At 39.8% G+C, this 60,948-nt stretch overlaps 2 protein-coding genes across 7 annotated transcripts; one reads left to right on the plus strand and one right to left on the minus strand.

Moving 5' to 3' along the window:
* Window positions 1-14,672: 14,672 nt before the first annotated feature.
* Window positions 14,673-54,169, minus strand: get1.L (guided entry of tail-anchored proteins factor 1 L homeolog). 3 transcript variants are annotated; one of them, XM_041581089.1, is made up of 5 exons: window positions 54,070-54,169; window positions 48,810-48,975; window positions 35,304-35,371; window positions 18,551-18,665; window positions 14,673-15,070 (listed from the first exon to the last, which is right to left on the minus strand). In XM_041581089.1, the coding sequence occupies exons 1-5, from the start codon at window positions 54,103-54,105 to the stop codon at window positions 14,997-14,999; spliced, it is 459 nt and encodes a 152-aa protein (XP_041437023.1). In that variant the 5' UTR covers window positions 54,106-54,169; the 3' UTR covers window positions 14,673-14,996. The 3 variants fall into 3 exon arrangements, with proteins under 3 accessions (XP_041437023.1, NP_001089417.1, XP_041437022.1); NM_001095948.1 differs by lacking the exon at window positions 54,070-54,169 and adding an exon at window positions 53,572-53,669; XM_041581088.1 differs by lacking the exon at window positions 54,070-54,169 and adding an exon at window positions 53,313-53,542.
* A 79-nt stretch (window positions 54,170-54,248) lies between these two features.
* hmgn1.L (high mobility group nucleosome binding domain 1 L homeolog) lies at window positions 54,249-60,387 on the plus strand. 4 transcript variants are annotated; one of them, XM_018244716.2, is made up of 6 exons: window positions 54,249-54,496; window positions 55,779-55,811; window positions 55,893-55,922; window positions 56,911-56,967; window positions 57,291-57,428; window positions 59,369-60,387. In XM_018244716.2, the coding sequence occupies exons 1-6, from the start codon at window positions 54,482-54,484 to the stop codon at window positions 59,411-59,413; spliced, it is 318 nt and encodes a 105-aa protein (XP_018100205.1). In that variant the 5' UTR covers window positions 54,249-54,481; the 3' UTR covers window positions 59,414-60,387.
* The last annotated feature ends 561 nt before the right edge of the window (window positions 60,388-60,948 follow it).

Consider the following 60,948-nt stretch of genomic DNA (forward strand, 5'->3'; position numbering starts at 1 on the left):
TAATACCGGTTGGTCTTTTTTTCAAATTCAAAATTCGACCCTTGATAAATATGCCCCTGGATCTTAATTTTAAAATGTTGGAGTTTTTTTGCTAGACCCTGTTTGTGCAACATCTTTTTTGATTGCTATCTATATATATTCTGTTAGCACCAGCGTATTTTGGTTTATATATATATATATATATATATATATATATATATATATATATATATATATATATATATATATATATATATATATATGGGTAAGGAATCCATTATCCAGAAATGGCCGTCTCCCATAGGCTCCAATTTACTCAAATAAACCAAATTTTTAGAAATGATTTAGTTTTTCTGTGTAATAATAAAACAGTAGCTTGTACTTGATCCCAACTAAGATATAATTAATCCTTATTGGAAGCAAAACCAGCCTATTGGGTTTATTTAATGGTTACATGATTTTCCTAGTAGACTTAAGGTACGAAGATCCAAATTACAGAAATCCCTTATCCAGAAACCCCCAGGTCCTGAGCAATCTGTATAACAGGTCCCACACCTGTATTATATAATTACTTATATGCATATTTTTATTTATTCTGTTATGACTAAGTTGTTTTATTTATATATTTATTACATATATTTATCTTTTTAAATATTTATTATATTATTATACAATTATTTACGTCTTTTTATTTATATATTTAGTATATATTATTTATGTGTGCATATATTTATTCTTTTTTATATTTTTTTATATAATTATTTACATGTATTTATTTTTTATTTATATATTTAGTATATTATTTATTTGCATATATTTATTATATTGTTTTTTGTATATTTATTGTATTATTTAATTTTTTACATGTATTTATTTTTTATTTTATATTAAGTATATTATTATATATATATATATATATATATATATATATATATATATATATAGAGATTTGTATATAAGGATCCGCACACCAATATTTTTCATCAAAATAAGTGTTTTATTCGGTACATAAAAAAAAAAAAAAAAAAAAAAAAAAAAGGATCTATGTACCGAATAAAACACTTATTTTGATGAAAAATATTGGTGTGCGGATCCTTATATACAAATCTCTATATGAAGTCTTTTTGGACCCTGCACCCACAAAGATTATACCAAGTCCGGTCTTCAGAGTGCGGTCGTTTGACACAGACTATATATATATATATATATATATAGTGAATAAAGTACCCCCTCTTGTAAATTTTAAGGATATTATAAGTTTCATGACCATATAAAAGCACGAGGCTGAAGGCTGAGTGTTATTATACAGGTCATGGAACTCCGTGGTAAGTTCTAATATCCTAATATTTCACTCATGCCTAATTATGATACATTTATAGCAGTTTATTTTTTTTATACATTTATTATTGATTTATGTTATATTTTTATTATATTCTCTATTATATGATCATATATTATTATATATTCAGTGTATATTTAATTTAAATATTTATGTATTTATATTATGTATTATTATTTTTAGTGCATTTACTATACATTATACATTTCATAGGCATTTAAATGGTAAATGTCCAGAGCTGAATATTAGTTTCTGTAGTAGTAGGATATTTCATGGAGAGATGTTTTCGGGTATAAGAAGCACCGGCAGCGAAAGATCCACTGCAAATGGCAAAGGTATTGTTCGTTGTGACTATTTAATAGGGAGAGTGCATGCCCTCGGGGAATAGTCATTGTTCAGTGCCAGCACAGAGGCGCACAGAGGGTTTTCACAGGGGATTCCACGTTCTTCTTTTGTTCAGCCATTGTCACAAGGCATTCTCCATGTAATTGATTAGTGTTTATCTGTATAACATGTTCTCATGAGCATACACTACGAGGCAGATTTATCAAAGGTCAAGGTGATTTTTCGAATGAAAAAAATTTGAATTTCGAGCTATTTTTTATGTACTTCAACTAGGCAATAGTCCAAATTTGATTCGATTTTGAAAAAAATTTGAATATCGAAATTTATCATGTACTGTCTCTTTAAAAATTAAACTTCAACCATTCGCCATCAAAAACCTGCTGTTTCAGCCTATTGGGGACCTCCTAGAACCTATCTAGAGTAAATTGGTGGACTTGGTGAAAATTTGAATCGAATTCCAATCGCTATTTGATTGTACGAATTCAGCCAAATACAAACCTATTTGATTGAAAACAGCCCTCTTAGACCAAAAAAAACTTCGACTTAATTTCAGGTGGTCTTTTTGAATTCAAATTTCGAAGTTTTTTCAATTCGACCCTTGATAAACATTTCCCCACATCATGTATGAAGTTACTGTAAAGCACACGCATTAGACCACATTTGCATTTCTATGTATATAAAAGGCTCACATGTCCAGGAGCAGGAGACATGAAAGTGACCTAAGTGAATCAAATGAAAAACTATACAGCCATGTGCATGGAAAGATTTACATGATGGGGGTTATTTATTGAAGTCCGAAAAATTCGAATTTTTAATGAAAAAAAAACTTGAATATTTTTGTGATTTATTATACCCCGAGGATATAAAAAGTCTGAATGTGAAAATCCAGCATCTCAGACCTGCCGAGGTTGTATTTAAGTCAATAGGAGAAATCCCGGAGATATCCTTATCTGCGGTGGGTTTCGTGCAAAGATCCAAAGATTTCATGTTTTTTGGGCAAGAATCCTAAAAAAATCTGAGTTTTCGTGCGGAAAATCTGAAAAATTTGTACGATTTGAATATTCATACGATTTGATTTAAGTTTTTTCCCCCACTGGAATTTTTTGAGAAAATTTACTGATAAATATGGGGAAATAATCATTGCGGATGGCTGGATGGTTGGCGTATATTTCAAAAAGTGACAAGATAAATTCGAATTTTGATAAATAATCCCCGATGTATTCGTTTAGATTAGGCTCCAATAAATCAGGGAGATTAGTGGATACCGGGCACTCCAAATTTGTGACAATGCTATGCTCCCTACTTTTGGCTACAGTTTGGGAAATACCGTTTCCTGTGTCAGCACAATGATGCCCCTCTGCACAAAGTAAGGTCCATGTAGAAGGGTTTTGCTGCGATGGGGGTGAAAAAATCCTTGATTGGCCTGTACTGCGTCCTGACCTCAACCCAACTAAGGGATGAAGGAAAATTCAGAGTATAAGCCAGACCTGATCAACAACATCAGTGCCCAGTCTCTTAGGTATAAATAGAAGTGAGACCTTACCAGAAGGGTAAAGGTTGTAGGATGAATTTTATGTAAATATTTGGAATTAGATGTTGGACAGGTACATGCCCACGTGTATTTTCCTATATAGTGTATTATTTTGGGAATTTGAGGCTGGTTCCCTGAATTGAGTACCCATACTAGATAAAGGGGTCATGTGCTAAGCGCAAGATAGGGTGCCAAGTGCACCCTGAGTTTCTGCACTCAGATATACAGCTGATCCGAGTTCATACAAAACAGTTTAACTTTCTAAGCAAATCACAGATTCAATTTAACACTGGGATAAAATTGGAGAAACTTGGTATAAAGCTGTGGAGGCCTGGACCAGTTTAGCTATATAGACAATGTACCTAATACTCATTGAGAATCTGTAAGTGGTACAATGAGGAGGGTTTCTAATAAAATATCATCAATTACTTTGTCAAAGTATATATCGGGGCCATGTCCAAGTCCATATATTTTATATTCTCACCTCCTCCTGCCTCCTTTCTGTTACCGACTTCTCCTGATTACACTCATTGTCAACCCATCTAAGCTCTTCCATTACTACGTGACTACAGGCAAAGTAATTCATGAGTCTATTGGACAGTCAGCTCTCAATTATACATGCCCACATATGGTAAGACATTTTGGCCAACTTCCACCATACTGCCCAACTGCCTGGGCATGTATGGAACCTTGGTGGTGTAGATTCAGCAGACCATCTTGCAGTCCTGTAGGATCACAGTTGGTTTGTTCAAACATAAAATGTTATCAGCCAGTGGCTCTTAAGAGAAGATGGAAGAAACCTGGGCACTTTTCCTAAGATCTTGCGCCTTCAATGATATGGATGGCCAAATCAAACGATATTCAATGTTCATGCTGTATGCTGTAATTGTAAGCTTGGGTCCTGATTCAGCAAATAGTGAGGCAATTTGAGAGTGTAGTTGGGCTATGCAAGTTAGAGAAATTCATACACCATTACTTGTAGGTGACAATAAGGGTGCAGAGCAGAGGGTGCTTAGTGAAATGGATCTCCTCCGGCGGAGGAGTCTCAGGGATGAAAATAGCTGGTGTCCCTTTGCAGACTCTGGACCCTACATTTACGTCAGGTGTTGCATCTAACTTCACACTTCTTCATATACTGTCCTTGCTAAGCTGGCCTATCTATATTACACCTCATATGAGGAATCTATGACTGAAGTTTCTTTCTCAGGATTCCTGTTTCACAACTTCTCTATGGATACTGGTCTCTGTAGGGTGCAAAGCTTGATACTAGGGCTTAAAGCTGCCAGCACATCCAACCCAGGTATTCGGTGGAGACCAAAGAAGAAGAGCCATGTGCTCCCTCTCATTATATTAAAGGGGAGCTCCGGCTTCCAAACCAAAATTTGATAAAGAGGCCCAAATAACACAGAAACCCCTAATGTACCCATCACAGTTACCTGTTTCTTCAAAAAGTATGAATAAATGCCATTTTCTATGCTGAAATCCAGCTGTTTAACAGTTCTTCTCTTTCTGCATCATTTGAAACTTCTCCACAGCTTACAGACAGAATGCAGGAACTACATAACCCACAATGCATTGCACTGTGATGTCACTTTCCTTATTGAAATCATGTGTGCAAGGAATTGTGGGGTTTGGAGGATGTAGGCTGAAGACAGATGGCTGCTGATACAAAGTAACAGTAGTCAGACAGCTCAGTAAAGTAGTCAGACAGATCAGCAGGAGAGCAGGGGGCTAGGCTTAGGGAACTGTCAGAAACCATCAAAAATCATGTATAGTCTGCATATTTTTTAATTGATGTATATGACAAAGTTGCTTGAAATTATGTTACTTTTCTAAAAGCTATGTTATGTTTTTGTGGATTTCCCCTATATATATGGACAGAAACTGGTAATAATCTCTGGATCAATTAAACTAAGGCTTCTTAGTAGTAGGGGAAATTGATAGTTTGGGTCCCCTACAGGCGTCAGCCTCTTAATGAAAATTGTGACAATCCCAACACTCTTGGCCACCAGTTACTGCTTCACAATCATTTGAGTAAAGATATTGCTACATAAGGAAAACCCCAGTGTATTTCTCAAACATGCTCACTTGCTGTTTCCAGGCAGCAGGTATTTTTGATGTTGACTAGCAGGATCATGGAAGAGAAAACCACTGTCCCTGCAAAAGGTTTTTTACCCATTTAATTGAAAGAGCCCTGTCTATGTCAGACACTTCTAACAGCAGGTAATACTTGGACATGTGAACATCAGCATTTCATTTTGATACCCAACTAACAACACGTCATGTTAACACACTACAAGGGACTGGAGTTCTATGATGTTTCCTGACAGCCATGGAGAATGTAGATGTGCAGTCTTCACTTCTTCTATCCCTTTGGGAATCAATCTCACAATCCCTGCTTTGTACAATTCTGCGGGGGGAAAAGCACTCTCCCCTTGCCCGTAATGAGTGCACATGTGCTCCATTAAGCAGCCTCTACCCCCTCACCCCTCCTATACAGACAGCCAATAAAAACGTTACAGCAGAAATAATAACCCCCCCAATCGTCTCCTGGATAGAAAGAAAAATAAGCTGAAATATCAGGGAACTGTACCACCTGGTGCACAGACTGTAGAATTACTGTAATAACAATATAAATAACCCAAGATCTCCACCGCTCATTGTTCCCCAGACCCTATCCTTTGTCTACTGCAGGGCAGAAGTCAGCAGCTGCCACATCATACACAAAATTCCCATTTTTAACATCGTTCTATGCCGAGGTACATTTAATACTAATTTAAAAGAATGTAAAGCCGACACGCAGAAAATATGGTTTACATCTATTTTCCTCCATTTTTATTCCATGTCTACTTGTATGACCGGATTCCTTTGTACAAGTCAAGAGCTAGCACCGTGCCATTGGGGCAGTTATACAAATCTCCATATAGGACCCAGCATGATTCCTTTGTACTAGTCATGAGCTAGCACCATGCCATCAGGACAGTTATACGAATCTCCATGTAGGACCCGGCACAGCACCGTGCCATCAGGGCAGTTATAGGAATCTCCATGTAGGACCCGGCACAGCACCGTGCCATCAGGGCAGTTATAGGAATCTCCATGTATGACCAGGCACGATTCCTTTGTACTAGTCTTGAGCTAGCACAGTGCCATCGGAGTAGTTATACGAATCTCCATGTATGACCTGGCACAATTCCTTTGTACTAGTCATGAGCTAGCACCGTGCCATCGGGGCAGTTATACAAATAAAGTTGTACGTTCCTCTGACTGGTAATAAGATAAAACGTGCCAGGAAAGGGTCGTTGTCTCCCTTTAGGAGAATTATATGAAGTTTTTCTTATTTAATGAAAGGCATACTTTATCCATTTTTCATTGGGGTGGGGCAGAATTACCTGTCTTGCCAATGAATATACACTTTTTAGATATTTATATTTCAACAATAAAATGCTTCTCGTTGTACATTTTATTTATCTCTACTCGGCCAATTATCCTCTGTCCAAACCAATCCTTTTTCATAAATGAAAAGCCGTTAGCCAACAGCTGCGGAGTTTCACTAAGGACCTTCCCCCCCCCCCCCACGTCTCCCTCTTTCTGTTTGTACGAAGCTCCCTAATGAGAATGATGTCGCGTCTCCTTGCATTCATCTGATTGGCGGATCCATTCTGTGTGGCTGTTCTTTGGCTCCGAGCCATCCCTACCTTAAAATGGACGTTTGGAAATAGAATCCGAGCACGATGATAATCAGAGATGGCAAGCCAGTCACGTACACAAGACAATATTGCATTTTTTTTTCAAAAAATAGCACAGCACTTTTATATTTTTTCTTGTTAATTGTCTTTCCAATCCTCTGCAAAAGAGACTCAACCTTTCCTACATCCCAGACTGACAGCCTGCCCTGGATTTATTGACATGCATCATAGACACAAACATACGCATCAATAACTCTCTTATCCTAATGCTTCTCATGAGATGAAATCCACAACCCAATTTTCCTCTTCAGATCCTTTTTTTCCCCCAGCATGTTTTAAAAAATGTTATTTTTTTGCTTAAAAAAAGTAGCTAAATATTTCATGATAATATTTTTATGTAAAGGTTAGAATAATATTAAAAACATTTGTATTCTTAAATTTTTGGATGTTTTTGAATTTTTGAATATATTTCTAAATATGTGATTTAATTTTTTAAAGGTGCAAATGTTCCATGCAACAATAAAACATCAGTTATTTATGTTGGTTGGGGCTTGTAACAAACAGGATTCATTTTTCAAATCCCCTACTGGCCATCCATGTGCTGCTGCTGAACTCTGGAAATTCCACTTCTATTTTATCAGTTCAATTTGAGAATCTTGCATGAATTTTTATTTAAACCTTTTCACTTCTCCAGTCAATTTCATATACATTTGTTTAAATTAAATGGATATGTTTTTCAGCTAACCGACAAGCCGCCAACTGGTTTTATTTTATAATCACAGCTTTTTTTTTTTTTAAAACCAGATCATACTAATTTTAAACAAGTTGTGAATCCTGCAGATTTTATATACTTTTTCCATCGACAGCATAACAACCCATTCTGCCAGTACTTTATTACAGGTATGGGACCTGTTATCCAGAATGCTCGGGACCTGGGGTTTTCCGGATAACGGATCTTTCTGTAATTTGGGTCTTCATGCCTTAAATCTACTAGAAACTAATTTAAACATTAAATAAACCAAATAGGCTGGTTTTGCTTCCAATAAAGATTAATTATATCTTAGTTGGGATCAAGTACAAGCTACTGTTTTATTATTACAGAGAAAAAGGAAATCATTTTAAAAAATTTGGATTATTTAAATAAAATGGAGTCTATGGGAGACAGCCATTCCGTAATTCGGAGCTTTCCTGATATCGGGTTTCCGGATAAGGGATCCTATACCTGTACTAGGTCACAAATTACTGATTACAAAATCTGAATACAAAACTATATGTATAAGTACATTGTAAATGTATTTTATATTTATCACATTTTAAATTACAGGACAAAAAGAGGGTGATAATCCACACTAAAGAATTTATTTAAAATTAAAAAAAAAAACTCCAAGTTTGTCATTGTTAAAAACATTTTTAACCTTTGATTCAGAATTCATTTCAGTGACTGCTTGATTGGATTTAGCATCTCATTCTCCTGCATTGTACACAAAACTTTTGTAATTTTCACTTTAAAGGAGAAGGAAAGGTGCATCTTACTTGGGAGTGCCAAAAGTTATGCACCCTAAAAGTGACTAAAAGTGACTGTATATACTTATCTCACACCCCAGGTCAGTGCTCCTGTCAGCAGAAAACTGCGCCAGCCCAGCGAGCACCACAGATCGATCATTCTTTCCGTCTGTGTGCATGAGCAGTAGCACGAAAAGCCGAACTTTAAAGGGGAAGGAAACCTAGGTGGCGCAAAAACCCTCCCCCCTCCCGTTTGTTGCCCACCCTTCCTCCTCCCCCCTGGCCTACCCCTTCCGCTGGGCAAATGCCCCTAACTTGTTACTTACCCTTCTGCGCAGGTCCAGTCCAGGGAGTTCACAGACGACATCTTCTTCCACGCGATCTTCTTCCTGCTTTGAACGGCGTTTTGGCGCATGCGCAGTAGGATCATTTCGCCGGTACGGATCTACTGCGCATGCGCCAAAAGTCACGCACATGCGCAGTAGATCGTACCGGCAAAATGATCCTACTGCGCATGCGCCGTTCAAAGCAGGAAGAAGATCGTGTGGAAGAAGATGGCATTGGTGAACTCCGTAGACTGGACCTGCGCAGAAGGGTAAGTAACAAGTTAGGAGCATTTGCCCAGCAGGAGGGGTAGGCCAGGGGGGAGGAGGGAGGGTGGGCAACAAACGGGAGGGGGGGTGGGGGGTTTGCGCCGACAAGGTTTCCTTCCCCTTTAATGAAGAAGTCGAATATTGTGTTCTACCGCGCATGCGTCTGCCCCGGGAAATTTGAAGAAAGAAGAAGAAGGAAGCCAATCGCCCCATGGTGCTCGCTGGAAGAATCCGGCCCGGTGCAGTTTTCTCCTGATATGACAAACACTTGGGGTGCCTAACTTTTTGCACCCCCAATTAAATATGCCTTTCCTTCTCCTTTAATGTTTTCCCTGCCAAAACTGTAGAATCTATGGCACTTGCAAAAAGGTCACAAAGTGCCAGCGACATATTTTCTATGTTAAAATGGAATTAAAAGTGCATTGCCTAGCAATGAGCCATTCTATAGCATTCTTGAGTTTAATAGCACTTATTGTTATTGTAAATATGAGTTTTTGGGAGATAAAGCTTTTTCAAAGGGTAGCCAGTTTCATATCTGGTACTATCGGCCTTCCATGAATTCTGGCTTCCCAAGCTTCCCAAAAGGAATAAATCTATTGTGCTTGAGGTTTAAGTTGCTTTAAATTATTTCTCTCCATTTTTTGACTTGAATGCTCTAGTCGAGGAATGACAAAAAGAGTCCAAATTCCCCTAGCAACCATGCACTGATTTGAATAAGAGACTCGTATTTGAATAGAAATAGGAGTCGTAAAAATAATTTGTAGCTTTACAGAGCATTTGTTTTTAGAAGGGGTCGGTGAGCCCCAGTGACCACGAGGAAACTTCAGACGACTTGGGAAAACGAATCGCTCCGAGTGCCATCCTGCTGTCGATTTTGATTCTAGCCAGTGGGGGGGGCAGTTCGGGAAAATTAGTCGCCCAAAGAAGAAGTGATTTGTCGCTGGGCTACTAATCTCCCCCAGTAGCTTTGTGGGCCCCTGCCCTAAGGGTTGAGTAGGCCTGAGCAAATATGATCGACGATGAAGATGTCTTGGATACCCAAAGAAGGCTTGGATTCAGGAAGTATGAAAACTAATGCTATAGGAAATTGGGATTCAAGGCAGCGCCAACCCAATTCACCACAGTTGATCAACAAACCTTACTCACTGCCATATATAGTTATTATCTAGCCCAAACTATTGATGATTTAGCACAATTTGGCCATCAGTGAGTGCATCCAAACTATAAACCTAAATCTAAAAGACTTCCAGACCTAGGCACAATTGACCATTATGCAAAAAAGGGGGGTTCTGGGAACACCCCAAGGCTAAGTAAAAATATATTTAACTACAATGGAAAAACTACAAACATAGAGAAAAAGAAGGGGGATTGATCAATGCACATTTCCTGGTCCCATTTCATAAGTAATCCAATATCTGTGCAAATGCATGTATTTTTGCAATTTGTATTGTAGCAGTTATTCTGCCGGAAGTCTAGCAGTTATTCTGCAGGTCAAGCTTCCATGTGGTTGTAGCAGCTCCACACCCGTTCCTTTAAATAGTTGTCCCATGCCTTTGGAAATGGGTGTTGGTCTGGGCAGTCTCTCTCTCTTAAAAGCCACAAAGGGGGAGGATTAAGCCTGTAGAACCAATGTTGTGGCCAGGCAATCGTTCTCTTTTAAAAGCTAATGGGGGAGGACTAAGCCCTCTGAGTGAAACCAATGCCCATGTCAGGAGACACTTATCCCAAGAAATGCTGCCATGCAGGTGGTGCCAGCCTTTGAATACTATGACCGGAGGTAAATAGTAGCAGCTCCCCATAGGTTCTCGCAACTGTAGGTGCTCAATCGAAAGCCTAAAATGTAGCATGCTAGTCAAGAGTGTGCATGTGGACATCCATGGGCCACCCATATACCACCCTTTATTATTATATATTATGCACTGCCCAAAAATCCAAAGCTCAACACAACACTTCCATTAATAAAAGACAAATGTGGGTCGGACAGAAGGATTGCAGTGATGTCAGTGTGTGGGGACACACACACATATCTATAGAGTTGAGGCCAATCAAGTTTTTTCCAAAGGTGTAAAAATGTGACATGTCAGTAGCCTTAATGCATTCCAGACTTGAAAAGGTTTATTATAACGTGATCAAGTTACAGTCGATTGTTCCTGTGGGATCAACAGTTACCACAGATATTTAGGGTGTGCTTAGACTCACCTTATATATATAAACAACAAATCCACCAAAGCACTTTGTGGTTTGAAAAGAAGCACATGTTGTCAGACATCCATGGAAAGAACTCACCAAGAAACCCTCTTTGAAATAAACACCATTCATAAGCGACTGCATTTTCATGTGATTCCATATATTAAACTATATATCGCACTGGGATAAATAGCAGTTGGTAAATCTTAATCCCAGGAACCCAACCCTGGGCAGACAACCAAGTTGGAAAAGTCTATACTCTCCTTGCCAATGTGGCAAAACCTTGACTTGGGTCTTCATTGAAGCTTTTCAACTGTTGCATTCCCAGACACAACTTTATTGCTTCTGCAACTGGCAGACATACAGTATGTTCTTACTAGTAACTCCAATATGTGAGCTCAGGTCCTGTATAGCAGTACCGATAAGACAAATATGGACGCTGAACTTCATAATAGTAGAGCCAAGTCAGGATGTGTTAACCCAGACAGTAGTCACAACCAATTCGTGTCACATATGGATTGCAAAAACTAAAGCCAAGGGCCAGCCAAAAGAGAAATCATGTTCTTGCTGGGACAACAAGTAATCTATCTGATCTATTTTAAGAAGAGGGATTTGCCAAAGAATAGTCAGGAATTAGCTGGGTCAACACAAATAATAAGTAAAGATTTCTCTGCAGGATTTTAGCCACCCACACCACATGAACATTTCTTGTTTCCTCAGGCAAGTAGGATGTAGAGTCCTGCAGCGGGTCCCTGCCGGTAGAAGTTTCGGGAGCGGGTATAGACGCGGATCGGCGGTACTCAGGGTTTGCGGGTTGTGGTTCTTCTCAATAGCGAGTTTTACAAATTTTTTTCTGATCACACCTACTTCTAATGATGTCATTTCCAGTTTACAATGACAGCACTTCCTGTTTCTTGATGGTCATGGGGTCGCGGATCGGGTTACGGATAAGGTACCTGCGGGTCGGGTAGCGGGTCCAAGCGGGTAAGTATGCGGGTTGCGGGTCCGGGATTAACAAATAGGTTCCGCGCAGGACTCTAGGAGGATGCACCTTCTTGCCACAACTCAGATACATTAGATTCACCCCCATCACCACTAGAGTTTAGTATACCAATCTTACAGCCATAGTGTTAGGTGCCTGGGGAACCCGGTAATCCTTATGCAAAAAAACAAGTGTTGGTGTAAGGCACTCTGGTAGACCACATATAGATCAGACCAAAAGTTGGTGGATAAAAATGGATAACTTTTATTTATACAAATGTCTTTCGCCTAACACGCTTAGTTGGGGGGGACACTTAGTCATAAACCGGCAAGCCTTCCTACCTTATGGCACGTCAGCCCAGGGAGTTGTGCATGGAGATGCGACTGTATGTGCTCATGATGCTCCCATGCATCTATACGTGTGTTCCGACATCCTACAGCATGCTGTGCAGTTGTTGAATGCGATTACTTTACTTCAGCGGTAAATTTTCAAATAAAACGCTCCTTATGTTGGTTTCCCATGCCCAACTGGCTCTGAATGCTCAGGCCTTATCTAATGCCTTTTGTACTACTGTTTTGCTGTTTTTTGGCTCAGTGACTGTTCCTGACCATGAACCTTTGCTGCCAGCCTAGACCATTTGCCCGGCCCCTGTCTGTACTACATTTTTGGGTCATTTTCTGCTGTATTTAGGATTCCCGTCAATCTCACAGCAGAAACTTCTGGAGCCCCAAAAGTTTGTTAGGGATCTCCTACTGCCTGAGGTTGATGCTTTTAACAGCCTCAGGGCTTCTGATCTACAGGCCTACACACAGGGGCAAATTCACTCAGGGCTTCTGATCTACAGGCCTACACACAGGGGCAAATTCACTAACATTCGTAGTTTCGCCAGGCGCAACTTTGCCGCGCTTCGCCGCACTTCGCCAGGCGTAGTTTCGCCAGCGCTCCGAAAATTCACTAAAATCTGAAGTTGCGCACAGGGGTAGCGTAAGATTGCGAAGTTGCGCTAGCGTTGATTCGCTTAGTGAAGCGAAGTTACGCTAGCGAAGGCTAATTTGCATACGGCGCCAAATTCAAATTTCAATGGAGGAATACGTATCAGCACTACAAATGGCTAGAAAACCTTCAAAACATCAAATAAAAATTTTATTTTGCCCTACACATGTGCCCACTGTCTAGGTAAGTTGCCATGAGTCAGGAAATGTAGGGGGGAAGGAGGGGAGCCCCAAAAATGTTATCGATCTTTTTCAGCCTATAACCCATAATGTAGAAAACACGCCAGCGTTTTTTGGGACTTAGAAAAAATTTTGACTTTTTTTGAAGCAATCCCTATCTACTCTATTGCGCTTCGCCAGGTCTGAGGTGGCGAAGGAAGTCTAGCGTAAAAGGTAGCGTTCAGTACACTGCGCGCGTTAGTGAATTTGCATAGTTACGTCGCTAGCGAAACTTCGCCAGGGGTAAGGGTGCGAAATAACACTAGCGAAACTACGCCAGCGTTCGTTAGTGAATTTGCGCAGTAACGAAAATGACAAACGCTAGCGAATTAACGCTAGCGTTCGGCGCTTAGTGAATTTGCCCCACAGTCTTTTGGAATACTATAAGTCTCTCACTTGGATCATCCTCTTGTCTACTGTTTATAAACTCATTATAATACTACTGTTCATTATAATATCTGCACTGGTAAAACCAGTATCAATCTATTTATAAGACATTCTTCAGTGGCCCCTTCTGATCTACCTTATAACAAGGTAGTGTTGTGGGAGTCTACCACAAACCCATTTATTAGTGCTTTTCTCAGTTGGTAATATCTAGTGTTGGACAAGGAAACAACCAAGCCTCTAAATGAGCCTTTTTTCTCTTATAGATACATTTTAAATGAATCCACCAAAAATGATGCGCCCCCCCCCAATTAGATTAAGGGCAATTTGCGCTGCTTGGGATAGAGTGGTCTCTTTTAAAGCAGCAACCAATATTGTACAGTACATGCTATCATTCCCAATCGTACACAGTTCTACCCTATTTCTTGCTGAGCCCCTATTATTTTTTCGTTGTTCCAGTTGTTATTATCCCAAAGAAATAGTGACAGGTCAGGGTAGTCGTATAGTTAACTGTCTCAATGTTTATACTAGGGATGCACCGAATCCACTGTTTGGGATTCGTCCGAATCCATCGTGAAAGATTCGGCCGAATAATGAACCCAATCCTTATTTGAATATGTAGATTAAAGGCGGTAATAGAAAAAGTGGAAAAACATTTTTTTTACTTCCTTTTTTTGTGATAAAAGGTAAAGTCATGTGATTTAACTTCCCGTCCATAATTTACGTATGCAAATTAGGATTCCGATTCAGTTCGGCCAGGCACAAGGATTCTGCAAAATCCCGAACTGATTCCTGGATTCAGTGCTTCCCTAGTTTATACTCACAGCTAACAACTAGAGTCAACTTGAATTGTATATTTGTTGCTTTTATACTATAAAGCAAAATAATTACACTTGACAATGCTCAATAAAAACCAAAATACAGGCAAATAAAGGCCCAAGTACTTCTTTATTAACATCTGAACAACAGCCAACATGCCAAATTGTGCACATTCACACAAAATACACACAATCATTACTGATTGGACCTGTTACACAAAAAGTACAGGGCTCTGAATTTACCTTGCATTTACAAGAGACTATGCCTGCCAAAAAAAAATATTCTTTTTTTTAATTTCACACAATGCACCATGTAAAAATGCCTTGTACTGGGCAAATAAGGCAACCCACATATTGGGAATAAATACATACAATTAATGACTGGCACAGAACCGCATGCATACAGATGGAACTACTGAAGGAATGTCATTCTTCTTAGCTGATAGGATACAGCATAATGGCCACCACTTTGTTGCAGACCACAAGCCAACATGTAATTCCTACACCGCCTGAAAAAGAAATAGGAGTTATTAATACAATTTTTGCCATACAGTAAATCACAGAACATGCCTTGCATCGCAGGTTTTATAAGCGCGAGACTAAGAAACTAACCACAAGGAGAACAAACTTACTTATTAGTCATTAAATTTAAATGTGGGAGTTTTTGACCTATACAATTCAGAAATCACTGGTGTGAATAAACCCCATTGCTGATCTCTCTGGAGGATATTAAACCTTTAAAGGTCAACTAACGTTTAACCAAAACCAAGGGTAGAAGTGGTACACATTATATTGTCTATTATATCAGCCCAAGGCAACCACAGCCCTTCAGCATCTAAAGATGCCCCAGTAGCTCCCCATCTTCTTTTGTGCCGATTTCCAGCACATGTTCTGTACTGTTGTCACTTATCTGGGCATAGGGACCCACTCACAATATACAGTATTAATAAGTCACAATACAAGGCTGATTCTCATTGCATGGCAGCTCAGTGCAGTGCATTCTGCATTAGAATGTAATAATCAGCCCTGTAGCATCTATGACCGACAGCTTTTTCAACAACTTGCGAGAGCACACTGAGCATGTGCAGTGTCACTGACACGTAAAATATGACATGGTAAGGTTACAGGGCATTTTCCAAGCAATATCCAACGCAGTGGGCAGGAGACAAAACACTCCGAACCACAAAGCCACAAATCAACTTTGTAGCACTTGAAAACAGTGTAGAGTTTTTAAACAACAATTAACTCGAGAGCGCATCAATTGGCATTTCATTTAGGCCAATTACAGGTGTTTTATCACTCACTTTGCTGAAAATTGCTTGGGCAGCAAAACAACATTAATTGCCCCATGTGACATTGTCCTAAAGGTCTGCCACACTGAGCGCCTCTTCGCCTTTAAAGGGATACTGTCATGGGAAAACTTGTTTTTTTCGAAAACACATCAGTTAATAGTGCTGCTCCAGCAGAATTCTGCACTAAAATCCATTTTTCAAAAGAGCAAAAAGATTTTTTTATATTTCATTTTGAAATCGGGCTAGACATATTGTCAGTTTCCCAGGTGCCCCCAATCTCTTATCTGATAAACTTTACTGCTATACTGCACGTATGAGTGATATCACCCTAACATCAGAAGGTAACCAGATATCAGCTCCCTGGTAGATATAAGAAATGCACTTAGTAGTAAAAATCCAGGTCCCACTGCGACACATTACGTTACATTGAGTAGGAGAAATAACAGCCTGCCAGAAAGCAGTTCCATAGTGCAGCACTAGCTCTTTCTGAAATCACATGACCAGGCAAAATGACCTGAGATGCACCTACACACCAATATTAAAACTAAAAAATACACTTGTTGGGTTAGGAATGGAATTTTACATGGTAGAGTGAATTATTTGCAGTGTCAACAGTGTAATTTAGAAATAAAAACTACACCATAAAAATCATAACATAATACCTTTAAATGGGTTGTTCACCTTCAAATTAACTTTTAGTATGATGTAGAGAGTGATATTCCGATACAATCAGTTTTCATTTTTTATTGTTTATGGTTTTTAAGGTTATTTCGCTTTTTATTCAGCAGCTCTCCAGTTTGCAATTCCAGCTGTCTTGTTGCTAGGGTTCAAATTACCCTAGCAACTGTGCATTGACTTGGATACGAGACTGGAATATGAATAGGAGAGGCCTGAATAGAAATATAGTAAGCAATAACAATAAATGTGTAGCCTTACAGAGCATTTGTTTTTAGGTGGGGTAAGTGATCCCCTTTTGAAAGCTGGAAAGAGTCATAAGAAGAAGACAAATAATTAAAAAAATATAAAAAAATAAATAATGAAGAGCTATTGAAAAGTTACTTTGAATTGTCAATTATATAACATAGTAAAAGTTAACTTAAAGGTGAACCAACCCTTTAAAGTTAAAATGATCCTTGCTTAAAAGAATGTAGTTTGCGTTAATAGGGTAAACATTAGTACTGGTGAGATGATAAAACACTACCTCACACTTGAATTGTATTCATCAAACATTTAGCTGAAGGTAAAACATAGAACTCTACACCTCCGTATTTATGTTGCACCAGGAAACGCCCAATACGTCTCCAGAGCCTCCTGTCATTGTAATGAATGGAAACTGCTGCTCACTGGGAGTGGCCAAGTACCACTGTCATGGGCAGCAACAGGCAGTTTCTACTGATGGCAAAGACAGGCGGCAGAGAGGCTGAAATATGCCAGTGGAGAAATGCTATGTCATTACATAATAGTGTAGGAGAAGCAGGGTGCAATAGCGATGCCAGGCTGATTGTGAAAGGGATTCTGTCATCAGAAAATATGTTTTTTTCAAAACAAATCAGTTAATAGTGCTACTCCAGCAGAATTCTGCACTGAAATCCATTTCTCAAAAGAGAAAACAGATTTTTTTATATTCAATTATGAAATCTGACATGGGGCTAGACATTTTGTCAATTTCCCAGCTGCCCCCAGTAATGTGACTTGTGCCTGCACTTCAGGAGAGAAATGCTTTCTGGCAGGCTGCTGTTTTTCCTTCTCAATGTAACTGAATGTGTCTCAGTGAGACATGGGTTTTTACTATTGAGTGTTGTTCTTAGATCTACCAGGCAGCTGTTATCTTGTGTTAGGGAGCTGTTATCTGGTTACCTTCCCATTGTTCTTTTGTTTGGCTGCTGGGGGGGAAAGGGAGGGGGGTGATATCACTCTAAGGCTAGGGGCACACGGCGCGATTTCGCCGCGATTCTGCGCTGGGCGAGTTGTCGCTGCGTTTTTTAAGCCGAAATAGCTTTGCTAACTTTGGCGCTGGCGTCAATGCAAATCGCGGCGAAATCGCTGCGCTAATTCACACGCGGCGATTCTTTTTCTACTGTCGCCCGGAAACGCCCAGCGAGGCAACTTCGGACGACAATAGAAAACGAATCGCCGCGTGTGAATTAGCGCAGCGATTTCGCCGCGATTTGCATTGACGCCAGCGCCAAAGTTAGCAAAGCTATTTCGGCTTAAAAAACGCAGCGACAACTCGCTTAGCGCAGAATCGCGGCGAAATCGCGCCGTGTGCAGGGCCTAACTTGCAGTACAGCAGTAAAGAGTGATTGAAGTTTATCAGAGCACAAGTCACATGACTTGGGGCAGCTGGGAAATTGACAATATATCTAGCCCCATGTCGGATTTCAAAATTGAATATAAAAAAATCTGTTTGCTCTTTTGAGAAATGGATTTCAGTGCAGAATTCTGCTGGAGCAGCACTATTAACTGATTCATTTTGAAAAAAAAATTTTCCCATGACAGTATCCCTTGAATGTCACCACAAATGCCCAGATTTAAAGCTTGAGCTGATAGGAGACACACAGGGCTGTTGCTTGATAGGGTTTACAGATGTAACTACATCCAATGTAGATTATAAAACCTTTAAGGATAAATGCATTTTGGCAATTCTTTTGAATTGATAAAAAAAAGGCATAATATGGAATGTAATATTGTTATTACCTGAAATTCCAGTGGGAAATGCCACAAGTCTTTCTAGCGGTGCGATCCATTTACTGGGCAGTACAGTGACCGGCTCCGAGTAGTATTTCCATATGAGGGACACCATCAAAGCTGCCTGGCAAAGCCAAAGCACACAGAGAAGTCAGGAAAAAAACATCATGTGTTTAAATTTCATTCACATCTGGTTCCTCTCAATTTCTATCAATTAGCACTTACACCATTTCCTTCTGAACCCTTGTTCCAACACAGCCTGTCCTTTCTAGCCTTCTCCACACAGGCCCGAGGCACTTCTTTGTATAAACACCACTTATATTCCTCCTTCTCTGTATAAAAGAACTGCATTTTTAAGCTTATAAAGGCTCCCCATAGAGGGTAGTCTTTCAACATCCCATGGATTCCTCCAACCAGGGTCACTGTAGAAGCAATAGGCAGAGAAGAGCCGCTAGTAAAAGGAAATGGTGTGACTGCAAAATGGCGTCACCAATGGGATCCCACCCAGGACTTTTCTTCAAATGTCTAATTGAAACCAATGGTTTTAAAGGAGAAGGAATGGTACAATCACTGGGGAAAGTCAAGATGTCCTTCCCCCAATGCTTATAATCACTTATCTGACACCCCAGGCTGGGGTACTACACTGGCCTGGGGTACTAATGAAGGAGTGCCACGTCACCATCTTCTCTCTACAGGCCAGTTGGGATGTGCATGAGCAAAAATCTAATTTTTCACTCAATTTACTGCACACGAGCAACCAGCCAAGGTCACAGAGATGATCTTAACAGAGGAAGATGATGGCAACATGGTGCTTATATAGTAATACCCCCGGGCCGATGCAGTTTTTAGCAAACAGGAGCACCAGCCCAGGGTCTCAGGTAAGTGGTGCCTAAAATTTTGACATCTCCCAGTAATTATGTATTTTCTTCTCCTTTACGATTAACTGGATGGGATTAGTTTATTTATATTTGTATACAGAAAGCTGTTGGATCAGGTTCCATTCGGCCTGTAAGCCATTGGGTTGACCAGTGCGTAGACACTAGAATAGAAATCAGGGGCCTCATTTACTATTACAGGTATAGGATCCATTATCCAGAAACCAGCTATCCAAAAAGTCAGAATTACGGAAAGGCCAGCTCCCATAGACTCCATTTTTTCCAAATAATCCAAATTTTTAAAAAGGATTTCCTTTGACTCGGTAATAATAATACAGTCGCTTGTACTTGATCCAAACTAAGATATAATTAATCCTTATTGGAGGCAAAACCAGCCTATTGGGATTATTTAATATTTACATAAGATTTGAAGATCCAAATTTACGGAAAGATCCGGAAAACCTTCAGGTCCCGAGCATTCTGGATAACAGGTCTCATACCTGTATAATGTAATGCCTTTGCACCAATTCTAACGCGATTTTCCTTACAGAGAACATATACAGCTGGCACCGATTTCCATTTATTGCTCCAAATACAATATTTTCTACTCCAAAATGCACAATGTTCAAAGATTATGTTGGAAGAACTGGCTTATCCTGTTTATAATGTGTTTTTATTCTGCCGTTTTCAGTCGTTACAAAACAATTTGTGGTAAGGGCAAATACACTCTGGGTATATGAAAATACTATTTGCACTTGGTCAGCTTCCAAAGTCTGGGATCTGTTTGGGGCAAGAATTCCCTAGAGCAAAAAAAAATGTTTTCAAAAAAAGGGGGACTCCACCATGAAAGGAAAAACGAACAAACGAGGACAACAAACTCCTCAACGAACTGCAATTATCCTGCCCATCCCGTCCTTATCGACTAGTTCATGGGAAGCCACCCCTGATTCCACCACAGACAATAACTGAGATGTACCCTAAATGCATTTTTCCAACTTCGAACTGAGACGTGAAAGAGAGTAAATAATGGATAATAACAGTAAGATGGATCGTGTAGTTACATGCCTTTTTCATTCAACGCTGTCAGATCTGATTTTTACAAGAAAAGACAGTTTCCCATGTAAATATTGAATTTACGTATCCCCATGGGGGTTGATTTGCAGCCAGTCTCTACACGACTCTATAGAGAGAGCAATGGGGGGAGCAGCTTCTAGGGCAGAACTATGTTTACAGCTGGATTTATAAAAGGGTATGGCTGCTTGTGACATCATCAGGAATGCACTGCCGTGCAACGATTCATGTGGCCTATGGCAGAAGAATGCAGATGAGCCCGAACCCAGCCTTACCAATTATAATAAAGGGTGATACGTTCTTGTAAATTGTTATTGGTATTTGGGTAAGGAACCCACTGCAGCTACTGCCTCTTATACCTGTATGCACTTAATAACATGCCACTACATCATTTTCCTCTGCACCAACAGAGACGGAGACAAATCAATGGCAAGGCTTAGTGGAAGCATCATGGGTGGAGCCTGCTACAGCTTACACATTCTCAGACTGAAGTGAACCCTAACCGTACAATATAAACAGGTGACTGAGTTTCTCTATTAAATCTACACATCCATAGACACTGGAGGCCCTTCAATGAAAAAAAGATTTTGCTATACAATTGTGGGTAGAGGATAAACGGTGGTAGGTGTTGTAAGCTCTAAGTCCCCAACCTTTTTTTTTTTTACCCGTGAGCAACATTGAGATGTAAAAAGCTTTGGGGAGCAACACAAGCACGCAAAAAGGGGTTACCAATTATTATATGTCATTGACTATTGGTAGCCCTTGTGTGGACTGGCAGTCTACGGGAGACTCTATTTGGCAGTACATCTGGTTTTTATACGACCAAAACTTGCCTCCAAGCCTGAAATTCAAAAATAAGCGCCTGCTTTGAGGCCACTGAGAGCAACATCCAAGGGGTTGGAGAGTTACATGTTGCTCATGAGCCACTGGTTGGGGATCACTGTTCTGAGGGGAAGGAGAACTGCACCCCCAAGGACCCATCCACAGAGAACTTGCACTCGTGGGTTTCAGTGGTGGTACGTCAAATCTTGAGCTTAATCCAGAGCAAAAAACAAGGTAGTCCTTTACTTGCCACTAGCAAACCCTCCTGCATCTGAAGTCATTGGCACTCCCTATCTTGCACACGGTACTCCAGAACACCAGGAACTGTGCCTCCAAATGCTACTCATGGGGTACGGCACAAGATGAAAAAACATGCCACTTTGCATGAGTATATTCAATCCTTCTATCTATAAACGTTTAGTTAAATAGTGCTGTATTGGTTTACTGGCAAAGAAAGAAAATGTTGTTTCCCACCAATATGAAGGGATAATTCCATTGGCCCAAGGGAGTGGTCCTCTTCTGCAGGGTCCCCATGCGATGCAATTGGCCTGAGAGTGGGGCAAATAATTTGATCAGCCCAATGTAGGCCAAACACAGCCAAATCTATGCATCTGTTGTCAGCTTAACCTTGTTTTTTGAACATATTTATCTTTCACTTGCAAAAAAAAGAAGTTTTCGTTAAATACTGTAAATACTTGTGAAAAACTGCAACTCCCAGCATTCTCGCCAACGCCTCTCTGTAGAACCGTGGGAGTCGCAGTATAACAATATTTAAGGATGAAAAGTAGCTTAATAGAACACACACACAACTAATGTACTTTTCAAACAAAAACACAAGGTATTAGACTATAGAAATGAAGGCTCGTGTCAGGTGAATAATCCCCCGGTGACGATACAGGATTTTAAATAAAATGCTGTTGTGTAAGTCTAATGTAGCCAAAGGCAAAATATTTGTAGCCCTCCCAGTGTCTTCATGCTTGAATTCTTTAACATTAGGGAGGGGTTTGTGCGCTTTCTCCAAGAGAAATCAACTACTATTCGTCTTACATACACACATGGGTGTGACTAGTGTAAAAATAAAGCAGTTTATCAATGAGAAATGCTACAATAAATATACCTATAATGTGAATAATAGGAAACGTACAGCGGAAGTGTACATGCTACTCAAAGCACTTGTTTGAAAGTGTACATCTCTTTGAAGAACGATGTTGGAGACCCATGTACTGTTTGTAGGAGTGTGAGTAACCTTTATCCACAACAGTCAGGCCAGATTCCCTTAGATCAGAGGTGCGAGGATATTACTACAGACATGCCCCCAAAGTTACCCCCAACCCTCCACCTTTGGTTTAATGGACAATGGGCAGGAACAGTCTACTGGTTGAGCAGGTCACCAGTTCCAAGGTCTTCTGACAATAATAAGCACTACTTTTTTCTTTGTGCACCACTGCACTATATAGAGCAGTGATCTCCAACAAGTGGCTCATGGACAACATGCTGCTCACCAACCCATTGGATGTTCCTCCTAGTGGCTCAAAGCAGGTGCTTATTTTTGAATTCCAGGCTTGGAGGCAAGTTTTGATTGAGAGTCCACATAGGGGCCCTCAAATAGCCAATCATTGCCCTTATTTGGCACCCCGGGTAATTTTTACATGCTAGTGAATTTGAATGTGGCTCACGGGTAAAAAGGCTGGGGACCCCTGATATGCATTCACTGGTTTGCTGCTACTTGTTCCATGTAGGATGTTGCCACTTTGCAGCGAGAGATTTGGTTTAACTGGAGAACTTGGTAAATGAGGATTAATGTTGGTAAATGCAAGATGATGGACTTCGGTGGAAATAACATAAATGTTATACAGTACATCAGTAGTCCACAACCAGTGGCTTGCGAGCAACATGTTGCTCATCAACCCCATGGATGCTGCTCCCAGTGGCCTCAAAGCTGGTGCTTATTTTTGAATTCCTGGCTTGGAGGCAAGTTTTGGTTGTATAAAAAAACAGGTGTACTGCCAAACAGAGCCTCTGGTAGGTTGCCAGACCACATAGGGGCCAGATGGCCAATCACAACCCTAATTTGGCATCTCCAGGAACTTTTTTATGCTTGTGTTGCTCTCCAATTAATTTTATATTTGAATGTGGCTCATGGGTAAAAAAGGTTGGGGATCTCTGCAATACATACATAGTGTTTTGGTTCCTTCTTCATCGAGAAGCATTTGCAGGTTTGTGAACAAAGTAAATGTTACCAATTATTTTACTCTAAGAGTGGTGCCAAGTGTCCAAAATTACCCTCTTATTGCTCTCCATGATATTCTGCACAGTGAGTAGTTTCGGCATCTGAATTAATTATCCAATAATTATATCACTCCATGGTTGCTACTTTTGGTCAATGTGGAGCTTTCTCCAACATCCAAAATCAATTGGATACCTGGCTCGTGTTTTAATTTGCAGGACAGACATTGCTTGGAAACCTATACAGGTATATGGAACAAAGTTAAAATAATAGTTACTGCTATGTAAAACAACAGTTGTTAAATTGGTATACATAAGCATACACTGTATATAAACACACGCTTAAGTGGAGATATTGTGTGAGTGGGTGAATATAGCCATGTCATAGCAGAACCTGAAATGCAAGTGTTGTCTTTAACTGGTTGGGTAGGACTAACAATGACCCGCTAGCAAAAGGGCAGATTGTGCACAAAATATGATAAAAATGCTATAGACCTAAGGACACTATTTTGTCTTCAGAAGCAGTATGTACAGTACAATAACCACAGATGAATAAATACAAATGAATGAATGTCTGCTATTCATAAAAGCAACGTAACCTGCACACTTAGGTTAAAACAACCTCTACTGTACAAATAAGTGGATCAAGCCAAAACCTGTGTGTTTGGGAAGGGGGTCAGGTTGACCAATTCTCCTCCAGCTGGTGGAAGCTCTACACCAGCTCAGCCCTTCATTCTACCTGCCCTCCACCAACCCCCTTTTCTAATTGCTTGTTGATGCCTATATTTATAAAGGTTCAAAAGAATTGGCAGGCCACCGCAAGTGTAAAAAACAATGCGATACAGTTGGCCAGTTTGGGTGAGGACTGGTTGAAAATGTGAACATTATGGCTACATTTTATTTTTGTTGCAATCTGTTAAATTCAGCGAATAAATCAGGGGTGTCCAAACTGCGTCCGAGGGCCGCATGCGGAACAGGATGGATATGAATGCGGCCCAGCTTGAGCTTCTGCCAATCCAGGAAACGTCATGTTGCAATGTCACGCACAGAGAGCGTATGTACGCGGTCGCTAATTGTTTGCATGTGTGCTTTAAATTTTACATGGGTAGTGAGGGGTGTGGCTTCCTAGAGCAGGAAAAGCAGTTAACAAGTGAACAAACCTATCATAGGTTTATGATACCCTCTTTTCTTTTACAATAAAATAAATCAAAAGTTAGCTTTAGTGTTTGTGTGTATTTCAAGTGTGGCCCCAGAACATTTTTCTTCTTCCACTGTGGCCCAGGGAAGCCAAAATGTTGGACACCACTGGAATAAATAGTAGTGGTGATTTGTAAAATAAAATAAAACCTAAAATGTGTCAGGGTACTCAATCAGTATTTAGTAGCAGTCTTTTAGTTTACAATAGAAGACTTCTAGTTCTTAAAGGGGATCTCTGGATTCCAAACCAAAATTTGATAAAGAGGCCCACATAACACAAAAACCCCTAATGTACCGTTACCGGTTTCTTCAAAAAGTATGAATAAATATAATTTTCTATGCTGAAATCCAGCTGTTTAACAGTTCTTCTCTTTCTGCATCATTTGAAATCCTGGCAGGGAAGGAGGGACTAAACACTGATGTTACAAATTGTAACAACTTTTCCACAGCTTACAGACAGCATGCAGGAACTACATAACCCACAATGCATTGCGATGTTCCGTTCCTTATTGAAATCACATGTGCAGGGAATTGTGGGGTTTGGAGGATGCAGGATGAGGACAGATGGCTGCTGATACAAAGTAACAGTAGTCAGACAGCTCAGCAAAGTAGTCAGAGAGATCAGCAGGAGAGCAGGGGGCTAGGCTTAGGAAACTGTTGCAAACCATTAAAAGTCAGGAAAAGTCTGCATATTTTTTAATTGATGTATATTGCAAAGTTGCTTGAAATTATGTTTACTTTTCAAAAAGCTTAAGTTATGTTTGTGTGGCGTTCCCCTTTAATTAATATTAGATCATCTGGTACTGAGAAGACCATTCCAAAGCAAAATCTTTAGCTTCTTGCAGTGATATTATGGTATGTTTTGGATCATTGTCTTGTTATATCCAATCACTTCTCAACTTCACTTTCTTTCTTGACTGTGGGACATTAGCTCTATGACTTGCTGATACTAGCTGGCCATACTTTAAAAGATCCACTTGTTTGGGGAGGTTGCGAAACAAGCAGCTCTTTCAGTTTGAGGCGATATCTGACCCTCGAGCTACACAATAAAATCCCATTGATGGTAAATGCAGTCCATCGGGGAGGACTGTGTTGGTAAATGGAGGCCGTTGGTGGAGGATCATATAAAGACGCTAATGTGGTCCTTGCTTCAACAGGATTCTGAAACTTATCAGATCAATATTTGGACATTTTTTTGGCAAGATGTCAGTTGGACAGGCCCATAGTAGGGCCCCATATCCAGGCAGATCAGATGCTGAATGGGTCTGAAGAAGGCTAATTGGCAGATTAAATCTGTCCTTGTATGGACACCTTGGGGAGAATGTAATTAAAGTTGCAAAGAGAAAAACGATTCGCACCAATAAGAATAAAAATCCACATCTTGCAATGTAATATTGTTCCTTAAACTGTTATTGCATTGCGAATTTTAATTGCGCATTTTTAAGAAGTGCTTGAAGGTGTCGTAATCTTTTGGAGCAAACATAACTTTTTCAGTAAGAAGTTTTTTTACATTTACTGCGCATTGGCGCAATCTATAAAATTCGCAAACGGTCTTCCACTGTTGGAAGTGGTCGCAAAACAGTTTCCGGGTTCGCAAAAGCTATATTAAATATGCGCAAAGCTAAATTTGTTTGTGCAAAGGCCTAACTTTTCGCATCGAGAATAGTTTTTCCATTACCGACATTCCCCCGTTTAAGTCAAAAGTTTCAATTTATATCATGTCTCTTAAACTGGAGGCTCTTGGGTCAGATTTGGCTCTCCAAGAGAATTTCATGGCTGCCACAGATTGATTAGCTGACCTATTATTTCGAACAAATTGAGCAGCACTTATCTGTGTTACCAAATAGAATGTGGACTTTTAGAAAAGGATAGTTACCACAAATGAAACTGCCAAGTATTTGGTGGAAGTGTTCTATGAATCGAAAAACCAAAGTTTAATATTAAATGAAAGCGGAGGAAGGCAGTGACACCACTCGCAACTGTATAGAAGTGCAAAGAGCACATGTTGATGCAAGTACAGGTATGGGATGTGTTATCCGGAAAACATTATCCAGAAAACTCCAAATTATGGAAAGACCATCTCCCATAGACTCCATTTTATCCAAATAATCTCAATGTAATTTGTAATAATAAAACACTACCTTGTACTTGATCCAAACTAAGATATAATTAATCCTTATTGGAAGCAAAACCAGTCTTTTGAGTTTATTTTATGTTTACATAAGATGCAGATTAGGGAAAGATCTGTTTCAACAGGTCCCATTCCTGTACCTTTAAGGAGTGGCATGTTCAGCACAACTGACTTCTGGGAAATCTGTGGTCCAGCAACAAACACAATTTTCATCTATGTAAGTAAAAATGTTCTACTAGCCAATGGGCTTCATGTGCATAGGCACAGCAATATGTAAAAACTTCGCAAAAACACAAATATTTCCAAAATCTTTTTTAAAGCCTCTCCCATCCAATCCTAACAAACTAAAAACGAACTAAAAGATCCAGTACACCTTGACAGCCTAATGTAACTAGAGTTGCCAAGTGTCAGACCAGGTGGGGGGGGCGGTTTGAGGGGTGGGCCCGATGATGTCGGGGGCAGGCCTGTTGTTGGGGGCGGGTCCGATGATGTGGACTGATCACTGTGCCATTCACTTTAAAGCCCTGTCCGGATTTCGTAATTTGGACTGCACCAGGCTGCCCAGGTGAAAACCAGATAGGTGGCAACCCTAAATGTAACTCACATGAAATATTGTTGATGGTCACAAGTCAGCCATGTTTACCAGTAAGATCTACTTTAGTGCATTTTTATAGCTGTAGCAATTCATATGCAAGGAAATAAATGCTAAATAGCTTAGTGCAGTGATCCCCAACCAGTAGCTCGTGAGCAACATGTTGCTCTCGAACCCCTTGAATGTTGCTCCCAGTGGCCTCAAAGCAGGTGCTTATTTTTGAATTCCAAGCTCGGAGGCAAGTTTTGGTTGTATAAAAACCAGGTCCACTGCCAAACAGAGTATCAATGTAGGTTGACAATCCACAAAGGGGCTACCAAATGGCCAATCACAGCAATTATTTGGCACCCCAAGAACATCTTTTTACTTCTGAATGTTGCTCACGGGTTCAAAAGGCTGGGGATCTCTGGCTTAGTGGATACCTTAAAGTCTCAAATGATGGCACTTACAGGCTTGGAACTGTAGCTAAACCATTGACACTTGGCATTCAGTTTACTATGGACACTTATTAAAAACAATGATCTTCCCAAGAGGAAGAACATTTTATGTTTTGCCAGTTTTCCTACACTCAGACTCCTGCTTGACCACATTTACATGGTTAAATAACATAGAAGCCCTGATTCTCCAGGATACATCAGGGATACCATGGAGCCGTAAGTTTGTATACAAGTGACTAGAATAATGTATTGAAGTTTCTGTCCCAGGTTCCATGTTTAAATATCGTAATTCAACAGCAGACGATACGTTCACATTGCTCGCATGAGATCACTGTTGAAATGTTCTATGTTACATTGGTCTATGGAAACAATTAGCTGGAATATACAAGGCTGGGAGTATATGTTAATCTATTTACTGCTATTTCATATGTTTATTCTGGAACATTTGCCGCTGGCATTTTCAGACTAATTCTCCTGAGAGCAGATGCCATGCCATGGAGGAGAACTAATTGCTTGGTAAAACTCTCTGTTTCTACAACTGCAGTGTATTTGCATTCACTGTTTAAAATATCATTAGTGTCTGAGATTTTTTTGAGACTTTTGCAATTAGGAAGCCTGGGTCTGAAAATCATTTGCATTTTATGGCGCTTCATATTGCCTGATGCCGCAGACTTTATAAATGGCACAACTTGTTTTTATTCCAGAAATATGTGTAAGCCACGGCTTTTATTTTGCAGGGTCTACTCCATAACAGCCTGTCATTTCACATTCAAATTTTGATCAGGAGCCTAGGCTGAGATTTTAAAGGGATACTGTCATGGGAAAAACATTTTTTTTTCAAAATGAATCAGTTAATAGTGCTGCTCCAGCAGATTTCTGCACTGAAATCCATTTCTCAAAATTTTGAAATCTGACATGGGGCTAGACATATTGTCAATTTCCCAGCTGCCCCATGTCATGTGACTTGTGCTCTGATAAACTTCAATCACTCTTTACTACTGTACTGCAAGTTGGAGTGATATCAACCCCCTCCCTTTCCCCCCCAGCAGCCAAACAAAAGAACAGTGGCAAGGTAACCAGATAGCAGCTCCCTAACACAAGATAACAGCTGCCTGGTAGATCTAAGAACAACACTCAGTAGTAAAAACCCTTGTCCCACTGAGACACATTCAGTTACATTGAGAAGGAAAAACAGCAGCCTGCCAGAAAGCATTTCTCTCCTAAAGTGCAGGCACACGTCACATGACCAGGGGCAGCTGGGAAATTGACAAAATGTCTAGCCCCATGTCAGATTTCAAAAATGAATATAAAAAAATCTGTTTGCTCTTTTGAGAAATGGATTTCAGTGCAGAATTCTGCTGGAGCAGCACTATTAACTGATTCATTTTGAAAACATTTTTTTTCCCATGACAGTATCCCTTTAAACTAAGGCTTGTTGCCCTGTATACTGAAAGATGACAATTTACTCCAAAGTAAACTGGTGTTCATAGTGCTTCTGTATGAAAACCAAGATGAAATCTATGTGCTGGAAAAGAATAGGCAGATAATGCTAGCTGAAGCTCACCTCTTCCTTTTTGGACATCTGTCCCCCTAACTTTAATCAATGGTTGTAACAAAGTTATCGAAAACCCCTTAGTAAAACTATGGCTTTTCTCCCATGAACCTTAACTTAACACGAACTTATCGGGAACTTATCAAACCAGCAACGCGTCTATTGCACCAAATCATTCTGTGACATCAGTGGTGGGAAATGAGATGTTGATGGTGCTGGAAGCTCATATAAGCATAGACGATTATTTTAAAGCACCTGGAAATTCCAGTAAAATAAAAGGCAAAAAGTCTTCCCTTCTAGCTTTTTAGTGAGTCTACAAACAGTTGAGAGGCAACTTGTTTAGGGAGAACATCAGAGGATCCTGGCCAACTTCAAAGAAAACCTGGTTCTACCTACAAGCTGGAAAACAAATTTTGAATGTGCACCCAAAACATCTGCCAGCAAAGTTGGGTTGCATTTATGTTTATTCCCTTGTTGGTCAGCCTCTTAATATTTGTTTGGATTTTGTACTGTAATGTATATTCCTAATCCCTTTCATACTCTCTTTTCAAGATTATGGATAGGACACTTTGGGGCAAATTCACTAACGGGCGAATTCGCAAGCGCTGGCTTCGCGCACATCGCAACACTTCGCCAGGCGTAAATACGCCCGGACAACGCTAATTCACGAATATCCGAAGTTGCACACAGGGTAACGAACGCTGGCGAAATTACGCTCAGCAGTTTGAAGTTACGCTACCAATGGCTAATTAGCATAAGACGTGCAGTTAAATTACAATGGCCGTATATGCTGCAGCAAATATATTACACTACACAAGCCTGGGAACCTTAATAAAATTATATAAAGTTGTTATAATGCCCTACACATGTGCCCACAGTATAGTATAGGTGCCATATGCAAATGTAGGGGGGAAGGAGGGTACCCCAAAAAAAAATTTACGATCTTTTTCAGTCTGTCACCCTTTAAATAGGAAAAAAACGCTTTTTTGGGACTTAGAAAAATGTTCAACTATTTTTTGAGGAACTCCTATCTACTCTATTGCACTTCGCCTGGTCTGAGGTGGCGAAGGCAAGTCTGGCGATAGAGGTAACGTTTAGTAATATCAAAAACTTAGTGAATTTGCATAGTAACACTACCGAAAATTTGCCTGCCGTTAGAGGGTGAAGTTACGCCAGAGTCTATCTCCTTGGCAAAATTACGCCAGCGAATTTACGCCAGCTACCATTAGTAAATCGGCGAAGTGTCGAAATGACGTCACGCTGGCGAATTTTTGCCAGCGTTAGCCACTTCGCCCTTTAGTAAATTTCCCCCTTTGTCTACACATTTGGATCTTGATGGTGAAAAGTGGGAGGTTCAGAATATTTGAGATTGCTAGAATTCAAGATGGTAGCTCCATAGGTCAGGTTAAGCAGAGTTATGGTCCAAGGAAAACTCTTGGGTGAAGGCAACATATGTCAATGTTGTTTTATGTTTGGTCTTCCTCAGAAGATTAAACTAATATGACAAATATGTTCGATGTTGCTCAAGTAGAGGAATACTGTATGATCTTTGTACCATCACAAATACCCTCTGTGAGTCTGTGCCCTACCTTTCTATCTGCTAACTAGCAGTTGTCACTTTTAATGAGTTGGTTGTATAAATGAATGCTGTAAACCCCCAATTCACCAGCTATGGGGCAGGTCAAACAACGTTGCATGTGAGCAACAGTCCTCAGCATGGCAATTTCTTCCTTATGGGATATGACTGTGCTTGCTTTTAAAAGAAACCCCAAATGGACAGCCAACTAAAACAGGAGAAAAACAGCCTAACTGTTGGACTATGTCCTGCTTAGTGGGATCAGGTTTTCTTCTCAACTGCAGACACCTCTTGCATAAAACTAAGGATGCGCCAAATTCAGGATTCGGTTCAGTATTCAACCTTTTTCAGCAGGATTCAGATTTGGCCAGATCCTCGTGCCTGGGCGAACTGAATCGGAATCCTTAAAATAATGTGACTTTTTGTCACAAAACAAAGAAGTAAAAAATGGTTAGCGGCGTGCTGTGCATGGCTCTCTTTTCCCCTCCCTTATTTGCATATGCATATGGTTCGGATTTGGTTCGGTTTTTGGCAGAATCTTTCACAAAGTATTTGGAGGTTCAGTTGAATCCAAAATTGTGGATTTGGTGCACATCCCTACATAAACCAGAGCTAGGATTCCATTTCATACACATTGTTGCCTTTCCATTTTTTGTAATAACTCTCTGCTGCTCCTGCACTGCTGCATTCACTGGATTTACAGGTAGTTGTTTTTCATCCATTACATTTCTGGAGAAAAAAATACAACTGAAATGGTGTTGAGAGTAAACTACATAGCGTATAATATGCAGCTTCTACACTTTGTACCATTTAAATCTCAACCCCCCACCAAATGCACAAGTGATTTCCCAAGAGAATAGTAAGGTCTTTGTGACCATACAACTGAGCAAGCAAAGGCACTTCACACAGGTCAAGTGGTTGTTATATGTGAAGCCAACACAAGCCTCTTTTAGCTGCAGCAGCCATGACAGTGGAAAGTGAGAAGATGAAGAGCTGATGACCAGCTCCCCCAGCTGAGCTATTATGAGATAGCTTTCTTGTGCTTTCTCCTTTCCAAAATACATCTAGCAAATACCTTTTTTTTGTAGTTATTTTTACATTCCATTAGTAAGCCCTATATGTTTTCTGTTATATGCATCATAAATATGGTTAATATGAAGCAATTCAAAAATTCATTCTGGGAAGATGTGGAAATTGCAAATATTTTATGACTTACCTGCACTACATTACATACACTAGATCATTTGTTGATTCCAAGGCTGTACACCTGCTTGCACATATTTAAGGCATACAATGCCTTCAGGTGCAATATAGGGTTATGATATCACTTTCATTGGCCAGTTTTATCCTCAAGTGAGTGGCCAAAAGGCCTACAGAGTTGATTGCTTGATGTGTAAGCAAATCCCCTAATGCCACCCAATGTCATACATGGGCCAGTGCAGGGTTGAAATATGTCTTTTGTTTCATGCGAACAGTCTGCTTTCCACCCGCTGTCCAGTTCAAAACTGTTTGTATGAAATTAAACTTTCTGACACCTGGGCAAAACTGCAGTGCGGTAGCTCAGAAATCTGCCCAATCCCCACCTGTCACATCATTGTCCCATCCAATGATGGCATCGACTCCATGTCCAGATTTCCCAAAGTCAAAAAGTGGCAACCCTAGGCTAATGGTATAGCGATTTTGTCAACATACAGTAATATACAGGTATGGGATCCAGCACCTGATGAAGGACATGTCTGTCCAAAACATGTTGTGTTTAAATAAAATACACTGAATTGAATGTGGTTCTCCAGAGTGAACTTTACTTTTACCTTGGATATATTGTGGCTTGGACGGTGCCATTGGCTCTGTTTGATAGAACCCTGATACATTTGGAGTGAGGGACCACCAGACAATCAAGAGAATTACCTAGGTATGGGATCCATCATCTTGAAACCCATTCTAAAGCACCAAATTACAGAAAGGCTGTCTCCCATAAACTCCATTGTATCCATATAATCCAAATTTTTCTCTGTATTAATAAAACCGTACCTTGGACCCAAACGAAGATATACAGTCATATGAAAAAGTTTGGGAACCCCTCTAAGCCTGCATAATAATTTACTGCACTTTCAACAAAAAAGATAACAGTGGTGTTTCTCATTTCCCAGGAACATCTCAGTACTGAAGTGTTTTCTGAACAAAGATTTTTAGTGAAGCAGTATTCAGTTGTATGAAATTAAATCAAATGTAAAAAAACATAATTTTGCTAATTTGGATGCATGTAACTGCTCAATACGGATTACTGGCAACAACAAATTGGTTGGATTAGCTCGTTAAGCCTTGAACTTCATAGGCAGGTGTGTCTAATCATGAGAAAGGGTATTTAAGGTGACCAATTGCAAGTTGTGCTTGTTTGACTCTCCTCTGAAGAGTGACAGCATGGGATCCTCAAAGCAACTCTCAAAAGATCTGAAAACAAAGATTGTTCAGTATCATGGTTTAGGGGAAGGCTACAAAAAGCTATCTCAGAGGTTTAAATTGTCAGTTTCAACTGTAAGGAATGTAATCAGGAAATGGAAGGCCACAGGCACAGTTGCTGTAAAACCCAGGTCTGGCAGGCCAAGAAAAATACAGGAGCGGCATATGCAGAGGATTGTTAGAATGCTTACAGACAACCCAAAGATCACCTCCAAAGACCTGCAAGAACATCTTGCTGCATATGGTGTATCTGTACTTCGTTCTACAGTTCAGCTCAATTTGCACATCTGTATGGCAGGGTGATGAGAAAGAAGCCATTTCTGCACTGACGCCACAAACAGAGTCCCTTGTTGTTTGCAAAAGCTCATTTAGGCAAGCCACAGTCATTTTGGAACAAAGTGCTTTTGACTGATGAAACAAAAATTGAGTGATTTGGACATAACAAAAAGAGCTTTGCATGACAGAAGAAGAACATCTCGTTCCAAGAAAAACAACTGCTACCTACTTTCACATTTGGTAGATGTTCCATCATGCTGTGGGGCTGTGTGGCTAGATAAGGGAATGGGGCCCTTGTTAAAGTCAAGGGCCAGATGAATTCAACCCAATATCAACAAATTCTTCTGAATAATGTTCAAGCATCAGTCACAAAGTTGAAGTTATGCAGGGGTTGGATATTCCAACAAGACAATGACCCTAAACACACTTGGAAATCTACAAAGACATTTATGCAGAGGGAGAAGTACAATATTCTGGAGTCCCCCGACTTGATTATCATCGAAAATCTATGGAATGATTTGAAGCAGACTGTCCATGCTCGGCAACCATCAAATTTAATTGAACTGGAGAGGTTTTGTATGGACGAAGGGAAAAAATACCACCATCCAGACACTCATCAAAGGCTATAGGAGGCATCTAGAGGCTGTTACACTTACAAAAGGAGGATCAACTAAGTATTGATGTAATATCTCTGTTGGGGTAACCACATTTATGCACCTGTCTAATTTGTTATGATGTATATTGCATATGTTCTGTTAATCCAATAAACTTTATGTCACTGCTGAAATACTACTGTTTCCATAAGGCATGTTATATATTAAAAGGAAGTTGCTACTTTGAAAGCTCAGCCAATGATAAACAAAACTCCAAAGAATTAAGAGGGGTTCCCAAACTTTTTCATATGACTGTAATTAATCCTTATTGGAAGATAAACAAGCCTATTGCGTTTAATTTATGTTTACATGATTTTCTAGCAGACTTAAGGGAACCAAATGACAGAAAGATCCATTATCCAGAATACCCCAGGTCCCGAGCATTCTGGATAACAGGCACCATACCTGTATCTATCAAAAAATAGTCAACTAAATTAAAAATGTGGAATATATTTTAAAATTATATATGGAAAGCTATAAAAACTGAACATGTTAAACAAGAGAGACACACGAGGCCACATGAAGATGTTAAAGCAAATACTCTAAAAGTTGCATTACTCAACAAATATATGCATTTCTACTGGAAAAATAAACACAATAAACAAGTTGGCTATATCTTATATTTGCTGTATAATGGGACAGTACACTAGGGTGTGCAGACATATACTCTCTACACATTTGCATTGATACAGTTGAGAGAGACTTACCACCCTTACCTGCCTCTGTTTCTGTATTTGAAGATGGTCAAAAACAGGCAGAAACTAAACGCTCAGTGCATGCAATAAGCTACTCTTATATAAAATATATACATAGGATATATTTATTAAATTATGAAAATATGAAATATCCAATTTGGTCTTCCTTCATATTTTAATGACTGTATTCATTTCTTACCTGTAATACGTAGAAGACAATGCTGATGACCCACTTGATTTTTGATAGTTGTGCCGTCCTGCTTTTTACTGTTAACAAAGAAAAGAAACACAGATAAAGCAGATATCTATAAATGCTTATCATTCATTTTATTGCAAATTTCCCTTTTTCCACACAGATAAAGCAGATATCTATAAATGCTTATCATTCATTTTATTGCAAATTTCCCTTTTTCCCCTCTTTAAGGGCGAAGACACACGGAGCTACTAGTAACAGCTACTTACCAGAACCTGCCCTACCCTTCCATTTATAGACCCGCCCCATCAATGACATCACAAATGGGGTGGGGCAGGCATGCGCCTATAAAACCGGAAGCCGGCAGTCTAAGGTCCCACGACCCGTGGGAATCAGGCCGGCCCGCACATCACTACACTACAATTGTGGCCCATTTACTAGCAATCGAATTTCAATTTTTTTTGCACAAATCTCAAAAAATTTGTTGTTTTGCTATTTTTTTTTTTTTTTTAAAAAAGCGCTTTAAAAAAAGCGCTAAAAATTGGAGATGTATTAAGTGTAATACTAATACAAAAATGTGCCAGGTAAAAGTTTTTGAGGTCCTATAGGAGGTTGAATTTAAATCAATTAGGAATTTTAGAGTTTTTCTGATTTTTTTTTGCTAGGAATGGTCCAAAAAACTAAGATTTTCAAGGTATTTGTATTTTTTTAGCGCATTATTTTCTGTTCATACTTTTTTTATTCTGATCTTTTAGTTTTAGAGTTGGTGAGTTTGTGACATTCGTAGTATTAGGGTGGTGGCACACGGGGAGATTAATTGACCAAGTGACAAATTTTCGCTACCGCAGGCGACTAATCTCCCCAAAATGCCTTCCCACCTCCAAGAATGCGAATCCTCGTCAGGAAACTTCGCGGAATTTCGTAAAACCAAAGCGATATATATGCCATCCCGCCGGCGATTTGCATTCTTGCTGGCGTGAAGGCATTTCGGGGAGATTAATCACCTGCAGTAGCGAAGATTTGTCGCTTGAGAACTAATCTCTCCGTGTGCCACCACCCTTAGAGTTTGTGAGTTTAGTAGTGGCTTCAAAAACCTCTAAAATGAAACCTTTGATAAACAGGCCTCCACGTGTGTTTTAGCAGAGGCAATTCTAAGTAGCTCCAGAGCTACTAGTAGCAGCTAGATACGCATGTAATGATTGGAGATATTGATCTTGGCCTCGTTACAGCAGTTTAGTCTTCAATGAGTGCAGTGCTCCACATACTGAAGTATTGTGGAAAATGGACACATATGTACACGTCTGTTTTTGCCGTTTTTGCACATCAAAATGCAGGGCACTATCTAATTTTGTGTCCATGGGCTGAAGAACACTGTTAATTTAATCAAAGGCCAATTAACTACCATTATGTTTTTGAGCTCAGAGTCCTGAGAGGAAGCCAAAAAAAAACATTGGTTTTATTTGGACCAGCAGACTGTTCATCCAATCTGCCACGAAGCAGCAACGGTTTAATGTAACAGCACAATTCTTAAAAGGGAAAAGCAGTGTTCAGTAACCGAGTCGTGGATATTTAAAGCTCTCAATGAAATTAGATGTTTCTATAAAAGTGCTTAATAACTTGAAATGTTACTAGTTTTGTAAAACTGTCCTCCAGATATCATGCCCCAATGATCTGAGTAGCAGAATTGGGGTCACTATCTTCCAAACTAGAGATGACATCTATAATGTAGAGCAGCTTTAAAGTAAGTATTTTTTTTTAAAAATTATAATTGCATAAAGAAAAAATATTTTTAATTGGAATCTACCATGGCTATAATTCCTGCAGAAATTAGCAACTCATGCCCATGAAGGGCACCTTTTTTCCCATGCAAATCTTAATCAGGTTGGAATGTTAGCAATGCTTCTTCTTGGTGAAGATAACAGACCATCTAGGGCTGTAATAGAAACAGAGGTTATCTACTCTGTTTTACAACTCGGTAAAACCAGTGATAAATTAGACCTTAACACAGAACTGTAATCTCCCGAGGCAAAACAAGAGAGAGTGTTTGTCATCAGGTAGACTATGCCCTAGAAAGAAGGTTGGGTAACTGTAGAATAAGTGTAACAGCAACTTCTCAAGTGACCCAACAGAAAATACGCTAGCAATCTCTTTCTAGGGATATGTTAAGATAAAAACAAGGAAAACAGTGTCAGCAAGAAAGTTAAGGTGGCCATACTCTGCCATAGCCACTCATTTGGTGACGATCGTCAAAGAAGCAGATCTGAGCCCAATTTGGTCACAGCAAGGAATTGTTCAGTATAAAAATAAAAAGTGGGTAAATAAATAGGCTGTGCAAAATAAAAAAATGTTTCTAATATAGTTAGTTAGCCAAAAATTTAATGTATAAAGCTGGAGTGACTGGATGTCTAACATAATAGCCAGAACACTACTTCCTGCTTTTCAGCTTTCTTGGTTTCCACTGATTGGTTACCAGGCAGTAACCAATCAGTGACTTGAGAGGGGTCATAACTGTTGCTTTTGTATCTGAGCTGAATGCTAAGGATCAATTGCATCCCATGTGGCCCCCCTTATAGTCACTGACTAACTCAGAGTTAGAGAGCTGCAAAGCAAAGTGTTCTGGCTATTATGTTACACAACCAGTCACTCCAGCCTTTATAAATTACATTTTTGGCTAACTGACTATTAAAAACTGGGTAAAATAGATAGGTTGTGCAAAATAAAAAATGTTTCCATTTTCACACTGAACTGTTCCTTTAATGCCTGCCCATTATCAGGCAGGCCTGTCAACGGGCTCCATGCAATAAGCTGTGGGCCAATAAGCTACTGACTTGGTCCTGAGTGTATGGTCACCTTTAGACAATCAATTTTATCCCACATTCCCCAATGTTGCAACAACACAATTCAGCTGCAAGTCCAGCTTTTGAACAAGTTTATTATGCTTTTAAGCAAGAGAATACCTTAACCATTGACCTTTAGCCAGAGAATCACACCAAACTAGTTTGTCTTGTTTATGAAGACATTTGTGCAGACTAGCCCATAGTCCTTTTTGTAAAGCACTTGACTTCACAAAGCCGAAACATAATTTGCAGTGTGGCGAGAACCTTCAGAAGCTAGTGTTTTAATTCAGGGCCCAATTAACCATGGTAATAGACCCAGAAGAAACAGACACGGTGAAGGAAGCTGGGGCAGACTTATGGAAGACCTCACCTAGAAAGAGTTGAGTTGCAAGAAAATCATACAGTGAATATTTTGCAATGACAAGCAGTTCCTACAAGAAATACAAACTGGGCAGAGAGTGTAAGCACACAAATAAAGAAAGTCTAAGCACTTCAGAGTGTTGCACCAGCAAGTAAGTGTGCAAGACACCCTGCCACCTGTATGTAGAGAGACCATCTTATTAGCTTTGCTAAAAAAAACAACCTTGTTCTAGTGGAGGAAGACCCGACAATCCTGCAAAAAAAAAAAATATATAAATCTAACCAGACTGTGGAAGTCCAATATTTATACAGGTATGGGACCTGTGATCCAGAATATTTGGGACTAGGGGTTTTCTGGATAACTGTCTTTCCATAATTTGGATCTTCATACCTTAAAGGTGGCCATAGACGCAGAGATCCTTTCATACGAATCGAGGATTCGTATGATTTTCGGACAGTGTGTGGAGAGTCCCGACATTTTTCGTCCGGCGGAGAACAGTCATTTGGTCGATCAGACTGGTTTGATTTTGTCCCAACCGTCCTGCCGGAGCCCATTGCGCTCTCATAGTAATCCGATTGTTCCGCCATAGGGCCAAACGTTCAAATTACCCACCCCCGATATAGCCATGCCCGTTAGTGGCATATCGAGAAAAGATCGCCAAACTAGCAGATCTTTGTGTCTATGGCCACCTTAAGTCTACTAGAAAATCATGTAAACATTAAATAAACCCAATAGGCTGGTTTTGCCACCAATAAGGATTAATTATATCTTATTTGGGATCAGGTACAAGCTACTGTTTTATTATTACAGATAGAAGTAAATGGGGTTTAAACATATTGATTATTTTGAGTCTATAGGAGATGGCCTTTCCATAAAAATTAACAACCGCAACCCTGTCTAAAGCCTATATAAAAATTTGTAGCAATTTTGTGCTAAAGCAAATTCACCATTGCTCTACAAAATAAGGTGCTGGTGAGCCTCAGAAATGTCCAGTCTTCTACAAGACAGGGGTGAATTCATATCAGCAAGAAATGTTAAGGGTATAACACAACACCAAGTGAACGAAATACTATCAAGATGAAGATCAAAATGCCTTAAGCAGCCGATAATCATAGTCTACTGAATGAGAAACGTACATGCACATGACTTGCTTAAAGGGGTTGTTCACCTTTGAGTTAACTTTTAATTTTTTGTTATTTGAGTTATTTAGTTTTTTATTCAACAGCTCTGCAGTTCGCTAGGGTCCAAATTACCCTAGCAACCATTCACTTCCCTCTCTCAGCATCTGTTTCACTTCATTCTGTCTTCATGCAGCAGTTGGGTGTCACAATATAGGGGGGGCTCCTTTTGCCTAGAACAGGGGTCCCCATCCCTTTTTACCCATGAGCCACATTAAAAAATAAAAAGAGTTGAGGAGCAACACAGGCATGCAAAAAGTTCCCGGGTGCCAAATAAGGACTGTGATTGTCTATTTGGTAGCCCCTATGTTGACTGGCAGACTACAGGAGACTCTGTTTGGCAGTACACCTGATTTTTATGTAACTAAAACTTGTCTCCAAGCCTGGAATTCAAAAATAAGCCCCTGCTTTGAGTCCACTGAGAGCAACATCCAAGGGGTTGATGAGCAACATGTTGCTCGCGAGCTACTGGTTGTGGATCAATGGCCTAGAAGATGTATTAGAGCTCACTCTATTAAAATCACCAGACATCATGTCTCTCTACATGCAGGATTTCTGCAAAAGGCAGTTATTTTGTTAGATTTTGTTTGGAATGGAATCGGTTATGTGAGTGAGCTTCTATATGCTGAGAGATGGATAGTGAATATAAACTTGATTATTTCAGAAACAGTGCTGAATATTTAATTGATTATAGTTACAAAGTTTCTTGGAACTCCACAAAAACATAACTTGATCTTTTTGAAAAGTAAACATAATTTCAAGCAACTTTGCAATATACATCATTTTAAAAATATGCAGACTTTTCATGATTTTAATGGTTTCTGACAGTTCCCTAAGCCTAGCCCCCTGCTCTCCTGCTGATCTGTCTGACTACTGTTACTTTGTGTCAACAGCCAGTTGTCCTCAGCCTGCATCCTCCAAACCCCACAATTCCCTGCACATGTGATTTCAATAAGAAACAGAACATCACCGTGCAATGCATTGTGGGTTATGTAGTTCCTGCATGCTGTCTGTAAGCTGTGGAGAAGTTGTAACATTGTCTTGAATGATATTTATCATTTTGCTATAAAAGTATTTGCCTGATGCTTTTACATGACCTTTTTTACCCCCATGTTCCTCTATGAGGGGGCTGCCATATTTGTGCAGCAGTAGTCCGTTAGCATTAGAAAGTCTGACAGGTTAAAAAGGGACAGTCAGGTTGGCAAAACAGTCCGGTTTAGGAACTTCAAGTAATAATTACTTACAAAAGCATAACTATCAGCAAACAACGATCAACGTGACCTATAGGTTACTTTTAATGTAGATTAATATTTCAAAAAGAAAATGTTTAGTGTCAGTATCACTTTAAACAGCTGGATTTCAGCATAGAAAATGGCATTTATTCATAATTTTTGAAGAAACAGGTAAATGTGATGGGTACAGTATATTAGGGGTTTCTGTGTTATGTGGGCCTCTTTATCAAATTTTGGTTCGGAAGCCGGAGTTCACCTTGAAGCTCATATCACATTTTAATTCTTTGCAATAGTTCCCCTTTAAAACACCCACGAGTTGTTACTGCATATCCAGGATAGTTATGATTGCCAACTTAATTATCACTAAGGCTTTAAATGATGAGAATGGACACGTAGCTGAATTTGCATATACAAAGAAGGAGCGATACCCGGTCAGTTGCCTTAATACATGTAAATGTTCTTCACTTCCGAATGTCTAAACAGAAACTGAATATCCTGTGTGTATCTTATACATAACAAAACTCTATTCTAAGGGGCAGAGAAACAATACTGCTTAGGCATTCGATGCATGCACACCAACACCCGAAAACTACTTTACACCACAGAATTTATAGCCGATAGATCACACAAGGCAATTTTAAAACAATGAAGCTCTAGATACCTTTTGAAAGGACAAGGTCCTAGAAATTTATGTTTTTAGAAAATTGCCACGGATTGGCAAAAGAACATCGGCTGACCGAAAGGATTCGATTTTTGATTAAAGGGCAAGGAAAGCGCATTAATAAATAAATCTTATTTGAGAAGCATACCTCCTGTGTTGTCTTCTGTTTTTATAAAGGGGTTGTTCACCTTTAAATTAACTATTAGTATGCTGTAGAGCGTGTTATTCTGAGACAATTTGCAATGGGTTTTCATTTTTTATTACCGTATATGTGGTTTTTGAGTCATTTAGCTTTTTATTCAGCAGCTCTCCAGTTTGCAGTTTCAATAATCTGGTTACTATGGTCAAAACTCCCCTAGCAACCATGCACTGATTTGAATAAGAGACTGTAATGTGAATAGAAGAGAGGCCTGAACGGAAAGATGAGGAATAAAAAGCAGCAATAACAATACATTTGTAACCTTACAGAGCATTTGCTTTTTTAGATGGGGTCAGCGACGATCCGTTAGAAAGCTGCAAAGAGTCAGATGAAAAAGACATAACTATAAAAAATAAATAATGAAGACCAATTGAAAAGTTGCTTAGAATTGGTCATTCTATGTCATACTAAAAAGTTACCTTAAAGGTGAACCACCCCATTAAGTCTGCTGTATCTTAAATGGGTGGTTCACATTTAAATAAACTTTTAGTATGTTGTAGTAAGGCCAATTCTAAGCAACTTTTCAATTGGTCTACATTTTTTATAGTTTTGTAATTATTTGTCTTTTTCTTCTGCCTCTTTCAAGCTTTCAAATGGGGGTCACTGACCCAATCTAAAAACAAATGCTCTGTAAGGCTACAAATGTATTGTTATTGCTTTTTATTACTCGTCTTTCTATTCAGGCCTCTCCTATTCATATTCCAGTCTCTTGGTCGCATTAATGCATAGTTACTAGGGTAATTTGGACCCTAGCAACTGTAATTGCAAACTGGAGGGCTGCCGAATAAGAAGCTAAATAACGCCAAACCACAAATAATACAAAATGAAAACCAATTGCAAATCGTCTAAGAATATCACTCTCTACGGCATACTAAAAGTTAACTCAAAGGTGCACAACCCCTATGTTTATCTGCAGCATTGTAGTAGAAAAATATTCAAGTTATTGAATAGAAATTCCCACAATTCAGCGCTTCCTCACCCAGACAGTCGAGTCTGCACAGTTGACGAAGGCAGTGCATGCACATTGGAGAAGTCTCGTGAACGCACTTTCACAGATCATACAACCAGAGTGAAATTTTTCAATGTTCTTGCCTCTAGGGAGAGAAATATAATCCAACAAACACAAAATAGTGCTACACAAACACTCTCACCGCACTTTGCAGCGCTGGGTGCCGTCTGTGACTCTTTTCTTGTACACGCCTCTAGGGAGAGGATTAATTTTGGAGCATGTGCGTTTTGTACTCCAGCTCCATCTTTAACACGGAGAAGAAAACGTCGGTGACGGTGAAATGGAAGAGCTTGGAGATGGAGTATTTTTGAATTCTGACTTATTGCATCCCTGGGGTATAATAAAATTCAAAACATTTGAGATTTTTTTTCCCCCACTAAAAATTTGGATATTATAGTTTAAAAAAACCTCGTATTTTTCGAGTTTGTGCCATTCAGAAAACCCATAGTGTTGGTTTCTGCTGGGTGCAACTAGAGAAAGGAGCAGTTTGAGGAAAAAAGATGTTAGAGATTAAGGATGGGCGAATTTTTTCGCTTCGTTTCGCCGACAAAATTACGCCCATAGACTTGTATGGCGGTGGGCGTCAAAAAAAAAAAAAAAAGACGCGCGTCAAAACAATTTCGCCGCGTGACAAAAAAATTTTTTGACGCCCATAGACTTTAATGGGAGTCTGCAACATTTCGGCGGTGGCGGCAAATTTTTGGCAAACGGGTCAAATTCGCCCATCCCTATTAGAGATCAGTTAGATGCAGAGGCACTCTATTACATGATGAGGTCATTAGAAAAAGACTTCCCTTGTCCTTGAAAGAATAAGTTATAAGGGCTCATCTACAACTGGGGCTCAATGTAAAGGACACAAATGGGGGGAATCCACAAAAATGGTGATATTGAGACAAAATAAAAGTGGAGATAAGAATGTCAGATTTCCCACCAAATTCACAAACTACTTTTGTCTTTCAAACAGACACTTTTCAGATTTGTCTTTTGCACAACATTGTAATGACATTTTTGAATAGACATTCTGAATTTGTCTTTAACTCTTACTACACCCGTCAGTCAGCCATCAAATTGGGATTTCTGGGGGAGGGGGGTTATTTTACCTAGGAAAATGATATATAATTTGTTTCAGGATAACCTGGGCTTTCTAAATCTGCCTAAATGTTTGGGTAATCCCACTTCTGTAACAAGATGTAAGGTTCTAAATAAAAGAAATGCTATTTTGCATAATATAGAGATTTGTATCAGAAAACTGTTTTATCTCAGGTCAAGTGTCTAATTGCTGCCAAAACTAAAAAAAAAATGCCTGGAAAGCTTTACTTTTCCTTTAGATAATATTTTCACTCAAATTGCATTTATAAGGCTAAAACTAGTAAAATAATACTAGTGTTGTTATGTTTTGGGTAGCCGAGGATGAGTACAGTATAACAGTGCTTTATTAACAGAGTCATGCAGGCATTATACTCTACTCATCCTCGGCTACCCAAAACATAACAAATGGCGACGAGGATGGGATTATATGACCCAGAAATGACAGCTGAGTTTGTCTGAAGTGGCATTTGGAAAGGTTCAGTTTCAGTCCTGCAGAATCAATGCATTTCAGAACCTTTTCTAGGTACTTGTCATGAAGATCCATAGTTGGAGCGTAGACAATTATATCATCCTAGTAGCATTCTACAAGTGTGAGTTAAAAACTTTTGACATATCAAGTATATACACTTTTTTTGGTTTAATCAGTTTTACTTGTTATGGTAATGAGGCTTTTTACACCTATAGGGTTAGAAACAAATTTGAGCCCTGACTATAAAATGCTAATCCCAATTAATATGATAATAATTCCCCAATTGGGCACCTACAAGAGGTGTGAAATGAAGATTGGGTGAACGAAAGCAAAGCAAATTATTTTAGAATTTATCTAACACATGGGGAAGAGTTACACTGAGCTTTATTCCATTTTTAAAATGTCGGGAGAAAATGTCGTTTTTGCACCATTTTTATTAAGTGTCTGTAAACTGCCTTTATTTCACTAAAAAGTTAAAAGTGGCGGTTGAGTTGGAATTTAGGCGGATTTCTGTTTGTGAATATGGAGAAAGTATTTTACACCAGGTTACCACCACTTTTACTTCAAAAAATGGCCTCTCTCAGATTCCGTTCGGATTCAGGGGTTCGGCCGAATCCAAAATAGTGGATTCGGTGCATCCCTAAAAATAAACTAGAGAATCTAGAATGTGAGCTTGTTTTAAAAAAAACTCAAATGGATCACTTAAAAATGTGAAAAAACAACCGTAATCTGGTGAAATCCCATCCTACTCTTCATTTTCAATGATTCATGTTCAATAACTTCGAAAACTGGAATTAAAAAAAATGACTTAAAGTGTAAAAATACAACTCCCATTGGCTTATGTATGAATTTAGCAGCTTTTAGGGCTGCGATTTTTATTCTACTTTTCTGTGCTTTAGAAATTTCAAAACTTCAAATCAGAAATTCGAAATCAGTTTTGGCAGGTTTACAAAAAATATTGAATTGCAGTGAATGCTAATCTGAATGATGAGAAGTCTTCCATACGTCACTAGGGGTGAGTGAAGAATTCTGGTTGTTCCTATAAAACTTTCAAAAAGTTTGGCCGGCTAAGGCTACAGACACACTAGAGAAGCACCGAATGCACTATTTTGGATTCATCCGAACCCCGAATCCTTCACAAAAGATTTGGCCAAATACAAAACCCTAATTTGCATACGCAAATAAGTGGTGGGAAGGGTAAAACATTTTTTACTTCCTTGTTTGGTGACAAAAAGTCACACCATTTCCCTTCCGCCCTTAATTTGCATATGCAAATTAGGATTCAGATTCGTTCAGCCGGGCAGAAGGATTTGACCGAATACGAATCCTGCTGATAAAGGCGGAATCCAGATTCGGTGCATCTCTAACACACACACAGGGGGGGATGACCTTCTGAATACACACGACACACCTCTGTCCACAACTTGCCTAAAGCTCACTGTGAAGAACCCGCAATCAACACTAGTGATGGGTACATTTCTAGCCTTACATTCAAAGAAAACAGCTGTTTGAAATCGCCCTAAGGCATGGGATGCTGAAACATAGCCTTGAAATTTACCAACAAATCCATTGGTTAGTTTAAAGGAAGACTAATGAAAAGGCTAATAACATCTTCAAATGGTTCAAGGGACCTCTGCTATTGACCTCAACAGGTATTTTTGGATTCGAGCTATTCCCAGGGTCAGGGTATAATATAAATTAAATTTTTAAATGTGAATTTTGACCAAAAAAAATCAAAAATTCTAATTCAAACCTTAATAATTTACATTTTTTAATTATTTTCTAGTAGACGTAAGGTATGAGGATCCAAATTTTTTTTTGCAGAAATCCCCAGGTCCAGAACATTCTGGATAACAGGTCCCATACCTGTACTGGGCTGCAGGCAGCATTTCCTATGCATACCTCTGGCATTTGAGAGCAAACAACATGTTAAGGAGCAAAACTTGACTGAGCGGATTTTTAACCTGTGGGTAGAATACAAAAAGACCGAACTGGGCCTCCTCTGTCATAAGGTTTGTGCAAACAAAGATGGTGTAAACACTGGATCTGTTGGTATTCTCAACAGAAAAGCTGTGATCTTGCACCTGCTGATTTTGCTGTGGACTGTTGCACACAGAGGACCAGGTGCCCTGCTTTAGCTCCACTTCTGGGTTGTTTTAAAGGAGAAGTAAAACCCTAAAAATTAATATGGCTAAAAATGCCATATTTTATATATTGAACTTATTGCACCAGCCTAAAGTTTCAACTTTAGACTGGTGCAATAAAGCAACTTTTAGGGGCACATTTACTTAGCTTGAGTGAAGGATTAGAATAAAAAATACTTTGAATTTCGAAGTATTTTTTTGGCTACTTTGACCATCGAATTGGCTGCTTCGACCTTCGACTACGAATCGAACGATTCGAACTAAAAATCGTTCAACTATTCGACCATTCAATAGTCGAAGTACTGTCTCTTTAAAAAAACTTTAACCCCCTACTTCGCCACCTAAAACCTACGGAGCATCAATGTTAGCCTATGGGGAAGGTCCCCATAGGCTTTTTAGCCAATTTCTGATCGAAGGAAAATTGTTTGATCGATGCATTAAAATCCTTCAAATCGTTCGATTCGAAGGATTTAATCATTCAATCAAACGATTATTCCTTCGAACGAACGAATAGCGCTAAATCCTTCGACTTCGATTTAACTTCGATGTAGAGTGATATTCTGAGACAATTTGCAATTGGTAATCATTTTCTATTCTTTGTGGTTTTTGGGTTATTTAGCTTTTTTTTCAGCAGCTCTCCAGTTTGAAATTTTAGGAATCTGGTTGCTAGGGTCTAAATTACCCTAGCAACCATGCATTGGTTTGAATGAGAGACTGGAATATGAATAGGAGAGGTCTGAATAGAAAGATGAGTAATAAAAAGTAGCAATAACAATACATTTGTAGCCTTACAGAGCATTTGCTTTTTAGATAGAAAACAAGAAGAAAAAAAAAAGCATATAAATAAATTTCCTTAGAATCAGTCATGCTATAACATAAAGGGGAATTAAAGAATTGCTAAAGGATCCCAGAAATCACATTTGCCACGATATTTTGAAATATCAAGTGACTTTCACTACATTTGCTAATGTTTAATGTAGATATAAACAAATGTTTCCTAACATGAATATGCAGAAGTAACAGAATAGAATCGCTACAAACCATCCAGGACAGATTTGCATTAGACGAGTAAATTTGATTAGCTTTTGCAAACATGGCATTGTGCTAATACTCCGAGCTTTATTTATAATATATATGTTTCTCTGCATTCCTTTATAGCTTAAAAAAAAACAAAAAAAAACCCACGTCATATGTAATTTAACATTAGCGAATGAATTCATCACAGTTAAGGTGGCCATAGACGTAACAATTACAATCTTTCCGGGAAAAGATCTTTCCAGGAAAGATTGTTCATTCTCAATACACGTGTAGAGCTGAATCGGCAGATATACAGGTAGAAACAATAGAATTCTACCTGTATCTGATTATTCAGCACTAACAATGGATGCACCAAATCCAGGATTCGGTTCGGGATTCAGCCTATTTCAGCGGGATTCGGCCGAATCCTTCTGCCAGGTCGAACCGGGGTGGGAAATCGAGTGACTTTTTGTCACAAAACAAGGAAGTAAAACATTTTTTTCCCCTTCCCACCCCTAATTTGCATATGCAATTTAGGATTTGGATTTGTTTCTGTATTCGGCAGAATCCAAAATAGCGGATTCAGTGCATCCCTACTTTAAAGGAGAATTCAACCTGTAATAAAAAAAAAACCCTCCCCACTACCCTGGGTAGACCCCCTCCCTCCTCCCCCAGCCTACCTGCCCCCCAGGGAAATGCCCCTAATTTTTTACTCACCCCTCCATGCAGATTCTGGCCTCAGAGTTCATGGCAGCCATCTTCTTCACCGGTAATCTTCGTGTCTTGACGGCATTTTTCAGTGCATGCGCAGTTGGAGTAAATATCCAGTCCTGAACCACTGCGCAAGTGCGAAAGTCAAGAAAATTTCGGCGCATGTGCAGTGGTTCGGGACCGGAAATTTACTCAACTGCGCATGCACCTAAACTTCTGTAAAAGACCAAAGAAAGAAGATGGCGCCTGTAAAGCTCCAAGGCCAGAATCTGCACGGAGGGGCAAGTAAAAAATTAGGGGCATTTGCCAGGTGGGGGGGGGGGGGCAGGTAGACTGGGGGAGGAGGGAGGGGGTCTATCCAGGGTAGGGGGGAAGGGTTTTTTTTATTACGTGTTGAATTCTCCTTTAAACGCACCCAATCAAAATTTTCCGGTCAGCCCGATTGACGAGCCAACCATTATCCAAGTCTTCGGCTCATCTCCAACCAACACGCACCTAACATTGTATGAAAATTAGTTTTGTACAATATTATCGGTGCATCTATGGCCACCTTTAGGTGGAGAACCTAAAAACGTAGCACGCTTGCTGAAACCCGTTCACATTACCATGTGTTTTCAGTTTGTCGGTCATCTTGTTAATTTTGCGCTCCAATCTGGCGTATCTGGCAAACTCGTCCATCATGCTGATATTAGAGAGTTCTTGTCTCATATACTGAATGTCTGACCTCATCTGATACTCCTGCTCTGCATCTTTCTGAAGGAGCCTAGAAATCTGAAGGGGAAAAAGAAGAGAAACATTCATTAGTGATGTGCTGGTTGACCTGAAACCCACTGTGACCCACGAGTTGGCCACTGGTTCGGTTCCTACTACATCAGAGTTAGAGGTTAGAGTCAGATATGTATTAAAGGGGTTGTTCACCGTTGAGTTAACTTTTAGTATGATGTAGAGCGTGATATTCTGAGACAACCTGCAACAGGTTTTCATTTTTTATTATTTGTGGTTTGTGAGATATTTAGCTTTTTATTCAGCAGCTCTCCAGTTTGCAATTTCAGCAATCTGGTTGCTAGGGTCCAAATTACCCTAGCAACCATGCATTGACTTAACAAAGACACTGAAATGTAAATAGGGGAGGCCTGAATAGAAAGTCTAGAAATAAGAAGTAGCAAGAACAATACAGTTGTAGCTTTGCAGTATCGTTTTTTTTTAGATGGGGTCAGTGATCCCCGCTTTAAAAGAGTCAGAAGAAAAAGGCAAACAATTAAAAAAACTATAAAGAAATAATGAAAACCAACTGAAAATTTGCTTAGAATTGGCCACTCTATAATATACTAAAAGTTAACTTTAACGGTGAACCACCTGTTATATTTATAGTTTTAGTTGGATACGGGTTGAGTTTCTCCTGACCCGCACCATCACTATTGTTCATCATATTCAACCTTTTTGTCTTTTATCTTAAAGGAACATTAAAACCAAAAAATGAATGTGTTTTAAAGGAATGGCAATATTATTTACCGTTACCCTGCACTGGTAAAACTGGTGTGTTAGCGTCACAAACACAACTATAGTTTATTTAAACAAACTGCTGGGCAGCCATTCAAGCAAAGGATACACAGTAGATAACAGATAAGTGCTGAATAATCCTATTGTATACTTCAGAGCATATCTGTTATCTGCTGTGTATCCTGAGCCTTTTCTCATTTTTCAGCTTCGAATCGCTGCCCCCATGGCTACACAGCAGCTTGTTTATATAAACTATAGTAGTACTTATCTGTTATCTACTGTGTATCCTGTGCTTGAATGGCTGCCCCCATGGCTACACAGCAGCTTGTTTATATAACTATAGTAGTACTTATCTGTTATCTACTGTGTATCCTGTGCTTGAATGGCTGCCCCCATGGCTACACAGCAACTTGTTTATATAAACTATAGTAGTACTTATCTGTTATCTACTGTGTATCCTGTGCTTGAATGGCTGTCCCCATGGCTACACAGCAGCTTGTTTATATAAACTATAGTAGTACTTATCTGTTATCTACTGTGTATCCTGTGCTTGAATGGCTGCCCCCATGCTAAATCATATAAAATAAATACACACTTTTTAAAAAGCAAGTGGGTCTACATAGCTTTCCTATTCTATGGTCTACTGGTGGGAAGGTACCAGAATCTCCCATTTGTGCCCCATTGTTTGCTGTTTTGTACTATGGCACAAAACTGAAATCAGTTTACATATTGAAATATCGACAAAGTAGCAAAAAATTAGAAGACAAAATGCCCTGTGCGAGTAAAACGTTATCTCTGGGTCGGGGGGCAGTGGGGTGAATGAACAGAACTGGTGGACTCTTCCTTTGTAATATATGTTCCTACCGCACACTCGCCTTTCCTTTCACTGCGTTGGTGGTGCTGGTTTCTCCGTTGACCTCTTCCTTTGTAAGCCATAGCAGCCAATTAGCTCAAAATCAGGGGATATCAAATGGGGGTTCTACTGTATAATAATATATAGTTATGTCAATTCCCCCTAGTTTTATTAAAGGAAAACTATACCCCCAAAATGAATACTTAAGCAACAGATAGTTTATATCAAATTGAATGACATATTAAAGAATCTTACCAAACTGGAATATATATTAACATAAATATTGCCCTTTTACATCTCTTGCCTTGAACCACCATTTCGTGACTCTATCTGTGCTGCCTCAGAGATCACCTGACCAGAAATACTACAACACTAACTGTAACAGGAAGAAGTGAGGAAGCAAAAGGCAGAACTCTGTCTGTTAATTGGCTCATGTGACCTTACATGTGGTTTGTATGTGTACACAGTGAATCTTACGATCTCAGGGGGCGGCCCTTATTTTTTAAAATGGCAATTTTCTATTTATGATTACCCAGTGGCACATACTACTAAAAAAGTATATTATTATGATAATGGTTCATTTACATGAAGCAGGGTTTTACACATGAGCTGTTTTACTCAGTATCTTTTAATAGAGACCTACATTGTTTGGGGGGTATAGTTTTCCTTTAAGGGTTGTGACATCCCAACTGACATTCTCCATCTCCTGCATCACAACTTTCCTGCAGGAAAGGGTGATAAGGGGCAGTTATAGTTTTTATATCATATGACTTCTACTCCTGCTTCTTTCCAGAGGGGAGTCACAGACCCAGCATGCAAAAACTATTTCTTTGTGAGGATACAATTTTGTTATATTTTACTACTTATCAGGTCATCTCCTATTCATCTTCCACTCCTTCATGCAAAAAACTGCCTGGATGTTAGGGGAAATTGAATAAATACAAAAAAATCCTCAATTTTTGCAGTCATCTATTAGGCGGTACTCGACCGCCAGTACTTGCAAGTCATATTTGGAGGCAGAATGCGCTCACCATACTTTGTATCATAGGGTCCAACCCAAAATGTATAATAACATTCGTATTATGCAAATAACCATTTTTATTTACAGAGATTTCCCCCTCCCTTTTTTGCCCACATTAAACTGTAAAGAGTTCTTATCTCTAATGTAAAAAAGGAACAGGTGCTGGAAACCAGGGTTGCCAGGTTTCCAGCCAAATTGGGCTACTAATTTAAAGCAAAGGCGGGTTTTGAAAGTACAAACTAGCCAATGAACAGATTTGGGCTACCTTTTGGGCCTTTGGCTGGTTTGTAATTTGGAAACCAGACAAAGTTTATTCTTGCCCTAATGTGGCAAGCCAGCATCTCCCAATGCATGTTGGGTAATGTAGTTTTTGTTTACCAATTTGCCAACTGCCAAGTTTAATGTAAGACTACAATTCCCAGCATGCAATAGGACGGACTTGTGCAGAAGATAGTAGTTACCAAATTTGAGTCTCTGTATCCGTCTCCCGTCCCTCTTTCAGATGCTTTAGTCAATTTCAGACAATTTTGGGGGAAAAATCTGCTAGAGGTTGACCTGTTTTACCAATATTTATTGAAATTGTATATGTATTATGGCCTTATGGGCCCCTACACCCAGGCCTGGACTGGCATCTGTGGGTTCTGGCAAATGCCAGAGAGGCTTCTATAAGATGCTATTGAACGTCAGTATTTAGTGGGCTGGTGGGGGCTGTTTGGGCCTCTGTGTACCTGAATACCAGGGCCTATTTTGACTCTCAGTCCAGAACTGCCTATATCTCCTGGGCCCCCCTCTGTAGTTACGTCTAGGGTTGCCACCTTTTCTGGAAAAAAATACCGGCCTTCCTATATTCTTGCTGTTTTTTCCTATTAATAACACTGGCATACAGCTTAATTTTAAACGGCCAGGCCGCTAAAATACCGGTCAGGTGGCAACCCAACCCTGGTAGGGTTGTCACCTGTAGTAGTATATAGCCATTAACAGCACTCCAAAGTTTTTCAATAAAACCGCCTTTAATGTTTGCCAATATTTGCATGGCAGTACAGCAACATTGTGCAACGTTTCGAGAAGCATTCCACTCTCTATCAAGGGTTGCCATATGGCCAGTATCTTACCGGCCTGACCGCTAAAAATGATGCTTGACCCCAATGTTATAAATAGGGAAAAATCTAAATATATTGGAAGGCAGGTATTTTTTTCCAAAAAAGGCGGCAACCCTAGTCCCTGGTGACGGGCGAATCTGTCCCATTCTGCTTCATGGGAACATTTGTTAAACAGTGAAAAATTCACTTAAATTCACATACATTCATTCCTTTAGAATTTTTTTTCACCCCATTTATTTTGCTATTTTTTGGGCTACTTTTGAACTGCCTCTTGGCTAGTTTTGTAGCCGACTTTGGCTGGTTTTCAAAATTAAGACCTGGCAACCCTGCTGGAAACCATGAGACATAAGAGGATGACACAATGGTGGCACGGTCGTCTTGTGATATTTAAAAAAAACCACTTGGGGCACGCAGTGAGGAGAAAGAAAAATAAGCTGACAGACAGCAGCAGCCGCCGCCATATTTGTTTGTGGCAAATGTCCATCTTCCAGTTTTAGACTTAAAGTCAACCCTCCCCGGGGGGATGTTGTTACCTCTTCCTATAACTTTTATAGCGTTTGCCGAGGGTTTGGTACGGGCATAGCGGAATTAGCTCTCAATACAGCACAGGAATGAGGTGAATAAGCGATAACACCACAATAAAGATGGCGGCGGTGACATCGCTCGCACTGGCAACAGACGCACACAATGACCTGTATTCCATATAATAACCGTGATCGTTCAATGTGTAAGATGGCAAAGCCGTGTAATAGAAATGTGAGTAAAGGAAGAGGCGCCTCTATGTTTCTGGAGCTCATTAATCCTTCTCACAAAACAACCTCGACTCCGTTTCTGTCTGAAGGCGTCGGCCTCCCTATATCCCCCTCCCCTCCCGCGATGAATCGCTTACTTACAAGCGAGGAGAAAGTAGGAAGCAGGGCTTTACAGAGATTGCAGAGAAGCACGGCGCTCAGCACTAGCAGCCACGCACAGCTCTCCGCCATGTTTTCCAGCTCCCCCGCGCACATAGGCTACAACAACAATAGCGATCATCAAACCCCACCCCCCCCCCCGTTCACAGGCGACCCCGCTGTATACAAATCAAACGTGTTTCTATATGTCTCTCTCATTAACCCACACACTCGTCGATAGTTTTATTAGGATTCCTTTGACTAGAAACAAGATCGGGCTCAGCCAGCGCACCGCGCAGGGAGATCTGTTTGCAACAGCGTGGATTGTGACGTTTCTTCAGCCACGGCGCGTCTTAACCAATCAGCGAGCGCTCTTGTATTTACCACCGACGATTCAAACAAACGTGAAAGAAAAAAAAAATCCCAAAGCCGATTTACTACCTCCCCTCACCCTCCCCCCACAGAGAGAAAGAAGGGGGAGTGAGTGACAGGCTAACCTACCCAGACAGGTGTCCGTGTTATGATTTGAAAATCCATTGAGAACCAATGGAAAGGGGGGACCTGGGTGGGACAAACGCCTCCCCTCCCCCGTTCTCTCCAGCCCCCCCAACAGGTTAGAGCGGTGAATAGATAAAGAGGCGGAGGGATCTTATCCGGTTTGAACTAGTTCTCTGGCTCGCATATTAACCGCTTGCAAGCGCTAAGGAGCCGACTAGTCTTTGTGAGTACTCCATCTGCAGGAGGGCTCGCACATATACAAAATTAACAACAACAATCTATATAAATAAGTGCAAGCGAGCCAGGGACTTTATTCTGCACGCGCACAGGCGAGCGTCCATTTGCAGCACAGACAAGACAGCAATTCCCTCCGTGTTTGGACTTCGGTCGCGCACAACCAGCTCCCCGTGCAGCCATGCCTAAGAGAAAGGTAAGGAGGAGCGCTACAAGGACGCGCGGTTGCTTCCTGCCAATATTCGCGGCAATAGGGGGGAAAAAGGCGCGGATTTATGGAGAGGGAAATTCAGATTCATCCGCGGGTTCCTTTCTACTTTGTATGTGACGACGCCGAGGTTTAAAAAAAAAAAAAAAATGGCGATGGTTTACCTCAGTGTTTGGAATCTAAATGGATTTGCATGGGGTTTATTAAAGGATGCATGAGGGAAATAGAGCCTGCGTTTTGACGCGCATTTTCCTGAGGAGAAACGCGGTGGAATCGCCTGTTATTGTTGGCGCGAGGAATGGCGATCACCTCGCTGTGCGTAGAATTGATTTTATTTTAAAACGCGGCGGCTAGCAGTGAATTGTGGAGAATGGCGGGAGCCTGTGAGGCGCAATGGCGGGAATTCTGTGTGGTAACGTCGACGAGGCGCCCGACACAACATGGCGGGCTGGTGTGAGGAATGTGAGATTGTGTACGATGCAAATGGCCCTCTGGGGGTTGCGAGTCTAACCTCCAGCGGGCCACTAGTTGGCCCCTCTGTTGAGGCGTCTGGTAAAGAAAAAAAACAACGAGGGGGTGTGTAAGAAGAGTAATGGCGGGGGCTGGGCGAGATGACTGCCCCTCCTTCTTCTGCGTTTCCCTCAGCTCCGGCTCTCTTCAGAGTTCTCTCGTTCGGACTGGTCAGTGCGGGGAAAAGGGGAGGTCTGGTTGTTCTAGAGCGTTCCGGATCACCCCTCAACCAATGAGGAGAGGGATTGACGGCAGTGACGTCACGTTTCATCCCTTTCCACAGTTGAAGTTCACTACTGACCCTGCGCGGGTTATAGCGGGATTGTACCATATTTTTTACGGGGGAGGGTGTTCACATAATATAGATAGGATAGGGGTGGTAACGTCATTACGTTATCCAAAGAGGGATGTTCGTTTTGGTTTAGGGGAGGAGTACCGTTGCTTAGTAGTGCCGAGTGTATGTTTGGTTTACAAAGCATCTTAATTCATCTTTAGCACGTCCACACCCCCTCTTTTCCGTTTGGTTTTGCTTTGGGAGGAATAGTTCACTGCTCAGCGCCATCTGCTGGTGCGGCGGGCCGTGCAACCTGTTGCTAAGGGTATTTGTGCATTGTCTTGTCCAAGGTCACATGTAGTGTGTGCGCTTATCAGATTCCCCTGCTCTGATCTCACTCCCTTTGCCACAACCTGCCCTTTTATTTTGTGTATTTTAATTCATTTTTGTTTTGTCTAATGGTGCTTTTTTTTTTTCTACCAGCAGGTGAATGCTGATGTTGCAGATGCTAAGGATGAGGTGAGATACACTAATTCACCCGAAAATTTCTTTATTTACTATCCTGTAACCTTTTTATAACTTTATTTATTTTATTTGCAGCCCAAGAGGAGATCTGCACGGTTGTCCTCTGTAAGTATTCGAACGTGTGCATCAATCGGCATTTTATTGGACATTATAGCAATCATGTTTTAAGCAAAATATAGTGTACAGGTATGGGACCTGTTATCCAGAATGCTCAGGACCTTGGGTTTTCCGGATAACTGATCTTTCTGTAATTTTTAAAGTAGTTCAAATAAAATGTAGTGTTTCCCTGCACTGGTACAACTGGTGTTTACTTCAGAAACACTACTGTAGTTTATATAAACAAGCTGTTGTAGGGCCAACAATTCAAGGCACAGGTTATATAGCAAATAATTGATGCGCTCTGCAGAATGCCATTGTAATTCTATTGCAAAGTGAAGCCTCCTGAAATCAGAAGGTATTTACTCGTCTCATGCCATACACACAGCACTGCCTAGATACCAAAATAAGCGTTTAATTCTCCCATAAAGTATTATGGACGGAGACATGCAAATCACTCCTTTATGTCCCTTTGGCCTATGCATCCAGAATTGCTGGTTTATAGCACAGATACAACCTAATGGTTTAGAGCCATATATCCAACATTGCATAGCTTATTTGCTAAGTAACCAGTGCCCTTCCTCATTTTCTATCATGAATGGCTGCTCCCATGGCTTAAACAGCAGCTTATTTGTATAAACTATAGTAGTCTTCCTAAAGCAAACGCATAACTCTTATTGTTGGAGGTCAACAGTTTTAGGTTTTTTTTTTTTTTTGGTGTTACTGTTAACTTTCTATTTGTAGTGGTTTCTTGGACTTGCAGTTTTAGATTGCAAATAGCAGGGTTTTGGCACCACTGAAAATCAGCAATGCAAGAAGTACATAAACAAGGTTGCTTGCACTCTCCTTTAGAAAAACAAAAAAAAAACTATTGGCAAATACAATATTTATGTAAATTGCAAAAGTGTTTGGAGGAATATTGAGTGCATTTACACCCATTAATTTTAAGTATAGATCTGTTCAACCCGCCGTTGCTAACCTTCTGAATCTCTTGTAGAAACCAACCCCAGCAAAAACCGAACCAAAGCCAAAAAAAGAAAAGGCACCGGTAAAGGTAACGCTCTATGATTTTTATTCAGACGGATGTTATATATGTAAAATGCAAATGGCAGTATTGAATAATTGTAAGCAAACACAGATAACTGGCACAACTGGAAACGTCTACTTTTTTCCTTGTGAAAATCAATAAAAAAAGTTGCAAAAAACTGGATCCATAACATATTAAAATGGCTCCTGGAATGGTCTAGTTGATTCCTAAACTTTTCATACATCTTTCACCCTTGCTTTTTTTTTTTTTATGCCTTTTTATACTGATAATCTTGTGTGTAGCTGGATATAGGCTGCTTGTGCTCACTTTTGTACTGTCCCCATGTTCAGGAGAAGCCTGAGGAGAAGGAGAAAAAAGTTCCAGCAAAGGGTAAAAAGGGAGCAAAGGGCAAACAGACAGAGGAAGCTAACAAAGAAGAAGCCAATGAGGACCAGCCGTCTGAAAATGGAGAAACAAAAAGTGACGAGGTGAGTTAGTTGCAAACATGCCAGGATCTAAGACTGGTGTTGGCAATAGGGAGGTAAGGGGATATATTCAACTTGCTTTTTCAGGTCAGTGACTTGGCATTTATGCTTGAGATAAACGTGTGCGTGTAATTAAGGCAATTACCATGCAGCTCTATTTTGTATAGAAACTCACTTTACAGGCTTTTGTCTGTAATTTCAGAAGTAATGATTGAGTAGAGCTTTAGTAGTACTTCCATGAATCCTACTTTATCTGCAATTTGTCTTAATGTATGTGACACCTAACTGCACAATTAGCCCTTACACAGTTTAGTAGCAGTGGCTTGTGACTTACTGGCAGACAAACATTTGGGATCAGAACAGACTGGTAATTTAATTTGATCTGCAGTGGTTCCCTGTGTTTTCAGGTTTAACCTAGGATTTATTGCATCAGTGTGCAGTTTATACATCCATGAATAAAGACCACAATGTCTGAACTGAATCCGGTCGTTTGACCTTTGGGCAAATGTTTACATTTGGCTTTTTCATGTAGTAATCTGATTGACATGAAGCAAAATGTATATTTGAACTGTGTAGGTCTTGAGTGCTAGAGAAATATAAAAAATGGAGGAATTGATTTGGGTATGCTGGCTACACGGATTATAAAATTATATTTCCTGCATAATGGTTTTGTCTTAGGCCAAACCTGGCTATTTTGCCCCTGGGCCAAAGACGGTGACCAAACACTATATTTATTCTGCAAAATGCTTTCATACCCGAATAAACAGCTCTAAAAGGTCTCTTGAAGCTGCCAGGGAGGGATAGAGGAGCAAACTGAGCATGCTCAAGCCCTAGCCCTGGATGTTTAAGCTGAAAGAAGGAAGTCTGATACAGAAACCCATGTGTACACAATAAAAGGAAAGAAATGCTGTTTCTTTTGACAAATGACTCAGAGCAGCATTACTTTGAGGGTTTACTACTTAAAGGGATACTGTCAAGGGGAAAAAAAATTCTCCAAATGAATCAGTTAATAGTGCTGCTCCAGCAAAATTCTGCACTGAAATCCATTTCTCAAAAGAGCAAACTGATTTTTTTTATATTCAATTTTGAAATCTGACATGGGGCTAGACATTTTGTCAATTTCCCAGCTGCCCCTGGTCATGTGACTTGTGCTCTGATAAACTTCAATCACTCTTTACTGCTGTACTGCAAGTTGGAGTGATATCACCCCCCCCAGCAGCCAAACAAAAGAACAATGGGAAAGTAACCAGATAGCAGCTCCCTAACACAAGATAACAGCTGCCTGGTAGATCTAAGAACAATACTCAATAGTAAAAACCCATGTCTCACTGAGACACATTCAGTTACATTGAAGGAAAAACAGCAGCCTGCCAGAAAGCATTTCTCTAATAAAGTGCAAGTCACATGACCAGGGGCAGCTGGGAAACTGACAAAATGTCTAGCCCCATGTCAGATTTCAAAATTGAATATAAAAAAAATCAGTTTGCTCTTTTGAGAAATGGATTTCAGTGCAGAATTCTGCTGGAGCAGCACTATTAACTGATGTGTTTTGAAAAAAACAAACATGTTTTCTGATGACAGGATCCCTTTTAAGTTTAGCCTTTCCTTCTCCTTTAACAATATTTATAAATGTCATTGAAAGAAATATTTGTCCTATTGTTTGTCCAGATTACATGCAACCGTTTCCCACTCCTCTGTCTGATTTTCTCAATGCTTTGTATGCAAGTGTTAGGGGGAAAAGTCACTCTAAACAGAAGCCATGTTTGCTTTATTTGTGGTTTAGACCTGTGCCTTTCCAAATATGTGTAGCAGAGGGCATGGTGTTCGTCAAGGACAAACAAGCCTGGCGCTTAAAGAGACACTTGGATGTGGGCATAGTTGTAGTTCTAAACTTTCTTTTGCATATCTTGCTGGTTCTCTAAATATCTTTCTCTTCCCACCAGGCTCCTGCTTCTGATGGAGGTGACAAGGAATCCAAGTCTGAATAACCTTCATCTTGTACCGAGTCTTTTATCAGTGGTTCCTGTACCTCCCTTGTACAATTCAGAGGAATATTTTTATCAACTATTTTGTAAATGCAAGTTTTTTAGTAGTTTAATTCTAGAAAACACATTTTTAAAATAGGAGGGAATCCCCACCATTTTTTTTTTTTTTTTAAGAAACATTAATTTGCCCCCTGTATGGTTTGTAAAGGATATGAATACTGTACCAGTTAATACTACACAACAAAACAGTTACTTGGGGAGTGTGAGTCTTAACGAAAAAAAAAAGTTTTTTTTATTTTGTTACAAAAGGCTAGTTCTCTATATTCTATCTAGCTGCCAATCTAACAGGCAGAGATTGATACTGGTACAACTGGCGCAAAGATCACGACTATTAAAATGTCTTGGCGTTTTAACTGTTCTTTGTACTCCTGTTGTCCTGCATACAATTTTTAACTAATAAATCTCCCAAGGTGACGGATTTCCCTCTAAGAATTGTGTACTATCTGTGATGTTACCATTTTATTTTTTTTTCTGGGTAGTGGTATTTTATTTTCAGTAACTTTGTAAAAGTGCTGTGAATCTCTTTTGGGGAAACTTCCTTGAGTGTGTAGTGAGTGTGATGTGAAGTAGAGAGAGAAACAAAGGACACGGCGGTTCATGTGTTTCCATCTTTTACCCAACCAATGCGGTTGTTTGCTCCTTCTTGGCCGCAAAGTGGGTTGAATTATTTGCATCAAAGATGCTGGTACGAGGGGTGCTAGATTTTCTACGAAACAACTTCTCTCTGAACTCTTATGACGGAAAGCCGCTAGAAATGGATTCCAATGACTTCAACAACATTGTTTTTATTTTTTTTTTCATATTTTTCCTAGATTTCCAATCTACTAGAGTTTTAAAAGGAAAAAAAAAATGTACAGATTTGTTCATAGTGTCTGTGTACTGATCACCAAACCAATAAAACCTGGTTGAAAAAGTTACCTAGCTCTTGTTGGACTATAATTGTAAAGGCCCATTGGTTTGTTTTACTTGCCTGCTATTCTCTTGATGCCGATATCTGAAGAGATTAGCACTGGATACAAAATCTACTGGTCTTTAATAAAGAGCAATAAAGAAATCTGGGGAAAAACAACTGTTGCACTTCATTTTTCCAAAGTGGCCCTCACAAGGAAACTTCGGAAAACAGTCCTATTTTGTCACCTGCGATTAACTTTATTGCCGGTGGGAAAGCATTTCCGGGAGACTTCACCCGCGGTAGCACAGATTTAACTGCAGCCAACAATCTCCCCCCTCTGCCATCAATCACCCTTAAATTCACCAGAGGTGGTGTAAAATGTCCCTTTAGTCATGGATGTGCCAAATCCATGTGCTTTGGACAATCCCACACTGCAATGGTTGTGAACAAAATGTGTTCTTTTGTCCAGAGCTTGGAATCATTTGACTGAATAGTCAAGTAGTTCAATACACAGTTGGGATATGGTTACAAAGACTTAAAAGAATAGTTCAGTGTGAAAATAAAAACTGGGTAAATAGATAGGCTG

The sequence above is a fragment of the Xenopus laevis genome, chromosome 2L (genome assembly GCF_017654675.1).
Source record: "Xenopus laevis strain J_2021 chromosome 2L, Xenopus_laevis_v10.1, whole genome shotgun sequence".
Lineage (NCBI taxonomy): Eukaryota > Metazoa > Chordata > Amphibia > Anura > Pipidae > Xenopus > Xenopus laevis.

What these genes read in the sequence shown, in the direction of transcription:
- hmgn1.L (XM_018244713.2), top strand. Translation starts at nt 55,101, where the DNA reads ATGGCGGGGGCTGGGCGAGATGACTGCCCCTCCTTCTTCTGCGTTTCC. An exon ending in GTTGCTTAGTAGTGCCGAGT is followed by an intron (nt 55,476 to 55,778) that starts GTATGTTTGGTT and finishes TTCTACCAGCAG; the next exon opens with GTGAATGCTGATGTTGCAGA. An exon ending in TTGCAGATGCTAAGGATGAG is followed by an intron (nt 55,812 to 55,892) that starts GTGAGATACACT and finishes TTTTATTTGCAG; the next exon opens with CCCAAGAGGAGATCTGCACG.
- get1.L (NM_001095948.1), bottom strand. Translation starts at nt 53,661, where the DNA reads ATGGCGGAGAGCTGTGCGTGGCTGCTAGTGCTGAGCGCCGTGCTTCTC. An exon ending in CGACAAACTGAAAACACATG is followed by an intron (nt 35,372 to 48,809) that starts GTAATGTGAACG and finishes CTTTGTTAACAG; the next exon opens with TAAAAAGCAGGACGGCACAA. An exon ending in ATTTCCCACTGGAATTTCAG is followed by an intron (nt 15,071 to 18,550) that starts GTAATAACAATA and finishes TTTCTTTTTCAG; the next exon opens with GCGGTGTAGGAATTACATGT.